This window comes from Petromyzon marinus, chromosome 25 (assembly GCF_048934315.1).
Source record: "Petromyzon marinus isolate PM22_M1 ecotype Great Lakes invasive population chromosome 25, UKy_Petmar_22M1.pri1.0, whole genome shotgun sequence".
Taxonomy (NCBI): domain Eukaryota; kingdom Metazoa; phylum Chordata; class Hyperoartia; order Petromyzontiformes; family Petromyzontidae; genus Petromyzon; species Petromyzon marinus.
The window spans coordinates 9634704-9706792 of NC_133691.1; the positions used below are offsets into that span (position 1 = coordinate 9634704).

Genomic DNA, 72089 nt, shown 5'->3' on the forward strand with positions numbered 1-72089 from the left:
GTCTTCTGGTCCAACACCAATGGAGACTAGGCTCTAAGAAAAGCCGTCTCGGGTGTGGACCAATCAAATTCAAAGAGAGTGCATATTATCAGAGTTGTCTTTTTTGTTTGCATTTTGACTGCTTGTGTTGTGGTTATTGCAAACATGATGCCTTGAATAAAGGTGTCAGTTTTTGTGCCAGTTAAAAGGGTGAAACCTATTCCTATATCTTGTTACTGGCAAAGGAGGTCTCATAATGTATAAACTTTCTTCCGTTTTTCATTTCAAGTATATTTGTGTGCTTTTAAGCTGCATTCTAACCTTATTTTTTATATAGTTCCAAAATGTTTAATTCCATTCCATTTATAGAAAATTCCAGTTTGGATAGTTTTGCTTATTAGTAAAATTTGAGCCATGAACCTAACCTTAATTTAAAGCAGAGCGAATTTACTTACTAAAATCATAATTTGCCTAAACATTACCTAACCTGTTGACATTGGATTTATAGATTGATCAATAATTAATACATTTGTATGAAAACAAATATTTGATAAATGCTTTAGAATTTTACAACTTTCTAACAGTAACATTTACTTAAAAAAACACACACACACACCATACAGTAAGCAGGTGTGCTGAATATTTTGTAAACATTTGGAATTTTATTTTCTCCCAAAATATTTAATGAACATTCAAACTTTCCGTATAATAAAACAAGGGTTAACTGCTTTTGAAAGTAACCTTTATTATATTTGCAATCATCAAAGTACAAAACAAAAATGTATAGAAACCTATATAATCTGATATATATATTTTCGAAGGTAGTGTTGTTGTGCAAGTGTTGAGTTTTTTTGCATATTGTGCTTGTGTACCACGCGAATGCAGTATCAGCAAATACTTGATTAATCTGAGGCATAATTCGAGAAATTTAACTCGTATTGGATGCAATATATCCCCATGGCTCCCACACATAATAATAATAAAGTGATAAAATATTTACGAAGTTTTTTAATTCAACAAAATCCGATTGATTTTTGCTGCAAGTATTAACACGCGTAAAATATTATGATGGTTACGTGTGATCTTGTCATACATGTGTAGACAACACAAAACAACGTCATCAAAAACCAACAAAGAGAAACACAACTTAAATAAAAGCCCTTCCCATTTAAGACCTACATTTCGTACAGAATAACAAGTGCATATGATTAAGCAGTGTGTGATTGCTGTTTGTGTACATGGCGGTGTGTGTGATGCTCTCAAAAGTATGGGAAAATAATTTGTTACAAAGAAGATTCCATATTGTGAAGAGTTCACTATTTAAGAAAACTAGTAGTCGTATTATTTTATTGTTTCCCTTCTACGTTACTTTACCGAAAGAACCAAGAATATAGTAGTAGTAATTTTCTGGTGTAGTAACTATACGTTGACATTTTAAGACATGTTTAGGGAAGTTGCTTATATTTTGTCTTCACATTCTGCTTTGGAAATAAATTCTTCAGATATATTTGTATCTGTCATTAAGGAGGAGAAAAACAACCACATTCAATAGTAATAATAACAAATGTACAACACAGTTAAGTAAAATGTTTCCATTATTGCCCACCATTTATAAAAAGTAGGTGAAAAACATTATGAGACCTCCTTTGCCAGAAACAAGATATAGGAATAGGTTTTACCCTTTTAACTGGCACAAAAACTGACACCTTTATTCAAGGCATCATGTTTGCAATGACCACAACACAAGCAGTCAAAATGCAAACAAAAAAGACAACTCTGATAATAATATGCACTGTCCTTGAATTTGATTGGTCCACACCCGAGACAGCTTTTCTTAGAGCCTAGTCTCCATTGGTGGAGACTGATAGTGTGCTGTTTTTGAGTTGTACGCCTTTTGGCGTCTTCTGGTCCAACACCAATGGAGACTAGGCTCTAAGAAAAGCTGTCTCGGGTGTGGACCAATCAAATTCAAGGACAGTGCATATTATTATCAGAGTTGTCTTTTTTGTTTGCATTTTGACTGCTTGTGTTGTGGTCATTGCAAACATGATGCCTTGAATAAAGGTGTCAGTTTTTGTGCCAGTTAAAAGGGTAAAACCTATTCCTATAGGTGAAAAACATTTGTTTTATGGTCTACAAGATAAGTCAGCTTCTCACCTCATTCTCCATTTGGTTGATGCTCAGAGATGGATCAAAATTCAACTTTACTCTAAAATTATACTTTGCTGTAATACACGAAGGACGAAACAGTGTTAATGTAAATGTACACCAACATCTACTCACAGAGACAGGTAAAAAGAAACACGAAATAAGTTTTATTTTTACAAAGACTGAGAGGATACACTTGCTTACCTGGTCTGCATAAAAATAAAGCTTCATCCGAGCCATCTACACAGTCCACGTCGCCATCACAAACAAGAGAAAGCGGAACGCATCCACTGCGTTTGCACTGAAAGTCCCCATCAACACAGGCTGCAAGGCACACATCACCACACTCTTGGTGAGTTTTAATTCACATTTGGTCAATGTGATTATCAAAGGTTTGGTAGCTCAAAAATGAAAATTCTGAACTAAGCTACTCACTGCAGTTGGTCTCATCTGAGTAGTCCCCACAGTCGTTGACTCCATCACAGAAGCTCTCCTTTGCCAGGCAGGTCCCATTGCCACAAGGAAGTTGCAGCTCTGGGAGGCAATGGCAGCTGGGAGTCTCATCGCTGTGGTCTGCACAGTCGGCCTCTCCATTGCAGTAAAACCTCCCAGAGATGCATTGCTTCTTGTCAGCACAGCGGAAATCACTCACTGCACACTCTGAGTTGTCACATGATAGACGACTATTGGTGTTAGTTTTTCACTTTTAGTTTGTTGGGAGAAATACGAGAGGTGTGTCTTTTGATGACCATGGGGAAGCATCATTTACATTAAAAATATGAATGAAAGCAAAATCGTGATGAAAGTTACCGATATCACAACCAATTTCATCTGATCCATCACTGCAGTCCGTTTCTCCATCACAAACAAACATCGAGTCCACACACAGCCTGCTGCTCCTGCATGTGAATTGGCTTGGAGAACAAGCTGCAAGACAAAAGCACGTGTAAATATTGATTGTAAGCAATGGTTTACCAAAAAAGTGCACTTTAGTCATGTACATTGTTTTGTATTTTGATAGACATTTGACTCACTGCAGTTGGCCTCATCTGAGTAGTCCCCACAGTCGTTGACTCCATCACAGAAGCTCTCCTTTGCCAGGCAGGTCCCATTGCCACAAGGCAGTTGCAGCTCTGGGAGGCAATGGCAGCTCGGAGTCTCATCGCTGTGGTCTGCACAGTCAGCCTCTCCATTGCAATGAAACCATCCAGGTATGCACTGCTTCTTGTTAGCACAGCGGAACTCATGCACTGCACACTCTGAATTGTCACAAATACTATTCAATGGGTGTTTTTTTACTTTTAATGTCCATATATTTACTTTTCTGGTGGTCCTCGGAGCCACGTCTCTTTAGGACGAACATAGACACTTTTGATTTTAATATATTCATTCTAAGTAGAAAGAGAATCGATGTTAAAATTACCGATATCACAGCCAATTTCATCTGATCCATCACTGCAGTCCGTTTCTCCATCACAAACAAACATCGAGTCCACACACAGCCTGCTGCTCCTGCATGTGAACTGAAATGGTGAACAAGCTGCAAGGAAAATGAGAAGCAATTATTAAACAATAGTTTATGTAACACGACTTATTTAAGCCTTGAACCAATTTCTCAACCAAATCAATTCCATACACCCATCCATCAAATTCACCATGGAAGTGGAGAAGGATGGTAAGCTACCATTCCTGGATGTTTTATTTAAGAGACCTGATGGCTCATTGGGACACTCTGTCTATAGGAAAGCCACCCACACAGATTTCTATCTGAAACCTCATTCCCACCACCATCCAGCACAGAAGAATTCCCTCATCAAAACACTACACCATAGGGCCCGCTGCATTTCCGACCAACACCACCTAGCCAGTGAACTGGAACACGTACACCAGGCCTTCAAGATGAATGGGTACTCGGACCGCATTATTCGCAAAGCTGTTTCTCCAACCATGGAGAAACAACCCCCTGAGAAGCCGATGAAAACCATCATGTTACCATACATAGCAGGTGTTACCAAAAATATTGACGAAATCTTAAACAAACACAAGATCCAGGTCCGATTCAATACAGTACACAAAATCCGTGATCAAATCCCATCTGTGAAGGATGTCATTCCTGATATGCAATATCCTGGAGTTTACAAACTGAGTTGTACCTGTGGTAGCAATTACTTTGGGGAAACAAAATGACGTCTCGGACCGTGTCCGTGAACACAAGGCAGATCTGAAACACGGCAGAACCAATACCTCTGCCGTAGCTGACCATTGTTATAACGCTGTGGGCTCGCATGATATTGTTTTTTCTGAGACCAAGGTACTCTGCAAACCTTCTGGCTATTATCAAAGGTTTGTTCATGAAGCCATGCAGAAAAATAAACAGACATAACTTCAACCGAGAAGATGGATACAAATTGAGCAATCATTGGAAGGATGTTATTAACCAGGTAAAATCGTAACTGCTTTATGGTTGTGTCTATCATATCTGCCGGGTACTAATCTATTATTCCGAGTTAATTTCCCCCCCCCCCGCATCCCCTCGGCCTCCCACTTCCAGCCCCACCCACTTCCCCCCCAGCCTCACGTCCCCTCTCCTAGCGCTCACGCAGTGCCCCCCTACCCCACACCCCCCCCCCCTCTATCTCTCCCCCCTTTCCCCTCCCCCCTTCTTACCTATATAAGCTCTTGCCACGGCAGCTCTCTCTCCCACTTCAGCAAAAAAATAAAATATTGCTGTGGTTTTCCCACCTGATGATGATTGCTTGTGTTGCTATCGAAACATCGTGATTTGTTTTATTTTAATTTATTTCTAACTACGTGACTTTACCGAAATAACCAAAGAGTATGATATACATTGTTTTCAATTGGAAAGACATTAAACTCACTGCAGTTGGCCTCATCTGAGTAGTCCCCACAGTCGTTGACTCCATCACAGAAGCTCTCCTTTGCCAGGCAGGTCCCATTTCCACAAGGCAGCTGTTGGTCTGTGTGGCACTGACAGTTTGGAGTCTCATCGCTCTTGTCCATGCAGTCCGGCTCTCCATTGCAGTAAAACCGCCCAGAGATGCATTGCTTCTTGTTTGCACAACGGAACTCATTCACTGCACACTCTGGGTTGTCACATGATAGACAACTATTGGTGTTAGTTATTTTCCTTCGAAAACCTTTCATGTATATAGTTTGTTGGGAGTAATATGAGGTGTCTTTAAAGGACCATAATGAAGCATTTTCAAAAATTACAACAGTTATAAAAGCACATTGGTGATGAAAGGTACCTATATCACAGCCAATTTCATCGGATCCATCACTGCAGTCCGTTTCTCCATCACAAACAAACATCGAGTCCACACACAGCTTGCTGCTCCTGCACGTGAATTGGCTTGGAGAACAAGCTGCAAGACAAAAGCATGTGTAAATATTGATTGTAAGCAATGGTTTACCAAAAAAGTACACTTTAGTCATATACATTGTTTTGTATTTTGATAGCCATTTGACTCACTGCAGTTGGCCTCATCTGAGTAGTCCCCACAGTCGTTGACTCCATCACAGAAGCTCTCCTTTGCCAGGCAGGTCCCATTGCCACAAGGCAGTTGCAGCTCTGGGAGGCAATGGCAGCTCGGAGTCTCATCGCTGTAGTCTGCACAGTCGGCCTCTCCATTGCAATGAAACAATCCAGGTATGCACTGCTTCTTGTTAGCACAGCGGAACTCATGCACTGCACACTCTGAATTGTCACAAATACTATTCAATGGGTGTTTTTTTACTTTAAATGTCCATATATTTACTTTTCTGGTGGTCCTCGGAGCCACGTCTCTTTAGGACAAACATAAACACTTTTGATTTTAATATATTCATTCTAAGTAGAAATAGAATTGATGTTAAAGTTACCGATATCACAGCCAATTTCATCTGATCCATCACTGCAGTCCGTTTCTCCATCACAAACAAACATCGAGTCCACACACAGCCTGCTCCTCCTGCATGTGAACTGAAATGGTGAACAAGCTGCAAGGAAAATGAGAAGCAATTATTAAACAATAGTTTATGTAACACGACTTATTTAAGCCTTGAATCAATTTCTCAACCAAATCAATTCCATACACCCATCCATCAAATTCACCATGGAAATGGAGAAGGATGGTAAGCTACCATTCCTGGATGTTTTATTTGAGAAGAGACCTGATGGCTCGTTGGGACACTGTCTATAGGAAAGCCACCCACACAGATTTCTATCTGAAACCTGATTCCCACCACCATCCAGCACAGAAGAATTCCCTCATCAAAACACTACACCATAGGGCCCGCTGCATTTCCGACCAACACCATCTAGCCAGTGAACTGGAACACGTACACCAGGCCTTCAAGATGAATGGGTACTCGGACCGCATTATTCGCAAAGCTGTTTCTCCAACCATGGAGAAACAACCCCCTGAGAGGCCGATGAAAACCATCATGTTACCATACATAGCAGGTGTTACCAAAAATATTGACGAAATCTTAAACAAACACAAGATCCAGGTCCGATTCAATACAGTACACAAAATCCGTGATCAAATCCCATCTGTGAAGGATGTCATTCCTGATATGCAATATCCTGGAGTTTACAAACTGAGTTGTACCTGTGGTAGCAATTACTTTGGGGAAACAAAATGACGTCTCGGACCGTGTCCGTGAACACAAGGCAGATCTGAAACACGGCAGAACCAATACCTCTGCCGTAGCTGACCATTGTTATAACGCTGTGGGCTCGCATGATATTGTTTTTTCTGAGACCAAGGTACTCTGCAAACCTTCTGGCTATTATCAAAGGTTTGTTCATGAAGCCATGCAGAAAAATAAACAGACATAACTTCAACCGAGAAGATGGATACAAATTGAGCAATCATTGGAAGGATGTTATTAACCAGGTAAAATCGTAACTGCTTTATGGTTGTGTCTATCATATCTGCCGGGTACTAATCTATTATTCCGAGTTAATTTCCCCCCCCCCGCATCCCCTCGGCCTCCCACTTCCAGCCCCACCCACTTCCCCCCCAGCCTCACGTCCCCTCTCCTAGCGCTCACGCAGTGCCCCCCTACCCCACACCCCCCCCCCCTCTATCTCTCCCCCCTTTCCCCTCCCCCCTTCTTACCTATATAAGCTCTTGCCACGGCAGCTCTCTCTCCCACTTCAGCAAAAAAATAAAATATTGCTGTGGTTTTCCCACCTGATGATGATTGCTTGTGTTGCTATCGAAACATCGTGATTTGTTTTATTTTAATTTATTTCTAACTACGTGACTTTACCGAAATAACCAAAGAGTATGATATACATTGTTTTCAATTGGAAAGACATTAAACTCACTGCAGTTGGCCTCATCTGAGTAGTCCCCACAGTCGTTGACTCCATCACAGAAGCTCTCCTTTGCCAGGCAGGTCCCATTTCCACAAGGCAGCTGTTGGTCTGTGTGGCACTGACAGTTTGGAGTCTCATCGCTCTTGTCCATGCAGTCCGGCTCTCCATTGCAGTAAAACCGCCCAGAGATGCATTGCTTCTTGTTTGCACAACGGAACTCATTCACTGCACACTCTGGGTTGTCACATGATAGACAACTATTGGTGTTAGTTATTTTCCTTCGAAAACCTTTCATGTATATAGTTTGTTGGGAGTAATATGAGGTGTCTTTAAAGGACCATAATGAAGCATTTTCAAAAATTACAACAGTTATAAAAGCACATTGGTGATGAAAGGTACCTATATCACAGCCAATTTCATCGGATCCATCACTGCAGTCCGTTTCTCCATCACAAACAAACATCGAGTCCACACACAGCTTGCTGCTCCTGCACGTGAATTGGCTTGGAGAACAAGCTGCAAGACAAAAGCATGTGTAAATATTGATTGTAAGCAATGGTTTACCAAAAAAGTACACTTTAGTCATATACATTGTTTTGTATTTTGATAGACATTTGACTCACTGCAGTTGGCCTCATCTGAGTAGTCCCCACAGTCGTTGACTCCATCACAGAAGCTCTCCTTTGCCAGGCAGGTCCCATTGCCACAAGGCAGTTGCAGCTCTGGGAGGCAATGGCAGCTCGGAGTCTCATCGCTGTAGTCTGCACAGTCGGCCTCTCCATTGCAATGAAACAATCCAGGTATGCACTGCTTCTTGTTAGCACAGCGGAACTCATGCACTGCACACTCTGAATTGTCACAAATACTATTCAATGGGTGTTTTTTTTACTTTAAATGTCCATATATTTACTTTTCTGGTGGTCCTCGGAGCCACGTCTCTTTAGGACAAACATAAACACTTTTGATTTTAATATATTCATTCTAAGTAGAAATAGAATTGATGTTAAAGTTACCGATATCACAGCCAATTTCATCTGATCCATCACTGCAGTCCGTTTCTCCATCACAAACAAACATCGAGTCCACACACAGCCTGCTCTTCCTGCATGTGGACTGAAATGGTGAACAAGCTGCAAGGAAAATGAGAAGCAATTATTAAACAATAGTTTATGTAACACGACTTATTTAAGCCTTGAATCAATTTCTCAACCAAATCAATTCCATACACCCATCCATCAAATTCACCATGGAAATGGAGAAGGATGGTAAGCTACCATTCCTGGATGTTTTATTTGAGAAGAGACCTGATGGCTCGTTGGGACACTGTCTATAGGAAAGCCACCCACACAGATTTCTATCTGAAACCTGATTCCCACCACCATCCAGCACAGAAGAATTCCCTCATCAAAACACTACACCATAGGGCCCGCTGCATTTCCGACCAACACCATCTAGCCAGTGAACTGGAACACGTACACCAGGCCTTCAAGATGAATGGGTACTCGGACCGCATTATTCGCAAAGCTGTTTCTCCAACCATGGAGAAACAACCCCCTGAGAGGCCGATGAAAACCATCATGTTACCATACATAGCAGGTGTTACCAAAAATATTGACGAAATCTTAAACAAACACAAGATCCAGGTCCGATTCAATACAGTACACAAAATCCGTGATCTAATCCCATCTGTGAAGGATGTCATTCCTGATATGCAATATCCTGGAGTTTACAAACTGAGTTGTACCTGTGGTAGCAGTTACTTTGGGGAAACAAAATGACGTCTCGGACCGTGTCCGTGAACACAAGGCAGATCTGAAACACGGCAGAACCAATACCTCTGCCGTAGCTGACCATTGTTATAACGCTGTGGGCTCGCATGATATTGTTTTTTTCTGAGACCAAGGTACTCTGCAAACCTTCTGGCTACTATCAAAGGTTTGTTCATGAAGCCATGCAGAAAAATAAACAGACATAACTTCAACCGAGAAGATGGATACAAATTGAGCAATCATTGGAAGGATGTTATTAACCAGGTAAAATCGTAACTGCTTTATGGTTGTGTCTATCATATCTGCTGGGTACTAGTCTATTATTCCGAGTTAATTTCCCCCCCCCCCGCATCCCCTCGGCCTCCCACTTCCAGCCCCACCCACTTCCCCCCCCAGCCTCACGTCCCCTCTCCTAGCGCTCACGCAGTGCCCGCCTATCCCACACCCCACCCTCTCTATCTCTCCCCCCTTTCCCCGCCCCCCTTCTTACCTATATAAGCTCTTGCCACGGCAGCTCTCTCTCCCACTTCAGCAAAAAATAAAATCTTGCTGTGGTTTTCCCACCTGATGATGATTGCTTGTGTTGCTATCGAAACATCGTGATTTGTTTTATTTTAATTTATTTCTAACTACGTGACTTTACCGAAATAACCAAAGAGTATGATATACATTGTTTTCAATTGGAAAGACATTAAACTCACTGCAGTTGGCCTCATCTGAGTAGTCCCCACAGTCGTTGACTCCATCACAGAAGCTCTCCTTTGCCAGGCAGGTCCCATTTCCACAAGGCAGCTGTTGGTCTGTGTGGCACTGACAGTTTGGAGTCTCATCGCTCTTGTCCATGCAGTCCGGCTCTCCATTGCAGTAATACCGCCCAGAGATGCATTGCTTCTTGTTTGCACAACGGAACTCATTCACTGCACACTCTGGGTTGTCACATGATAGACAACTATTGGTGTTAGTTATTTTACTTCGAAAACCTTTCATGTATATAGTTTGTTGGGAGTAATATGAGGTGTGTCTTTAAAGGACCATAATGAAGCATTTTCAAAAATTACAACAGTTATAAAAGCACATTGGTGATGAAAGGTACCTATATCACAGCCAATTTCATCGGATCCATCACTACAGTCCGTTTCTCCATCACAAACAAACATCGAGTCCACACACAGCTTGCTGCTCCTGCACGTGAATTGGCTTGGAGAACAAGCTGCAAGACAAAAGCATGTGTAAATATTGATTGTAAGCAATGGTTTACCAAAAAAGTGCACTTTAGTCATATACATTGTTTTGTATTTTGATAGACATTTGACTCACTGCAGTTGGCCTCATCTGAGTAGTCCCCACAGTCGTTGACTCCATCACAGAAGCTCTCCTTTGCCAGGCAGGTCCCATTGCCACAAGGCAGTTGCAGCTCTGGGAGGCAATGGCAGCTCGGAGTCTCATCGCTGTAGTCTGCACAGTCGGCCTCTCCATTGCAATGAAACCATCCAGGTATGCACTGCTTCTTGTTAGCACAGCGGAACTCATGCACTGCACACTCTGAATTGTCACAAATACTATTCAATGGGTGTTTTTTTACTTTAAATGTCCATATATTTACTTTTCTGGTGGTCCTCGGAGCCACGTCTCTTTAGGACAAACATAAACACTTTTGATTTTAATATATTCATTCTAAGTAGAAATAGAATCGATGTTAAAGTTACCGATATCACAGCCAATTTCATCTGATCCATCACTGCAGTCCGTTTCTCCATCACAAACAAACATCGAGTCCACACACAGCCTGCTCCTCCTGCATGTGAACTGAAATGGTGAACAAGCTGCAAGGAAAATGAGAAGCAATTATTAAACAATAGTTTATGTAACACGACTTATTTAAGCCTTGAATCAATTTCTCAACCAAATCAATTCCATACACCCATCCATCAAATTCACCATGGAAATGGAGAAGGATGGTAAGCTACCATTCCTGGATGTTTTATTTGAGAAGAGACCTGATGGCTCGTTGGGACACTGTCTATAGGAAAGCCACCCACACAGATTTCTATCTGAAACCTGATTCCCACCACCATCCAGCACAGAAGAATTCCCTCATCAAAACACTACACCATAGGGCCCGCTGCATTTCCGACCAACACCATCTAGCCAGTGAACTGGAACACGTACACCAGGCCTTCAAGATGAATGGGTACTCGGACCGCATTATTCGCAAAGCTGTTTCTCCAACCATGGAGAAACAACCCCCTGAGAGGCCGATGAAAACCATCATGTTACCATACATAGCAGGTGTTACCAAAAATATTGACGAAATCTTAAACAAACACAAGATCCAGGTCCGATTCAATACAGTCCTCAAAATCAGTGATCTAATCTCATCTGTGAAGGATGTCATTCCTGATATGCAATATCCTGGAGTTTACAAACTGAGTTGTACCTGTGGTAGCAGTTACTTTGGGGAAACAAAATAACGTCTCGGACCGTGTCCGTGAACACAAGGCAGATCTGAAACACGGCAGAACCAATACCTCTGCCGTAGCTGACCATTGTTATAACGCTGTGGGCTCGCATGATATTGTTTTTTTCTGAGACCAAGGTACTCTGCAAACCTTCTGGCTACTATCAAAGGTTTGTTCATGAAGCCATGCAGAAAAATAAACAGACATAACTTCAACCGAGAAGATGGATACAAATTGAGCAATCATTGGAAGGATGTTATTAACCAGGTAAAATCGTAACTGCTTTATGGTTGTGTCTATCATATCTGCTGGGTACTAGTCTATTATTCCGAGTTAATTTCCCCCCCCCCCCGCATCCCCTCGGCCTCCCACTTCCAGCCCCACCCACTTCCCCCCCCAGCCTCACGTCCCCTCTCCTAGCGCTCACGCAGTGCCCGCCTATCCCACACCCCACCCTCTCTATCTCTCCCCCCTTTCCCCGCCCCCCTTCTTACCTATATAAGCTCTTGCCACGGCAGCTCTCTCTCCCACTTCAGCAAAAAATAAAATCTTGCTGTGGTTTTCCCACCTGATGATGATTGCTTGTGTTGCTATCGAAACATCGTGATTTGTTTTATTTTAATTTATTTCTAACTACGTGACTTTACCGAAATAACCAAAGAGTATGATATACATTGTTTTCAATTGGAAAGACATTAAACTCACTGCAGTTGGCCTCATCTGAGTAGTCCCCACAGTCGTTGACTCCATCACAGAAGCTCTCCTTTGCCAGGCAGGTCCCATTTCCACAAGGCAGCTGTTGGTCTGTGTGGCACTGACAGTTTGGAGTCTCATCGCTCTTGTCCATGCAGTCCGGCTCTCCATTGCAGTAATACCGCCCAGAGATGCATTGCTTCTTGTTTGCACAACGGAACTCATTCACTGCACACTCTGGGTTGTCACATGATAGACAACTATTGGTGTTAGTTATTTTACTTCGAAAACCTTTCATGTATATAGTTTGTTGGGAGTAATATGAGGTGTGTCTTTAAAGGACCATAATGAAGCATTTTCAAAAATTACAACAGTTATAAAAGCACATTGGTGATGAAAGGTACCTATATCACAGCCAATTTCATCGGATCCATCACTACAGTCCGTTTCTCCATCACAAACAAACATCGAGTCCACACACAGCTTGCTGCTCCTGCACGTGAATTGGCTTGGAGAACAAGCTGCAAGACAAAAGCATGTGTAAATATTGATTGTAAGCAATGGTTTACCAAAAAAGTGCACTTTAGTCATATACATTGTTTTGTATTTTGATAGACATTTGACTCACTGCAGTTGGCCTCATCTGAGTAGTCCCCACAGTCGTTGACTCCATCACAGAAGCTCTCCTTTGCCAGGCAGGTCCCATTGCCACAAGGCAGTTGCAGCTCTGGGAGGCAATGGCAGCTCAGAGTCTCATCGCTGTAGTCTGCACAGTCGGCCTCCCCATTGCAATGAAACCATCCAGGTATGCACTGCTTCTTGTTAGCACAGCGGAACTCATGCACTGCACACTCTGAATTGTCACAAATACTATTCAATGGGTGTTTTTTTACTTTAAATGTCCATATATTTACTTTTCTGGTGGTCCTCGGAGCCACGTCTCTTTAGGACAAACATAAACACTTTTGATTTTAATATATTCATTCTAAGTAGAAATAGAATCGATGTTAAAGTTACCGATATCACAGCCAATTTCATCTGATCCATCACTGCAGTCCGTTTCTCCATCACAAACAAACATCGAGTCCACACACAGCCTGCTCCTCCTGCATGTGAACTGAAATGGTGAACAAGCTGCAAGGAAAATGAGAAGCAATTATTAAACAATAGTTTATGTAACACGACTTATTTAAGCCTTGAATCAATTTCTCAACCAAATCAATTCCATACACCCATCCATCAAATTCACCATGGAAATGGAGAAGGATGGTAAGCTACCATTCCTGGATGTTTTATTTGAGAAGAGACCTGATGGCTCGTTGGGACACTGTCTATAGGAAAGCCACCCACACAGATTTCTATCTGAAACCTGATTCCCACCACCATCCAGCACAGAAGAATTCCCTCATCAAAACACTACACCATAGGGCCCACTGCATTTCCGACCAACACCACCTAGCCAGTGAACTGGAACACGTACACCAGGCCTTCAAGATGAATGGGTACTCGGACCGCATTATTCGCAAAGCTGTTTCTCCAACCATGGAGAAACAACCCCCTGAGAGGCCGATGAAAACCATCATGTTACCATACATAGCAGGTGTTACCAAAATATTGACGAAATCTTAAACAAACACAAGATCCAGGTCCGATTCAATACAGTACACAAAATCCGTGATCTAATCCCATCTGTGAAGGATGTCATTCCTGATATGCAATATCCTGGAGTTTACAAACTGAGTTGTACCTGTGGTAGCAGTTACTTTGGGGAAACAAAATGACGTCTCGGACCGTGTCCGTGAACACAAGGCAGATCTGAAACACGGCAGAACCAATACCTCTGCCGTAGCTGACCATTGTTATAACGCTGTGGGCTCGCATGATATTGTTTTTTTCTGAGACCAAGGTACTCTGCAAACCTTCTGGCTACTATCAAAGGTTTGTTCATGAAGCCATGCAGAAAAATAAACAGACATAACTTCAACCGAGAAGATGGATACAAATTGAGCAATCATTGGAAGGATGTTATTAACCAGGTAAAATCGTAACTGCTTTATGGTTGTGTTTATCATATCTGCTGGGTACTAGTCTATTATTCCGAGTTAATTTCCCCCCCCCCCTGCATCCCCTCGGCCTCCCACTTCCAGCCCCACCCACTTCCCCCCCCAGCCTCACGTCCCCTCTCCTAGCGCTCACGCAGTGCCCGCCTATCCCACACCCCACCCTCTCTATCTCTCCCCCCTTTCCCCTCCCCCCTTCTTACCTATATAAGCTCTTGCCACGGCAGCTCTCTCTCCCACTTCAGCAAAAAATAAAATCTTGCTGTGGTTTTCCCACCTGATGATGATTGCTTGTGTTGCTATCGAAACATCGTGATTTGTTTGATTTTAATTTATTTCTAACTACGTGACTTTACCGAAATAACCAAAGAGTATGATATACATTGTTTTAAATTGGAAAGACATTAAACTCACTGCAGTTGGCCTCATCTGAGTAGTCCCCACAGTCGTTGACTCCATCACAGAAGCTCTCCTTTGCCAGGCAGGTCCCATTTCCACAAGGCAGCTGTTGGTCTGTGTGGCACTGACAGTTTGGAGTCTCATCGCTCTTGTCCATGCAGTCTGGCTCTCCATTGCAGTAAAACCGCCCAGAGATGCATTGCTTCTTGTTTGCACAACGGAACTCATTCACTGCACACTCTGGGTTGTCACATGATAGACAACTATTGGTGTTAGTTATTTTACTTCGAAAACCTTTCATGTATATAGTTTGTTGGGAGTAATATGAGGTGTGTCTTTAAAGGACCATAATGAAGCATTTTCAAAAATTACAACAGTTATAAAAGCACATTGGTGATGAAAGGTACCTATATCACAGCCAATTTCATCGGATCCATCACTACAGTCCGTTTCTCCATCACAAACAAACATCGAGTCCACACACAGCTTGCTGCTCCTGCACGTGAATTGGCTTGGAGAACAAGCTGCAAGACAAAAGCATGTGTAAATATTGATTGTAAGCAATGGTTTACCAAAAAAGTGCACTTTAGTCATATACATTGTTTTGTATTTTGATAGACATTTGACTCACTGCAGTTGGCCTCATCTGAGTAGTCCCCACAGTCGTTGACTCCATCACAGAAGCTCTCCTTTGCCAGGCAGGTCCCATTGCCACAAGGCAGTTGCAGCTCTGGGAGGCAATGGCAGCTCGGAGTCTCATCGCTGTAGTCTGCACAGTCGGCCTCCCCATTGCAATGAAACCATCCAGGTATGCACTGCTTCTTGTTAGCACAGCGGAACTCATGCACTGCACACTCTGAATTGTCACAAATACTATTCAATGGGTGTTTTTTTACTTTAAATGTCCATATATTTACTTTTCTGGTGGTCCTCGGAGCCACGTCTCTTTAGGACAAACATAAACACTTTTGATTTTAATATATTCATTCTAAGTAGAAATAGAATCGATGTTAAAGTTACCGATATCACAGCCAATTTCATCTGATCCATCACTGCAGTCCGTTTCTCCATCACAAACAAACATCGAGTCCACACACAGCCTGCTCCTCCTGCATGTGAACTGAAATGGTGAACAAGCTGCAAGGAAAATGAGAAGCAATTATTAAACAATAGTTTATGTAACACGACTTATTTAAGCCTTGAATCAATTTCTCAACCAAATCAATTCCATACACCCATCCATCAAATTCACCATGGAAATGGAGAAGGATGGTAAGCTACCATTCCTGGATGTTTTATTTGAGAAGAGACCTGATGGCTCGTTGGGACACTGTCTATAGGAAAGCCACCCACACAGATTTCTATCTGAAACCCGATTCCCACCACCATCCAGCACAGAAGAATTCCCTCATCAAAACACTACACCATAGGGCCCACTGCATTTCCGACCAACACCACCTAGCCAGTGAACTGGAACACGTACACCAGGCCTTCAAGATGAATGGGTACTCGGACCGCATTATTCGCAAAGCTGTTTCTCCAACCATGGAGAAACAACCCCCTGAGAGGCCGATGAAAACCATCATGTTACCATACATAGCAGGTGTTACCAAAAATATTGAGGAAATCTTAAACAAACACAAGATCCAGGTCCGATTCAATACAGTACACAAAATCCGTGATCTAATCCCATCTGTGAAGGATGTCATTCCTGATATGCAATATCCCGGAGTTTACAAACTGAGTTGTACCTGTGGTAGCAGTTACTTTGGGGAAACAAAATGACGTCTCGGACCGTGTCCGTGAACACAAGGCAGATCTGAAACACGGCAGAACCAATACCTCTGCCGTAGCTGACCATTGTTATAACGCTGTGGGCTCGCATGATATTGTTTTTTTCTGAGACCAAGGTACTCTGCAAACCTTCTGGCTACTATCAAAGGTTTGTTCATGAAGCCATGCAGAAAAATAAACAGACATAACTTCAACCGAGAAGATGGATACAAATTGAGCAATCATTGGAAGGATGTTATTAACCAGGTAAAATCGTAACTGCTTTATGGTTGTGTTTATCATATCTGCTGGGTACTAGTCTATTATTCCGAGTTAATTTCCCCCCCCCCCTGCATCCCCTCGGCCTCCCACTTCCAGCACCACCCACTTCCCCCCCCAGCCTCACGTCCCCTCTCCTAGCGCTCACGCAGTGCCCGCCTATCCCACACCCCACCCTCTCTATCTCTCCCCCCTTTCCCCTCCCCCCTTCTTACCTATATAAGCTCTTGCCACGGCAGCTCTCTCTCCCACTTCAGCAAAAAATAAAATCTTGCTGTGGTTTTCCCACCTGATGATGATTGCTTGTGTTGCTATCGAAACATCGTGATTTGTTTGATTTTAATTTATTTCTAACTACGTGACTTTACCGAAATAACCAAAGAGTATGATATACATTGTTTTAAATTGGAAAGACATTAAACTCACTGCAGTTGGCCTCATCTGAGTAGTCCCCACAGTCGTTGACTCCATCACAGAAGCTCTCCTTTGCCAGGCAGGTCCCATTTCCACAAGGCAGCTGTTGGTCTGTGTGGCACTGACAGTTTGGAGTCTCATCGCTCTTGTCCATGCAGTCTGGCTCTCCATTGCAGTAAAACCGCCCAGAGATGCATTGCTTCTTGTTTGCACAACGGAACTCATTCACTGCACACTCTGGGTTGTCACATGATAGACAACTATTGGTGTTAGTTATTTTACTTCGAAAACCTTTCATGTATATAGTTTGTTGGGAGTAATATGAGGTGTGTCTTTAAAGGACCATAATGAAGCATTTTCAAAAATTACAACAGTTATAAAAGCACATTGGTGATGAAAGGTACCTATATCACAGCCAAATTCATCGGATCCATCACTGCAGTCCGTTTCTCCATCACAAACAAACATCGAGTCCACACACAGCTTGCTGCTCCTGCACGTGAATTGGCTTGGAGAACAAGCTGCAAGACAAAAGCATGTGTGAATATTGATTGTAAGCAATGGTTTACCAAAAAAGTGCACTTTAGTCATATACATTGTTTTGTATTTTGATAGACATTTGACTCACTGCAGTTGGCCTCATCTGAGTAGTCCCCACAGTCATTGACTCCATCACAGAAGCTCTCCTTTGCAAGGCAGGTCCCATTGCCACAAGGCAGTTGCAGCTCTGGGAGGCAATGGCAGCTCGGAGTCTCATCGCTGTAGTCTGCACAGTCGGCCTCTCCATTGCAATGAAACCATCCAGGTATGCACTGCTTCTTGTTAGCACAGCGGAACTCATGCACTGCACACTCTGAATTGTCACAAATACTATTTAATGGGTGTTTTTTACTTTAAATGTCCATATATTTACTTTTCTGGTGGTCCTCGGAGCCACGTCTCTTTAGGACAAACATAAACACTTTTGATTTTAATATATACATTCTAAGTAGAAAGAGAATCGATGTTAAAGTTACCGATATCACAGCCAATTTCATCTGATCCATCACTGCAGTCCGTTTCTCCATCACAAACAAACATCGAGTCCACACACAGCCTGCTCCTCCTGCATGTGAACTGAAATGGTGAACAAGCTGCAAGGAAAATGAGAAGCAATTATTAAACAATAGTTTATGTAACACGACTTATTTAAGCCTTGAATCAATTTCTCAACCAAATCAATTCCATACACCCATCCATCAAATTCACCATGGAAGTGGAGAAGGATGGTAAGCTACCATTCCTGGATGTTTTATTTGAGAAGAGACCTGATGGCTCGTTGGGACACTCTGTCTATAGGAACGCCACCCACACAGATTTCTATCTGAAACCTGATTCCCACCACCATCCAGCACAGAAGAATTCCCTCATCAAAACACTACACCATAGGGCCTGCTGCATTTCCGACCAACACCACCTAGCCAGTGAACTGGAACACGTACACCAGGCCTTCAAGATGAATGGGTACTCGGACCGCATTATTCGCAAAGCTGTTTCTCCAACCATGGAGAAAAACCCCCTGAGAAGCCGATGAAAACCATCATGTTACCATACATAGCAGGTGTTACCAAAAATATTGACGAAATCTTAAACAAACACAAGATCCAGGTCCGATTCAATACAGTACACAAAATCCGTGATCTAATCCCATCTGTGAAGGATGTCATTCCTGATATGCAATATCCTGGAGTTTACAAACTGAGTTGTACCTGTGGTAGCAGTTACTTTGGGGAAACAAAATGACGTCTCGGACCGTGTCCGTGAACACAAGGCAGATCTGAAACACGGCAGAACCAATACCTCTGCCGTAGCTGACCATTGTTATAACGCTGTGGGCTCGCATGATATTGTTTTTTCTGAGACCAAGGTACTCTGCAAACCTTCTGGCTACTATCAAAGGTTTGTTCATGAAGCCATGCAGAAAAATAAACAGACATAACTTCAACCGAGAAGATGGATACAAATTGAGCAATCATTGGAAGGATGTTATTAACCAGGTAAAATCGTAACTGTTTTATGTTTGTGTCTATCATATCTGCCGGGTACTAGTCTATTATTCCGAGTTAATTTCCCCCCCCCCCGCATCCCCTCGGCCTCCCACTTCCAGCCCCACCCACTTCCCCCCCCAGCCTCACGTCCCCTCTCATAGCGCTCACGCAGTGCCCGCCTATCCCACACCCCCCCCTCTCTATCTCTCCCCCCTTTCCCCTCCCCCCTTCTTACCTATATAAGCTCTTGCCACGGCAGCTCTCTCTCCCACTTCCGTGAACACAAGTGCCCGCCTATCCCACACCCCCCCCTCTCTATCTCTCCCCCCTTTCCCCTCCCCCCTTCTTACCTATATAAGCTCTTGCCACGGCAGCTCTCTCTCCCACTTCAGCAAAAAATAAAATCTTGCTGTGGTTTTCCCACCTGATGATGATTGCTTGTGTTGCTATCGAAACATCGTGATTTGTTTTATTTTAATTTATTTCTAACTACGTGACTTTACCGAAATAACCAAAGAGTATGATATACATTGTTTTCAATTGGAAAGACATTAAACTCACTGCAGTTTGCCTCATCTGAGTAGTCCCCACAGTCGTTGACTCCATCACAGAAGCTCTCCTTTGCCAGGCAGGTCCCATTTCCACAAGGCAGCTGTTGGTCTGTGTGGCACTGACAGTTTGGAGTCTCATCGCTCTTGTCCATGCAGTCCGGCTCTCCATTGCAGTAAAACCGCCCAGAGATGCATTGCTTCTTGTTTGCACAACGGAACTCATTCACTGCACACTCTGGGTTGTCACATGATAGACAACTATTGGTGTTAGTTATTTTACTTCGAAAACCTTTCATGTATATAGTTTGTTGGGAGTAATATGAGGTGTGTCTTTAAAGGACCATAATGAAGCATTTTCAAAAATTACAACAGTTATAAAAGCACATTGGTGATGAAAGGTACCTATATCACAGCCAATTTCATCGGATCCATCACTGCAGTCCGTTTCTCCATCACAAACAAACATCGAGTCCACACACAGCTTGCTGCTCCTGCACGTGAATTGGCTTGGAGAACAAGCTGCAAGACAAAAGCATGTGTGAATATTGATTGTAAGCAATGGTTTACCAAAAAAGTGTACTTTAGTCATATACATTGTTTTGTATTTTGATAGACATTTGACTCACTGCAGTTGGCCTCATCTGAGTAGTCCCCACAGTCGTTGACTCCATCACAGAAGCTCTCCTTTGCAAGGCAGGTCCCATTGCCACAAGGCAGTTGCAGCTCTGGGAGGCAATGGCAGCTCGGAGTCTCATCGCTGTAGTCTGCACAGTCGGCCTCTCCATTGCAATGAAACCATCCAGGTATGCACTGCTTCTTGTTAGCACAGCGGAACTCATGCACTGCACACTCTGAATTGTCACAAATGCTATTCAATGGGTGTTTTTTTACTTTAAATGTCCATATATTTACTTTTCTGGTGGTCCTCGGAGCCACGTCTCTTTAGGACAAACATAAACACTTTTGATTTTAATATATACATTCTAAGTAGAAAGAGAATCGATGTTAAAGTTACCGATATCACAGCCAATTTCATCTGATCCATCACTGCAGTCCGTTTCTCCATCACAAACAAACATCGAGTCCACACACAGCCTGCTCCTCCTGCATGTGAACTGAAATGGTGAACAAGCTGCAAGGAAAATGAGAAGCAATTATTAAACAATAGTTTATGTAACACGACTTATTTAAGCCTTGAATCAATTTCTCAACCAAATCAATTCCATACACCCATCCATCAAATTCACCATGGAAATGGAGAAGGATGGTAAGCTACCATTCCTGGATGTTTTATTTGAGAAGAGACCTGATGGCTCGTTGGGACACTCTGTCTATAGGAACGCCACCCACACAGATTTCTATCTGAAACCTGATTCCCACCACCATCCAGCACAGAAGAATTCCCTCATCAAAACACTACACCATAGGGCCCGCTGCATTTCCGACCAACACCACCTAGCCAGTGAACTGGAACACGTACACCAGGCCTTCAAGATGAATGGGTACTCGGACCGCATTATTCGCAAAGCTGTTTCTCCAACCATGGAGAAACAACCCCCTGAGAAGCTGATGAAAACCATCATGTTACCATACATAGCAGGTGTTACCAAAAATATTGACGAAATCTTAAACAAACACAAGAACCAGGTCCGATTAAATACAGTACACAAAATCCGTGATCTAATCCCATCTGTGAAGGATGTCATTCCTGATATGCAATATCCTGGAGTTTACAAACTGAGTTGTACCTGTGGTAGCAGTTACTTTGGGGAAACAAAATGACGTCTCGGACCGTGTCCGTGAACACAAGGCAGATCTGAAACACGGCAGAACCAATACCTCTGCCGTAGCTGACCATTGTTATAACGCTGTGGGCTCGCATGATATTGTTTTTTCTGAGACCAAGGTACTCTGCAAACCTTCTGGCTACTATCAAAGGTTTGTTCATGAAGCCATGCAGAAAAATAAACAGACATAACTTCAACCGAGAAGATGGATACAAATTGAGCAATCATTGGAAGGATGTTATTAACCAGGTAAAATCGTAATTGCTTTATGGTTGTGTCTATCATATCTGCCGGGTACTAGTCTATTATTCCGAGTTAATTTCCCCCCCCCCCCGCATCCCCTCGGCCTCCCACTTCCAGCCCCACCCACTTCCCCCCCCAGCCTCACGTCCCCTCTCCTAGCGCTCACGCAGTGCCCGCCTATCCCACACCCCCCCTCTCTATCTCTCCCCCCTTTCCCCTCCCCCCTTCTTACCTATATAAGCTCTTGCCACGGCAGCTCTCTCTCCCACTTCAGCAAAAAATAAAATCTTGCTGTGGTTTTCCCACCTGATGATGATTGCTTGTGTTGCTATCGAAACATCGTGATTTGTTTTATTTTAATTTATTTCTAACTACGTGACTTTACCGAAATAACTAAAGAGTATGATATACATTGTTTTCAATTGGAAAGACATTAAACTCACTGCAGTTGGCCTCATCTGAGTAGTCCCCACAGTCGTTGACTCCATCACAGAAGCTCTCCTTTGCCAGGCAGGTCCCATTTCCACAAGGCAGCTGTTGGTCTGTGTGGCACTGACAGTTTGGAGTCTCATCGCTCTTGTCCATGCAGTCCGGCTCTCCATTGCAGTAAAACCGCCCAGAGATGCATTGCTTCTTGTTTGCACAACGGAACTCATTCACTGCACACTCTGGGTTGTCACATGATAGACAACTATTGGTGTTAGTTATTTTACTTCGAAAACCTTTCATGTATATAGTTTGTTGGGAGTAATATGAGGTGTGTCTTTAAAGGACCATAATGAAGCATTTTCAAAAATGACAACAGTTATAAAAGCACATTGGTGATGAAAGGTACCTATATCACAGCCAATTTCATCGGATCCATCACTGCAGTCCGTTTCTCCATCACAAACAAACATCGAGTCCACACACAGCTTGCTGCTCCTGCACGTGAATTGGCTTGGAGAACAAGCTGCAAGACAAAAGCATGTGTAAATATTGATTGTAAGCAATGGTTTACCAAAAAAGTGCACTTTAGTCATATACATTGTTTTGTATTTTGATAGACATTTGACTCACTGCAGTTGGCCTCATCTGAGTAGTCCCCACAGTCGTTGACTCCATCACAGAAGCTCTCCTTTGCAAGGCAGGTCCCATTGCCACAAGGCAGTTGCAGCTCTGGGAGGCAATGGCAGCTCGGAGTCTCATCGCTGTAGTCTGCACAGTCGGCCTCTCCATTGCAATGAAACCATCCAGGTATGCACTGCTTCTTGTTAGCACAGCGGAACTCATGCACTGCACACTCTGAATTGTCACAAATACTATTCAATGGGTGTTTTTTTACTTTAAATGTCCATTTATTTACTTTTCTGGTGGTCCTCGGAGCCACGTCTCTTTAGGACAAACATAAACACTTTTGATTTTAATATATACATTCTAAGTAGAAAGAGAATCGATGTTAAAGTTACCGATATCACAGCCAATTTCATCTGATCCATCACTGCAGTCCGTTTCTCCATCACAAACAAACATCGAGTCCACACACAGCCTGCTCCTCCTGCATGTGAACTGAAATGGTGAACAAGCTGCAAGGAAAATGAGAAGCAATTATTAAACAATAGTTTATGTAACACGACTTATTTAAGCCTTGAATCAATTTCTCAACCAAATCAATTCCATACACCCATCCATCAAATTCACCATGGAAATGGAGAAGGATGGTAAGCTACCATTCCTGGATGTTTTATTTGAGAAGAGACCTGATGGCTCGTTGGGACACTCTGTCTATAGGAACGCCACCCACACAGATTTCTATCTGAAACCTGATTCCCACCACCATCCAGCACAGAAGAATTCCCTCATCAAAACACTACACCATAGGGCCCGCTGCATTTCCGACCAACACCACCTAGCCAGTGAACTGGAACACGTACACCAGGCCTTCAAGATGAATGGGTACTCGGACCGCATTATTCGCAAAGCTGTTTCTCCAACCATGGAGAAACAACCCCCTGAGAAGCCGATGAAAACCATCATGTTACCATACATAGCAGGTGTTACCAAAAATATTGACGAAATCTTAAACAAACACAAGAACCAGGTCCGATTAAATACAGTACACAAAATCCGTGATCTAATCCCATCTGTGAAGGATGTCATTCCTGATATGCAATATCCTGGAGTTTACAAACTGAGTTGTACCTGTGGTAGCAGTTACTTTGGGGAAACAAAATGACGTCTCGGACCGTGTCCGTGAACACAAGGCAGATCTGAAACACGGCAGAACCAATACCTCTGCCGTAGCTGACCATTGTTATAACGCTGTGGGCTCGCATGATATTGTTTTTTCTGAGACCAAGGTACTCTGCAAACCTTCTGGCTACTATCAAAGGTTTGTTCATGAAGCCATGCAGAAAAATAAACAGACATAACTTCAACCAAGAAGATGGATACAAATTGAGCAATCATTGCAAGGATGTTATTAACCAGGTAAAATCGTAATTGCTTTATGGTTGTGTCTATCATATCTGCCGGGTACTAGTCTATTATTCCGAGTTAATTTCCCCCCCCCCCCCCGCATCCCCTCGGCCTCCCACTTCCAGCCCCACCCACTTCCCCCCCCAGCCTCACGTCCCCTCTCCTAGCGCTCACGCAGTGCCCGCCTATCCCACATCCCCCCTCTCTATCTCTCCCCCCTTTCCCCTCCCCCCTTCTTACCTATATAAGCTCTTGCCACGGCAGCTCTCTCTCCCACTTCAGCAAAAAATAAAATCTTGCTGTGGTTTTCCCACCTGATGATGATTGCTTGTGTTGCTATCGAAACATCGTGATTTGTTTTATTTTAATTTATTTCTAGCTACGTGACTTTACCGAAATAACCAAAGAGTATGATATACATTGTTTTCAATTGGAAAGACATTAAACTCACTGCAGTTGGCCTCATCTGAGTAGTCCCCACAGTCGTTGACTCCATCACAGAAGCTCTCCTTTGCCAGGCAGGTCCCATTTCCACAAGGCAGCTGTTGGTCTGTGTGGCACTGACAGTTTGGAGTCTCATCGCTCTTGTCCATGCAGTCCGGCTCTCCATTGCAGTAAAACCGCCCAGAGATGCATTGCTTCTTGTTTGCACAACGGAACTCATTCACTGCACACTCTGGGTTGTCACATGATAGACAACTATTGGTGTTAGTTATTTTACTTCGAAAACCTTTCATGTATATAGTTTGTTGGGAGTAATATGAGGTGTGTCTTTAAAGGACCATAATGAAGCATTTTCAAAAATGACAACAGTTATAAAAGCACATTGGTGATGAAAGGTACCTATATCACAGCCAATTTCATCGGATCCATCACTGCAGTCCGTTTCTCCATCACAAACAAACATCGAGTCCACACACAGCTTGCTGCTCCTGCACGTGAATTGGCTTGGAGAACAAGCTGCAAGACAAAAGCATGTGTAAATATTGATTGTAAGCAATGGTTTACCAAAAAAGTGCACTTTAGTCATATACATTGTTTTGTATTTTGATAGACATTTGACTCACTGCAGTTGGCCTCATCTGAGTAGTCCCCACAGTCGTTGACTCCATCACAGAAGCTCTCCTTTGCAAGGCAGGTCCCATTGCCACAAGGCAGTTGCAGCTCTGGGAGGCAATGGCAGCTCGGAGTCTCATCGCTGTAGTCTGCACAGTCGGCCTCTCCATTGCAATGAAACCATCCAGGTATGCACTGCTTCTTGTTAGCACAGCGGAACTCATGCACTGCACACTCTGAATTGTCACAAATACTATTCAATGGGTGTTTTTTTACTTTAAATGTCCATATATTTACTTTTCTGGTGGTCCTCGGAGCCACGTCTCTTTAGGACAAACATAAACACTTTTGATTTTAATATATACATTCTAAGTAGAAAGAGAATCGATGTTAAAGTTACCGATATCACAGCCAATTTCATCTGATCCATCACTGCAGTCCGTTTCTCCATCACAAACAAACATCGAGTCCACACACAGCCTGCTCCTCCTGCATGTGAACTGAAATGGTGAACAAGCTGCAAGGAAAATGAGAAGCAATTATTAAACAATAGTTTATGTAACACGACTTATTTAAGCCTTGAATCAATTTCTCAACCAAATCAATTCCATACACCCATCCATCAAATTCACCATGGAAATGGAGAAGGATGGTAAGCTACCATTCCTGGATGTTTTATTTGAGAAGAGACCTGATGGCTCGTTGGGACACTCTGTCTATAGGAACGCCACCCACACAGATTTCTATCTGAAACCTGATTCCCACCACCATCCAGCACAGAAGAATTCCCTCATCAAAACACTACACCATAGGGCCCGCTGCATTTCCGACCAACACCACCTAGCCAGTGAACTGGAACACGTACACCAGGCCTTCAAGATGAATGGGTACTCGGACCGCATTATTCGCAAAGCTGTTTCTCCAACCATGGAGAAACAACCCCCTGAGAAGCCGATGAAAACCATCATGTTACCATACATAGCAGGTGTTACAAAAAATATTGACGAAATCTTAAACAAACACAAGAACCAGGTCCGATTAAATACAGTACACAAAATCCGTGATCTAATCCCATCTGTGAAGGATGTCATTCCTGATATGCAATATCCTGGAGTTTACAAACTGAGTTGTACCTGTGGTAGCAGTTACTTTGGGGAAACAAAATGACGTCTCGGACCGTGTCCGTGAACACAAGGCAGATCTGAAACACGGCAGAACCAATACCTCTGCCGTAGCTGACCATTGTTATAACGCTGTGGGCTCGCATGATATTGTTTTTTTCTGAGACCAAGGTACTCTGCAAACCTTCTGGCTACTATCAAAGGTTTGTTCATGAAGCCATGCAGAAAAATAAACAGACATAACTTCAACCGAGAAGATGGATACAAATTGAGCAATCATTGGAAGGATGTTATTAACCAGGTAAAATCGTAACTGCTTTATGGTTGTGTCTATCATATCTGCCGGGTACTAGTCTATTATTCCGAGTTAATTTCCCCCCCCCCCGCATCCCCTCGGCCTCCCACTTCCAGCCCCACCCACTTCCCCCCCCAGCCTCACGTCCCCTCTCCTAGCGCTCACGCAGTGCCCGCCTATCCCACACCCCACCCTCTCTATCTATCCCCGCTTTCCCCTCCCCCCTTCTTACCTATATAAGCTCTTGCCACGGCAGCTCTCTCTCCCACTTCAGCAAAAAATAAAATCTTGCTGTGGTTTTCCCACCTGATGATGATTGCTTGTGTTGCTATCGAACCATCGTGATTTGTTTTATTTTAATTTATTTCTAACTACGTGACTTTACCGAAATAACCAAAGAGTATGATATACATTGTTTTCAATTGGAAAGACATTAAACTCACTGCAGTTGGCCTCATCTGAGTAGTCCCCACAGTCGTTGACTCCATCACAGAAGCTCTCCTTTGCCAGGCAGGTCCCATTTCCACAAGGCAGCTGTTGGTCTGTGTGGCACTGACAGTTTGGAGTCTCATCGCTCTTGTCCATGCAGTCCGGCTCTCCATTGCAGTAAAACCGCCCAGAGATGCATTGCTTCTTGTTTGCACAACGGAACTCATTCACTGCACACTCTGGGTTGTCACATGATAGACAACTATTGGTGTTAGTTATTTTACTTTGAAAACCTTTCATATACAGTAGAACTTCGGAGATCGAATGCACCAGAATTCGAACAAATCGGTGTTAGAACGATATATCCCAACATTTTTTGCCCCAGAAACCGAACGAAATTCGGAGGTCGAACGGCAATCGCGACTTGAAAGAACCTGTACACGGCTGAGACGCGTATGGCCCAGCGTGCATGGTGCTTGCCCAAACAAAGGGGCTCCCCTTCCAAACAATAACACCACCACCTCCTCCTCACCACCTTCCACTCAAGCAATCAACTCTCCTTACTACAGGTAAAGTGAAATTTAATGTTCATTTATTTCATTTATTCCATATATTTATTCATTTATTCCATTTATTTATTCATTCCATTTATTTATTGTGTCTCTTGTTTTTTCGTTTGATTTTATGCACGTAATTACTGTAAACTTCGTGTAACAATGCTTTATAATGAGAGATTTCTTGCGTCTGGAACCAATTAATGTCATTTACTTAAATTATTATGGGGAAAATTAATTCGGTGTTCGAACAAATCAGTGTTCGTATGGCCTTCTGGAACGAATTAAGTTCGATCTCCGGGGTACCACTGTATTTGCTTTATTGGGAGTAATATGAGGTGTGTCTTTAGAGGACCATGATGAAGCATCATTTAAAAATATTTATATGTGAAAGTTATAAAAGTGCATTGGTGATGAAAGGTACCTATATCACAGCCAATTTCATCGGATCCATCACTGCAGTCCGTTTCTCCATCACAAACAAACATCGAGTCCACACACAGCCTGCTGCTCCTGCACGTGAATTGGCTTGGAGAACAAGCTGCAAGACAAAAGCACGTGTAAATATTGATTGTAAGCAATGGTTTACCAAAAAAGTGCACTTTAGTCATATACATTGTTTTGTATTTTGATAGACATTTGACTCACTGCAGTTGGCCTCATCTGAGTAGTCCCCACAGTCGTTGACTCCATCACAGAAGCTCTCCTTTGCCAAGCAGGTCCCATTGCCACAAGGCAGTTGCAGCTCTGGGAGGCAATGGCAGCTCGGAGTCTCATCGCTGTGGTCTGCACAGTCGGCCTCTCCATTGCAATGAAACCATCCAGGTATGCACTGCTTCTTGTTAGCACAGCGGAACTCATGCACTGCACACTCTGAATTGTCACAAATACTATTCAATGAATGTGTTTTTTTACTTTTAATGTCCATATATTTACTTTTCTGGTGGTCCTCGGAGCCACGTCTCTTTAGGACGAACATAAACACTTTTGATTTTAATATATTCATTCTAAGTAGAAAGAGAATCGATGTTAAAGTTACCGATATCACAGCCAATTTCATCTGATCCATCATTGCAGTCCGTTTCTCCATCACAAACAAATATCGAGTCAACACACAGCCTGCTGCTCCTGCATGTGAACTGAAATGGTGAACACGCTGCAAGGAAAAAGAGAAGCAATTATTAAAAAAAAGTTTATGTAACGACTTATTTAAGCCTTGAACCAATTTCTCAACCACATCAATTCCATACACCCATCCATCAAATTCACCATGGAAGTGGAGAAGGATAATAAGCTACCATTCCTGGATGTTTTTATTTGAGAAGAGACCTGATGTCTCGTTGGGACACTCTGTCTATAGGAAAGCCACCCACACAGATTTCTATCTGAAACCTGATTCCCACCACCATCCAGCACAGAAGAATTCCCTCATCAAAACACCACACCATAGGGCCCGCTGCATTTCCGACCAACACCACCTAGCCAGTGAACTGGAACACGTACACCAGGCCTTCAAGATGAATGGGTACTCGGACCGCATTATTCGCAAAGCTGTTTCTCCAACCATGGAGAAACAACCCCCTGAGAAGCCGATGAAAACCATCATGTTACCATACATAGCAGGTGTAACCAAAAATATTGACGAAATCTTAAACAAACACAAGATCCAGGTCCGATTCAATACAGTACACAAAATCCGTGATCTAATCCCATCTGTGAAGGATGTCATTCCTGATATGCAATATCCTGGAGTTTACAAACTGAGTTGTACCTGTGGTAGCAGTTACTTTGGGGAAACAAAACGACATGTCTCGGACGGTGTCCGTGAACACAAGGCAGATCTGAAACGCGGCAGAACCAATACCTCTGCCGTAGCTGACCATTGTTATAACGCTGTGGGCTCGCATGATATTGTTTTTTTCCGAGACCAAGGTACTCTGCAAACCTTCTGGCTACTATCAAAGGTTTGTTCATGAAGCCATGCAGAAATATAAACAGACATAACTTCAACCGAGAAGATGGATACAAATTGAGCAATCATTGGAAGGATGTTATTAACCAGGTAAAATCGTAACTGCTTTATGGTTGTGTCTATCATATCTGCCGGGTACTAGTCTATTATTCCGAGTTAATTTCCCCCCGCATCCCCTCGGCCTCCCACTTCCAGCACCACCCACTCCCCCCCCCCCTGCCTCACATCCCCTCTCCTAGTGCTCACGTAGCGCCCCCCTACCCCACACCCCCCCCTCTCTCTCTCTCCCCCCTTTCCCCTCCCCACTTCTTACCTATATAAGCTCTTGCCAGGGCAGCTCTCTCTCCCACTTCAGCAAAAAATAAAATCTTGCTGTGGTTTTCCCACCTGATGATGATTGCATGTGTTGCTATAGAAACGTTGTGATTTGTTTTATTTTAATTTATTTATAACTACGTGACTTTACCGAAATAACCAAAGAGCATGATATACATTGTTTTCAATTGGAAAGACATTAAACTCACTGCAGTTGGCCTCATCTGAGTAGTCCCCACAGTCGTTGACTCCATCACAGAAGCTCTCCTTTGCCAGGCAGGTCCCATTTCCACAAGGCAGCTGTTGGTCTGTGTGGCACTGACAGTTTGGAGTCTCATCGCTCTTGTCCATGCAGTCCGGCTCCCCATTGCAGTAAAACCGCCCAGAGATGCATTGCTTCTTGTTTGCACAACGGAACTCATTCACTGCACACTCTGGGTTGTCACATGATAGACAACTATTGGTGTTAGTTATTTTACTTTGAAAACCTTTCATGTATATATATTTTTTGGGAGTAATATGAGGTGTGTCTTTAAAGGACCATAATGAAGCATCATTTAAAAAAAGTTACAACAGTTATAAAAGCACATTGGTGATGAAAGGTACCTATATCACAGCCAATTTCATCGGATCCATCACTGCAGTCCGTTTGTCCATCGCAAACACACATCGAGTCCACACACAGCCTGCTGCTCCTGCACGTGAATTGGCTTGGAGAACAAGCTGCAAGACAAAAGTACGTGTAAATATTGATTGTAAGCAATGGTTTACCAAAAAAGTGCACTTTAGTCATATACATTGTTTTGTATTTTGATAGACATTTGACTCACTGCAGTTGGCCTCATCTGAGTAGTCCCCACAGTCGTTGACTCCATCACAGAAGCTCTCCTTTGCCAGGCAGGTCCCATTGCCACAAGGCAGTTGCAGCTCTGGGAGGCAATGGCAGCTCGGAGTCTCATCGCTGTAGTCTGCACAGTCGGCCTCTCCATTGCAATGAAACCATCCAGGTATGCACTGCTTCTTGTTAGCACAGCGGAACTCATGCACTGCACACTCTGAATTGTCACAAATACTATTCAATGGGTGTTTTTTTACTTTTAATGTCCATATATTTACTTTTCTGGTGGTCCTCGGAGCCACGTCTCTTTAGGATGAACATAAACACTTTTAATTTAATATATTCATTCTAAGTAGAAAGAGAATCGACGTTAAAGTTACCGATATCACAGCCAATTTCATCTGATCCATCACTGCAGTCCGTTTCTCCATCACAAACAAACATCGAGTCCAGACACAGCCTGCTGCTCCTGCATGTAAACTGAAATGGTGAACAAGCTGCAAGGAAAATGAGAAGCAATAATTAAACAATAGTTTATGTAACACGACTTATTTAAGCCTTGAACCAATTTCTCAACCACATCAATTCCATACACCCATCCATCAAATTCACCATGGAAGTGGAGAAGGATGGTAAGCTACCATTCCTGGATGTTTTAATTGAGAAGAGACGTGATGGCTCGTTGGGACACTCTGTCTATAGGAAAGCCACCCACACAGATTTATATCTGAAACCTGATTCCCACCACCATCCAGCACAGAATTCCTCATCAAAACACTGCACCATAGGGCCCCTGCATTTCCGACCAACACCACCTAGCCAGTGAACTGGAACACGTACACCAGGCCTTCAAGATGAATGGGTACTTGGACCGCATTATTCGCAAAGCTGTTTCTCCAACCATGGAGAAACAACCCCCTGAGAAGCCGATCAAAACCATCATGTTACCATACATAGCAGGTGTTACCAAAAATATTGACGAAATCTTCTTTGGTTCTTTCGGTAATGTCACGTAGAATGAGAATAAAATAATAAATTGATAAAATAAAATAACACAATAATATTCTCACGACGTTTCGGCCACAACACAAGCGGCCTTCATCAGGTGAAGGGGACGAGACTGTCTGGAGGACAGCGCTGGAGTGAGAAAGCCACGCTGAGATCACGACCTTTAAGCTGTGTGAGATGAAACAAAGCGCCTTGACAAAGGAATTAGCATATAATTTAGCATTGAAATGGCTGAGTGATTAGCTTGTGACTGGTCACAGAAAAGGCTATGTAAAAGTTAAAGCATACACATCCGCAAAGGCACCCCTTGACAAAGGAATTAGCATAGAATTTAGCATTGAAATAGCTATGTTAAAGTATACACATCCGCAGAGGCACTCCTTGACAAAGGAATTAGCATAGAATTTAGCATTGAAATAGCTGAGTGATTAGCTTGTGACTGGTTACAGAAATAGCTATGATAAAGTCAGAGCATATACATTCACCAAGGCAACTAGTACAAATCAAACAGGAGAATTTAGCATTGAAATAACTAGGCGAATTTAGCATTGAAATAACTGAGTGATTAGCTTGTGACTAGTCACAGAAATGGCTATGTTGAAGTTAAGGCCTACACATCTGAGATATTCACAGTAACTGGGTATACCCATACAATATATAATGAATACTATATAGTGAACCAATAAAAAATACTAAAATATAAATTACCTCAATGTTATCAATAAACTCTATCTTCTCCAATCAGCTAAGCTATCAACAATAAGTCATTATATATCACAATGCTATATGGCGAAAAATGGGTGGATTCTTACCCTCAACTTTAGCCACAAGGATAGCTACGGGTCCCGTTCAGACGGACGAGTTCATCCATGGTCGGAACAGAGGAGGGGGAGAGAGACAGCTGCGAGGCGCTGTTATACTCCATGTTGTAAACCATACCATTAATGGTGGTGTGAGAGGTATTAAGAGTCAATGCCAGCGAAAGAGCTGCGGTCTGAAGGTCATCGTAAAATACAATTAATTAAGAACGGAAATGGTTTAAAACATCTTTCCAATGGTTACTAAGCCAGAATCCATCTTCTCGATTGAAATTGTCTCTGTGCTTGTATATGTGAATGGCCTCATGAACGAATCTCTCATAGTAGCCGGTTGGTTTGCAAAGAACCTCCGTCTTGGAAAAGTCAATGTCATGTGAGTCCACTGAATTATAACAGTGATCTGCCACGGCAGAGGAGTTCGTTCTACCGTGTTTCAAGTCTGCTTTATGTTCGCGGATGCGGTCCGAGATATGTCGTTTGGTTTCTCCAATGTAGCTACTACCACAGAGGCACTTTAGTTTGTAAACGCCCGGGTACTGTATGTCTGGAACAGCATCTTTTACAGATGGAACTAGATCACGGATTTTATGTACTGTGTTGAATCGGACCTGGATCTTGTGTTTATTCAGGATTTTGGAGATCTTTTAGTGACCCCTGCAATATAGGGCAAGGTGATGGTTTTGAGTGGCTCCACAAGAGAATCCTTCTTCATGACTGGAGTGATGGCTTTGCGGATTGTGTAGTCGGAGTAACCATTAGCCCTGAGAGCCTGGTGTACGTGCTTGAGTTCACTGGTAATGTGTTCCTGGTCGGAAATGCATTGGGCTCTATGGTATAGAGTCTTGATGAGGGAGTTCTTCTGGGATGGATGGTGGTGGGAATCCGGTTTCAAGTAAGCATCTGTATGGGTAGCTTTCCTGTAGACAGAGTGGCTCATTGAACCATCATGTCTCCTTTTAATTAAGACATCCAAAAAGGGTAGTTTGCCATCTTTTTCGACCTCCATGGTAAATCTGATGGCTGGGTGTATGGAATTGATGTGGTCGCGGAATTGGTCTAGAGCAGGCTGGCCATGTGGCCAGATGACAAAGGTGTCATCCACGTACCTCTTCCATAAGGTCGGGCGTAGAGTGGCAGTCTGGATGGCGTCAGTTTCAAATTTTTCCATGAATACGTTGGCTACAACCGGAGATAGGGGGGAGCCCATTGGGGTGCCCTCAGTTTGTTTGTAGAAAGTTCCATTCCAGGTGAAGTATGTGTTGGTTAAGCAATGTCTCACCAGGGGGGGGTACATCAGTGTGCAGTCCTTGATGAACCAGGTCTTCAATGATAGCGATGGTGTCAGGTACCGGGACTTTGGTGAACAAAGACACCACATCAAAACTGACAAGCAGGTCGTCTGGGGACAGGGAAATGCCTTTGATTGTCGATACCAGGTGAGTAGAATTTAGTACCGCAGAGGTGTTTTTTCCAGTGAAAGGTCGCAGTATATCAGCAAGAATACGTGCCAGTTTATAGGTGGGGGAGTTGATAGTAGAGACGATGGGACGAAGGGGTGTATCTTCTTTGTGTATCTTTGGAAGGCCATATAATCTTGGTGGTCTGGCAGCAGAGGGTTTCAACGAGAACTGTTTGGTATCATCAATTAATGCTGTTGAATCAGAGAGATTTTGTTCGTTTTGGTAACCAGGCTGTTGGTGGGATCTCTTTTTATTTTTGTATAGCTGCCATCGTTGAGTAGTTCTTGAATTTTGTTGTTATATTCTGTTTTGTCCATGATGACAGTGGCATTTCCCTTGTCGGCTGAGAGGACGACAATGTCATCTCTCTTTTTTAATTGAGATAATTCAAAACGTTCGTCTTTGCTGATGTTGCTGGGTGGCAACTTAGCGTTTTTGAGGGTTGCAGCGATTTCAGATCTTGCTACGTCTGCAGCGATGGGACTCAAGCCCTTGAGTGCAACGTCGACATGGGCAATGATATCATTAACCGGTAAGTGTCTCGGTGTGACAGCAAAGTTTAGACCTTTAGCTAAAACGGATTTCAGACCGTCAGAAATGGAACTGTTACTGCGATTAATTACGACTTTGTTGACGTCTATCTTTTCGGTGTGTGGATCCGATGTTTTGCTGGAGAGGTGATTGAATTTGGAAATCAAATTGTCCCTACATTTGGTCGACATAGTGGCAGCCGAAGAGGTAGTCATATTGTCTACATGTTCCCAATCCGATGTAGACATTGTTGCTGTCAATGTTAAGTGTGATTTGTAGAGTGTCTTGTCTAACTGATCGAGTTCGGTGCGTGTAAGTCTGATTTTTTCCGAGATAAGAGCGAAGCTAGATCTAGCTAGAATTCGTTTTGCATTGAGAGAAGTTGCAACAGCAGAGGTTAGTTAAAAAAGAGAGATGACATTGTCGTCCTCTCAGCCGACAAGGCAATTGCCACTGTTATCATGGACAAAACAGAAAATAACAACAAAATTCAAGAACTACTCAACGATGGCAGCTATACAAAAATAAAAAGAGATCCCACCAACAGCCTGGTTACCAAAACGAACAAAATCATCTCTGATTCAACAGCATTAATTGATGATACCAAACAGTTCTCGTTGAAACCCTCTGCTGCCAGACCACCAAGATTATATGGCCTTCCAAAGATACACAAAGAAGATACATCCCTTCGTCCCATCGTCTCTACTATCAACTCCCCCACCTATAAACTGGCACGTTTTCTTGCTGATATACTGCGACCTTTCACTGGAAAAAACACCTCTGCGGTACTAAATTCTACTCACCTGGTATCGACAATCAAAGGCATTTCCCTGTCCCCAGACGACCTGCTTGTCAGTTTTGATGTGGTGTCTTTGTTCACCAAAGTCCCGGTACCTGACACCATCGCTATCATTGAAGACCTGGTTCATCAAGGACTGCACACTGATGTACCCCCCCTGGTGAGACATTGCTTAACCAACACATACTTCACCTGGAATGGAACTTTCTACAAACAAACTGAGGGCACCCCAATGGGCTCCCCCCTATCTCCGGTTGTAGCCAACGTATTCATGGAAAAATTTGAAACTGACGCCATCCAGACTGCCACTCTACGCCCGACCTTATGGAAGAGGTACGTGGATGACACCTTTGTCATCTGGCCACATGGCCAGCCTGCTCTAGACCAATTCTGCGACCACATCAGTTCCATACACCCAGCCATCAGATTTACCATGGAGGTCGAAAAAGATGGCAAACTACCCTTTTTGGATGTCTTAATTAAAAGGAGACATGATGGTTCAATGAGCCACTCTGTCTACAGGAAAGCTACCCATACAGATGCTTACTTGAAACCGGATTCCCACCACCATCCATCCCAGAAGAACTCCCTCATCAAGACTCTATACCAGTGGTTCTTAACCTTGTTGGAGGTACCGAACCCCACCAGTTTCATATGCGCATTCACCGAACCCCTCTTTAGTGAAAAATAAAATGTGATTTTTTTTCAAATTCAAGACATAGATATGTTTTTTTACTGGTACACAAAATGAGCCGTGCATGAACATTACCTTGTTCAAAGAATAAAACCAACACAATGCATAAACTCACAACAAATTACATACCTGGAAATCAATGTGACTTCTGCTGTTGCCTTTGAGAGATCAGTTCAGATATGCGTGGCTTCACCTTGGCAAGTGCCACTCTCATGTCATTTTCACAGCAAAGTCTGTTCCTTTTCTTCGTTTTTATGTCCAGCATCCTCGAAAAGGATTGCTCACAAAGATATGTTGTAACAAATGGTATAAAAAAATCCAGGGCTTTCTTAGCAATAACTGGATACTTGTTCATTTGTCGACACCAAAACGTTGAGAGCGTTGTTGTTCTGAAGAGTTGCTGTTGAACCTGGCTCTGCTGAATTTCAATGATTTCGTCGAGGAATTCATCATTGACATCTGCTGTTTCAACAGCAAACGTGAACGGCTGTCTCACCCATGCTGGATATGACTCTCTTGTAGGGAAATATCCGTCGAGAGACTTTGCAAGCTAATCTAAGTGCGTGGCAATTGTTTGCTTCAGTTCTGTGGATACAGAAATATCTCCGATTCCAGACACATCTTCGATCTTACTTGCACAGTCGTCCAGAAGCGGGAAGTTTGCGAAGTTATTGTTCTCTGTTCATCGTTTCCATAACGGTAGCTTTTTTTGAAAAGCCTTCAGGTGTTCTTCCGCTTCCATGATATTGACTCCACCACCCTGCATCTGCTGATTGAGATGATTGAGAGCTGCGAATATATCAGCCATGTACGCTAAAATGAGAATGAACTCAGGATTTTTGAATCAATCTGCATGGCAGTGTTGGTGCTCTTGCAAAAACAGGGCTAATTCCACACGCATGGCAAAAACACGATTCAGCACCTGTCCCCGGGATAACCACCGAATATTAGAATGGAGCAGAAGTACCTCAAATTCAGAGCCCATTTCTTTACACAGCTCACTGAAGATGCGGTGCCTCAGAGCACTTTTTCGCACATAGTTCACACATTCCACCACAGTTTTTAATACTTCTGCCATTTTTGGAGGTAAGGTTTTTGTTGCCAACGCATGCCTGTGCAGAATACAATGCGTCACAATGATGTGTGGTGCATCGGCCTTTACTAGCGCACCAAAACCAGACTTTCTTCCCAGCATGACTGGAGCTCCGTCCGTACAAACTGCAGAAACCATATCCCATGAAAGATTGTTGTCTCTGAAGAAGTCATCCACAAGCTTCTTCACATCGGCTGCCTTCGTTGTTGTTGTAAGAGGCTTACAAAATAAAAACTCTTCTTTTATCATGTCGTCTTTCACATAGCGTACAAAAACAGCAAGCTGGCTTAGATCAGAAACGTCTGTGGTTTCGTCGAGTTGAAGGCTGAATTTTGCCGGGCTTGAAATCAGATCCGCGACTACTTGAGCCAAGATGTCTTTACTCATGTCTTCTATTCTGTCACTGACGGTGTCATTTGAAAGGGGAATTTGGGATAATTTACCTTCGGCCGCTGTTCCGAGTATCAGATTCGCCATCTTTAATGCAGCTGGTTTCACAAGTGTTTCACCAATGGTGTGTGGCTTGCCCTGCTTTGCGATCAGGTAAGCAACTTCGTACGATGCTGTCAGGATCGGTTTGTTAACAGGTACAAATCCAAGAGCAGGCAGAGTGGCCCTTTCATCGAATCTGGCTCTCTTCACCCTGAATTCAGCAAGTGTTGTGTTCTTGTATTCCCCGTCTCCATGCAGCTTCAAGAAGTGTTCCTTTAGTTTTGCCGGTGCAAGACTAGAGTTGCTCAACTTGGCGTTGCAAATCATGCAGATAGGACGCTCACTCCCATCACGTTCCGTGATACATGAGAATCCATGTTGTACATATTCGTCCGACCACTTTCTTCTTTTGCCCGACATAGTTAGTATGGATAAAATATTAAAGAAATCACACGACGTACGACAACAACAGTCACACGTTGACTACTGAGTACGCACTAAATTCCCCGCAGCGCTGATTGGCCAAGCAGTGTAGCATGATCATCTGCAGCCAGTGATGGCCAAGCGGGCCGTGTGTGTCATCACAAATTTACACAATAATTCAAGTGTGTCCGGACCTCCGTGGCGGGGGCTCTGCCGAACCCCTGAGATCGACTCACCGAACCCCTGGGGTTCGATCGAACCCAGGTTAAGAACCACTGCTCTATACCATAGAGCCCAATGCATTTCCGACCAGGAACACATTACCAGTGAACTCAAGCACGTACACCCGGCTCTCAGGGCTAATGGTTACTCCAACTACACAATCCGCAAAGCCATCACTCCAGTCATGAAGAAGGATCCTCTTGTGGAGCCACTCAAAACCATCACCTTACCCTACATTGCAGGGGTCACTAAAAAGATCTCCAAAATCCTGAATAAACACAAGATCCAGGTGCGATTCAACACAGTACATAAAATCCGTGATCTAGTTCCATCTGTAAAAGATGCTGTTCCAGACATACAGTACCCGGGCGTTTACAAACTAAAGTGCCTCTGTGGTAGTAGCTACATTGGAGAAACCAAACGACATATCTCGGACCGCATCCGCGAACATAAAGCAGACTTGAAACACGGTAGAACGAACTCCTCTGCCGTGGCAGATCACTGTTATAATTCAGTGGACTCACATGACATTGACTTTTCCAAGACGGAGGTTCTTTGCAAACCAACCGGCTACCATGAGAGATTCGTTCATGAGGCCATTCACATATACAAGCACAGAGACAATTTCAATTGAGAAGATGGATTCTGGCTTAGTAACCATTGGAAAGATGTTTTAAACCATTTCCGTTCTTAATTAATTGTATTTTACGATGACCTTCAGACCGCAGCTCTTTCGCTGGCATTGACTCTTAATACCTCTCACACCACCGTTAATGGTATGGTTTACAACATGGAGTATAACAGCGCCTCGCAGCTGTCTCTCTCCCCCTCCTCTGTTCCGACCATGGATGAACTCGTCCGTCTGAACGGGACCCGTAGCTATCCGTGTTGCTAAAGTTGAGGGTAAGAATCCACCCATTTTTCACCATATAGCATTGTGATATATAACGACTTATTGTTGGTAGCTTAGCTGATTGGAGAATATAGAGTTTATTGATAACATTGAGGTAATTTATATTTTAGTATTTTTTTATTGGTTCACTATATAGTATTCATTATATATTGTATTGTATACCCAGTTACTGTGAATAGCTCAGATGTGTAGGCCTTAACTTCAACATAGCCATTTCTGTGACTAGTCACAAGCTAATCACTCAGTTATTTCAATGCTAAATTCGCCTAGTTATTTCAATGCTAAATTCTCCTGTTTGATTTGTACTAGTTGCCTCGGTGAATGTATATGCTCTGACTTTAACATAGCTATTTCTGTGACCAGTCACAAGCTAATCACTCAGCTATTTCAATGCTAAATTCTATGCTAATTCCTTTGTCAAGGAGTGCCTCTGCGGATGTGTATACTTTAACTTAGCTATTTCAATGCTAAATTCTATGCTAATTCCTTTGTCAAGGGGTGCCTTTGCGGATATGTATGCTTTAACTTTTACATAGCCTTTTCTGTGACCAGTCACAAGCTAATCACTCAGCCATTTCAATGCTAAATTATATGCTAATTCCTTTGTCAAGGCGCTTTGTTTCTTCTCACACAGCTTAAAGGTCGTGATCTCAGCGTGGCTTTCTCACTCCAGCGCTGTCCTCCAGACAGTCTCGTCCCCGTCACCTGATGAAGGCTGCTTGTGTTGTGGCCGAAACGTCGTGAGAATATTATTGTGTTATTTTATGTTATCAATTTATTATTTTATTCTCATTCTACGTGACTTTACCGAAAGAACCAAAGAAGATGAATCCTTGCAGTCACGAAAGCTTTAAATCGAAATATTGATGAAATCTTAAACAAACACAAGATCCAGGTCCGATTCAATACAGTACACAAAATCCGTGATCTAATCCCATCCGTGAAGGATGTCATTCCTGATATGCAATATCCTGGAGTTTAAAAACTGAGTTGTACCTGTGGTAGCAGTTACTTTGGGGAAACAAAACGACATGTCTCGGACCGTGTCCGCGTACACAAGGCAGATCTAAAACATGGCAGAACCAATACCTCTGCCGTAGCTGACAATTGTTATAACGCTGTGGGCTCGCATGATATTGTTTTTTCCGAGACCAAGGTAATCTGCAAACCTTCTGGCTACTATCAAAGGTTTGTTCATGAAGCCATGCAGAAAAATAAACAGACATAACTTCAACCGAGAAGATGGATACAAATTGAGCAATCATTGGAAGGATGTTATTAACCAGGTAAAATCGTAACTGCTTTATGGTTGTGTCTATCATATCTGCCAGGTACTAGTCTATTTTTCCGAGTTAATTTCCCCCCCGCATCCCCTCGGCCTCCCACTTCCAGCCCCACCCACTTCCCCCCCCAGCCTCACGTCCCCTCTCCTAGCGCTCACGCAGCGCCCCCTACCCCACACCCCCCCCGCTCTCTCTCTCCCCCCTTGCCCCTCCCCCCTTCTTACCTATATAAGCTCTTGCCACGGCAGCTCTCTCTCCCACTTCAGCAAAAAAAAAAATCTTGCTGTGGTTTTCCCACCTGATGATGATTGCTTGTGTTGCTATCGAAACGTCGTGATTTGTTTTATTTTAATTTATTTCTAACTACGTGACTTTACCGAAAGAACCAAAGAGTATGATATACATTGTTTTCAATTGGAAAGACATTAAACTCACTGCAGTTGGCCTCATCTGAGTAGTCCCCACAGTCGTTGACTCCATCACAGAAGCTCTTCTTTGCCAGGCAGGTCCCATTTCCACAAGGCAGCTGTTGGTCTGTGTGGCACTGACAGTTTGGAGTCTCATCGCTCTTGTCCATGCAGTCCGGCTCCCCATTGCAGTAAAACCGCCCAGAGATGCATTGCTTCTTGTTTGCACAACGGAACTCATTCACTGCACACTCTGGGTTGTCACATGATAGACAACTATTGGTGTTAGTTATTTTACTTCGAAAACCTTTCATGTATATATTTTGTTGGGAGTAATATGAGGTGTGTCTTTAAAGGACCATAATGAAGCATCATTTTCAAAAATTACAACAGTTATAAAAGCACATTGGTGATGAAAGGTACCTATATCACAGCCAATTTCATCGGATCCATCACTGCAGTCCGTTTCTCCATCGCAAACAAACATCGAGTCCACACACAGCCTGCTGCTCCTGCACGTGAATTGGCTTGGAGAACAAGCTGCAAGACAAAAGCACGTGTAAATATTGATTGTAAGCAATGGTTTACCAAAAACGTGCACTTTAGTCATATACATTGTTTTGTATTTTGATAGACATTTGACTCACTGCAATTGGCCTCATCTGAGTAGTCCCCACAGTCATTGACTCCATCACAGAAGCTCTCCTTTGCCAGGCAGGTCCCATTGCCACAAGGAAGTTGCAGCTCTGGGAGGCAATGGCAGCTGGGAGTCTCATCGCTCTGGTCTGCACAGTCAGCCTCTCCATTGCAATAAAACCATCCAGGTATGCACTGCTTCTTGTTAGCACAGCGGAACTCATGCACTGCACACTCTGAATTATTACAAATACAAGTTGTTCTGCCTCACGGCAGGTGTTTGCCTCACGGCAGGTGTGGGGGTGTGTGTACACAGGAATTTCCTGTTTTGAGGTTGAGTTTGGTCACGTGACCAGGAAGTTACGATTTAAGATTCCCTCTCCACCACGCGGGAGGGTGTCAGCCGTTACACAGAGTACAAAATGGAGGCACAAATAACGTCTCCGTGAAGACAGGTGTATCTGTTCATTGTGGGACTTTAAGACGCATTGTCTGTAAATTCGTTTGTTCTTATAATACTGGGAATGCTGGTATAATGTTAGAATGGCCGTTATAATGCTGTAAATGCCTTTATAATGATGTTAAATTGTTATGATAAATATGAGGCCTAGTTAACAACGAAACCTGCCACTTGCCTTATTGTGAATCTTACTTGTAATTGAATAAGTAAAGTCAGACTTGTACCCATGTAACCTTATTGGGGTCTTGAGAGCAAGGATGACGAAATATCTCATGCACAGTTCAGTGTTATGTGCAGTGCTGTACATTTAGGCTGCAGCATGGTGATCACACGATGTGCCCTTAACACAGCAGCTTATTCTCTTGTATAGCTATTCAGTACTAATGTAGGTGCCTGATCCATCCAGGATCTATTGTTGAGTTTCATGTTATCTAAGACAATGTTATGATGCTGTAGTGTTCATTGTATTGTATTTGTGCTGTGTTTCCATCATTTTGACCTCGTTCAATTCATTACGTTTGGAATCGGATATTCACCCTGTCTCTGAAGGTTTATTGAATGCAAGGTTACCTACTTGGATAATGGTGCAACGCAGCGCACAGCGAGGCCGAGACACAAGTTAATGTGACTTTACCGAAAGAACCAAAGAGTACGTTAATGGGTGTTTATTTTTACTTATAACGTCCATATAAATACTTTTCTGGTGCTACTCAAGAGCTACGTTTCTTTAGGACGAAGATAAACACGCTTCATTTTAATATATTCATTCAAAGCAATCGATGTTAAAGTTACCGATATCGCAGCCAATTTCATCTGATCCATCACTGCAGTCCGTTTCTCCATCACAAACAAACATCGAGTCCACGCACAGCCTGCTGCTCCTGCATGTGAACTGAATTTGTGAACAAGCTGCAAGGAAAATGAGAAGCAATTATTAAACGATAGTTTATGTAACACGACTGATTTAAGTGATATACATTGTTTTCAATTGGAAAGACATTAAACTCACTGCAATTGGCCTCATCTGAGTAGTCCCCACAGTCGTTGACTCCATCACAGAAGCTCTCCTTTGCCAGGCAGGTCCCGTTCCCACAAGGCAGCTGTTGGTCTGTGTGGCACTGGCAGTTCGGAGTCTCATCGCTCTTGTCCATGCAGTCCGGCTCCCCATTGCAATAAAACCGCCCAGAGATGCATTGCTTCTTGTTTGCACAACGGAACTCATTCACTGCACACTCTGGGTTGTCACATAATAGACAACTATTGGTGTTAGTTTTTTTACTTCGAAAATCTTTCACGTGTATATTTTGTTGGGAGTAATATGAGGTGTGTCTTTAAAGGACCATAATGAAGCATCATTTTCAAAAATTACAACAGTTATAAAAACACATTCGTGATGAAAGGTACCTATATCACAGCCGATTTCATCGGATCCATCACTGCAGTCTGTTTCTCCATCACAAACAAACGTCGAGTCCACACACAGCCTGCTGCTCCTGCATGTGAATTGGCTTGGAGAGCAAGCTGCAAGACAAAAGCACGTGTAAATATCGATTTTAACCAATGGTTAACCAAAGAAGTACATTTAATTCATATACATTGTTTTATATTTTGATAGACATTTGACTCACTGCAGTTGGCCTCATCTGAGTAGTCCCCACAGTCGTTGACTCCATTGCAGAAGCTCTCCTTTGCCAGGCAGGTCCCATTGCCACAAGGCATTTGCAGGTTTTGGAGGCAATGGCAACTGGGAGTCTCATCGCTCTGGTCTGCACAGTCGGCCTCTCCATTGCAATAAAACCATCCAGGTATGCACTGCTTCTTGTTAGCACAGCGGAACTCAGGCACTGCACACTCTGGGTTGTCAGAAATATACAATTGATGTTTGTTTTTAGACTTTGAATGTCAATGTAGTTACTTTGCTGGTGGTATTAGGAACTCTGTCTCTTTATGATGAGGATAAATCACTTTTAATTTTAATATATTTATAATGATGATAAACAAAAATCAACATGAAGGTTACCGATATCGCAGCCAATTTCATCTGATCCATCATTGCAGTCCGTTTCTCCATCACAAACAAATATCGAGTCAACACACAGCCTGCTGCTCCTGCATGTGAACTGAAATGGTGAACACGCTGCAAGGAAAAAGAGAAGCAATTATTAAAAAATAGTTTATGTAACGACTTATTTATGCCTTAAACCAATTTCTCAACCACATCAATTCCATACACCCATCCATCAAATTCACCATGGAAGTAGAGAAGAATGGTAAGCTACCATTCCTGGATGTTTTATTTGAGAAGAGACCTGACGGCTCGTTGGGACACTGTCTATAGGAAAGCCACCCACACAGATTTCTATCTGAAACCTGATTCCCACCACCATCCGGCACAGAAGAATTCCCTCATCAAAACACTACACCATAGGGCCCGCTGCATTTCCGACCAACACCACCTAGCCAGTGAACTGGAACACGTACACCAGGCCTTCAAGATGAATGAGTACTCGGACTGCATTATTCGCAAAGCTGTTTCTCCAACTATGGAGAAACAACCCCCTGAGAAGCCGATCAAAACCATCATGTTACCATACATAGCAGGTGTTACCAAAAATATTGACGAAATCTTAAACAAACACAAGATCCAGGTCCGATTCAATACAGTACACAAAATCCGTGATCTAATCCCATCTGTGAAGGATGTCATTCCTGATATGCAATATCCGGGAGTTTGCAAACTGAGTTGTACCTGTGGTAGCAGTTACTTTGGGGAAACAAAACGGCATGTCTCGGACCGCGATCACAAGGCAGATCTGAAACACGGCATAACCAATACCTCTGTCATGACTGACCATTATTATAACGTTGTAGGCTTGCATGATATTGTTTTTCCGAGAGCAAGGTACTCTGCAAACCTTCTGGCTACTATCAAAGGTTTGTTCATGAAGCCATCCAGATATATAAACATAGACATAACTTCAACTGAGAAGATGGATACAAATTGAGCAATCATTGGAAGGATGTTCTTAACCAGGTAAAATCGTAACTGCTTTACGGTTGTGTCGTTCATATCTGCCGGGTACTAGTCTATTTTTCCGAGTTCATTTCCCCCTGACATCCCCAGCTTTCTCGGCCTCCCACTTCCATCCCTGCCCACTTCCCCCCCAGCCTCACATCCCCTCTCCTAGTGCTCACGCAGCGCCCCCTACCCCACACCCCCCACCCTCTCTCTCTCCCCCCTTGCCCCTTCTCCTTCTTACCTATATAACCTTTTGCCACGGCAGCTCTCTCCCACTTCAGCAAAAAAAAATATTGCTTATGGTTTTCCCACCTGATTGCTTGTATTGCAATCGAAATGTCGTGATTTGTTTCATTTTAATTTATTTCTATGTGACTTTACCGAAAGAACCAAAGAGTATAATATATACATTGTTATCAATTGGAAAGACATTAAACTCACTGCAATTGGCCTCATCTGAGTAGTCCCCACAGTCGTTGACTCCATCACAGAAGCTCTCCTTTGCCAGGCAGGTCCCATTGCCACAAGGCAGCTGTTGGTCTGTGTGGCACTGACATTTTGGAGTCTCATCGCTTTTGTCCATGCAGTCCGTCTCCCCATTGCAGTAAAACCGCCCAGAGATGCATTGCTTCTTGTTTGCACAACGGAACTCATTCACTGCACACTCTGGGTTGTCACATGATAGACAACTATTGGTGTTAGTTATTTTACTTCGAAAACGTTTCATGTATTTATTTTGTTGGGAGTAATATGAGGTGTGTCTTTAAAGGACCATAATGAAGCATCATTTTAAAAAATTACAACAGTTATAAAAGCACATTGTTGATGAAAGGTACCTATATCACAGCCAGTTTCATCGGATCCATCACTGCAGTCCGTTTCTCCATCGCAAACAAACATCGAGTCCACACACAGCCTGCTGCTCCTGCACGTGAATTGGCTTGGAGAACAAGCTGCAAGACAAAAGCACGTGTAAATATTGATTGTAAGCAATGGTTTACCAAAAAAGTGCACTTTAGTCATATACATTGTTTTGTATTTTGATAGACATTTGACTCACTGCAGTTGGCCTCATCTGAGTAGTCCCCACAGTCATTGACTCCATCACAGAAGCTCTCCTTTGCCAGGCAGGTCCCATTGCCACAAGGAAGTTGCAGCTCTGGGAGGCAATGGCAGCTGGGAGTCTCATCGCTCTGGTCTGCACAGTCAGCCTCTCCATTGCAATAAAACCATCCAGGTATGCACTGCTTCTTGTTAGCACAGCGGAACTCATGCACTGCACACTCTGAATTATTACAAATACAAGTTGTTCTGCCTCACGGCAGGTGTGGGGGTGTGTGTACACAGGAATTTCCTGTTTTGAGGTTGAGTTTGGTCACGTGACCAGGAAGTTACGATTTAAGATTCCCTCTCCACCACGCGGGAGGGTGTCAGCCGTTACACAGAGTACAAAATGGAGGCACAAATAACGTCTCCGTGAAGACAGGTGTATCTGTTCATTGTGGGACTTTAAGACGCATTGTCTGTAAATTCGTTTGTTCTTATAATACTGGGAATGCTGATATAATGTTAGAATGGCTGTTATGCTGTAAATGCCTTTATAATGTTAAATTGTTATGATAAATATGAGGCCTAGTTAACAACGAAGCCTGCCACTTGCCTTATTGTGAATCTTACTTGTAATTGAATGAGTCGAGTCAAATTTGTGCCCATGTAACCTTATTGCGATCTTGAGAGCAAGGATGATGAAATATCTCATGGACAGTTCAGTGTTACGTGCAGTGCTGTACATTTAGGCTGCAGCATGGTGATCACACTGTGCCCTTAACACAGCAGCTTATTCTCTTGTATAGCTATTCAGTACTAATGTAGGTGCCTGATCCATCCAGTATCTATTTTTGTGTTTCATGTTATCTAAGACAATGTTATGATGCTGTAGTATTCATTGTATTGATATTTCCAAGTATTAACAGATGCTGTATTTGTGCTGTGTTTTTCCATCAGTTTTACCTCGTTCAATTCATTAAATACGTTTGGAGTCGGATATTCACCCGAGATCTGAAGGTTTATTGAATGCGAGGTTATCTACACGGATAGTGGTGCAACGCAGCGCACAGCTAGGCCGAGACACAAGTTAATGTGACTTTACCGAAAGAACCAAAGAGTAAGTTAATGGGTGTTTATTTTTACTTCTAACATCCATATATATACTTTTCTGGTGGTACTCAAGAGCAACCTTTCTTTAGGACGAACATAAACACGTTTCATTTTTATATATTAATTCTAAGAAGAAAAGCAATCGATGTTAAAGTTACCGATATCGCAGCCAATTTCATCTGATCCATCAATGCAGTCCGTTTCTCCATCACAAACAAACATCGAGTCCACACACAGCCTGCTGCTCCTGCACGTGAATTGGTTTGGAGAGCAAGCTGCATGAAAAAAACACGTGTAAATATTGATTGTAAGCAATGGTTTAACAAAGAAGTACACTTTATTTATTTACATTTTGTATTTTTGTAGACATTTGACTCACTGCAGTTGGCCTCATCTGAGTAGTCCCCACAGTCATTGATTCCATCACAGAAGCTTTCCTTTGCCAGGCAGGTCCCATTGCCACAAGGCAGTTGCAGCTCTGGGAGGCAATGGCAGCTGGGGGTCTCATCGCTGTGGTCTGGACAGTCGGGCTCCTCATCACAGTAAAGGCGTCCAGGGATGCACTGCCTCTTATTGGCACAACGGAACTCACTGTTTGAACACTCTGGTAGGACAAGGATGAACGGATACAAATGTGGGAAATGTTACACTTTTACATTATTTGTGCTTAATTTGGTTTTTGCATCTGTCCAATTTACTTAATGGAATGTAAATTGTCAGATTTCTCGATAAAATGCATCCATGTGTAATCAGTGGCTCTGACATGGCAGAACTTTATTTATTTATTAAAGGTTCTTCACAGCCACGACTCTAGTTACACGGATGCCGTTGTTCGTTGTTTGTGTGATTGCGCTGCCACGCGCCACGTGGCGCTTGCCCCGCTCTCCACCGCACTGCTGGCTGGCGGTGTGCTGAGAAGCGGCTGAGCGGCTGGAGGTCGAGCCGCCAGGTGGAGATGGCGGGGCAGCAGCGACGGGGAGCGCCGAACCTTCCGCTGCTCCTCGCTTATATTCTTTTTGCCGAGGCTAAGCCCCGCCTCTGGCCACGCCCCCCTAGAAACCTTAGAGAATGTTCCCGAGGCTTCCATGCTAGCTCTGCCCGTTAACCTTTCCCCCAGATAGAACCCCACTACTGATAAGCCATGGACTGTGACAGTATGTAAAGTGTAACCCATCAATTATGCAGGAGATGGTGCTCTCTTATTACACATGTTTAGGTTACCAACTGGTAGTTAATAGAGTTATTCAGTAAACAAACCTCTTTCACAGTTGTTTTCATCAGATCCATCACTACAGTCAGTTTCTCCATCGCAGACGTAGAGTGGGTCCAAACATTCGGTGTTACTGTTATTGCATTTGTACTGATTCGGAGTGCAAGCTGCAAAAACAATGTCAATTAATACCTTCCTATAAATGATACAGATTTTTTCATTGAGATATGGAATTGATAACTTAAAGTATACATCCCGTACTCTTTGGTTCTATTCGGTAAAGTCACGTAGGTAAAAAATAAACCAAACAAAAATCACGACGTTTCGGCCACAACACAAGTGGCCTTCAGGTGAAGGAACAGAATTGTCGGGACGACAGCACTTCAATGACCGCTGCTAAGATTCACAGCGTCTTTTAAGCTCGGTGGGAGGAGCAGGTCGCCTTGACAAAGGAGTTACATATCAAAAATAGCTGTGTTAAAGTGTTGAAACAGCAGGGTGTTAAAGTCAGAAAATTAGCATGTAACTGGGGGATTAGCATGTTTTTGTTGTGTAGAGGGTGCGGAGGATGGGTCACTGTGAAATAGAAACGGAAAAATTAAAGATTGGCAAGAATGTGCTGTGAGGGGAGAGTAGAAAAAAGGGTTTAATAGAAAGTTTGGAAAGAATTTGCTTGGTATACCATTACTTGAAATTGCTGTTAGAAATTAGCTGACGTTTGGTATGATTTAAAATGTCTTTCCAATGGTTGCTTAATTTGAAACCATCCTCTCGGTTGAAGTTATGTCTGTGTTTGTATATCTGAATGGCTTCGTGGACAAATATACGTCCCATGTTATAACTCACTGCAGTTGCTTTCATCTGAATAGTCTCCACAGTCGTTGACTCCATCACACATGAACACTATTCCAAGGCAGGTTCCATTGGCACAACGGATTTGGTCTGAGTGGCATTGGCAATTTGGAGTCTCATCACTCTGGTCTGCACAGTCGGGCTCCCCATCACAGTAAAGATGTCCAGGGATGCAATGCTTCTTATCGGCACAGCGGAACTCACTGTCGGAACACTCTGGGATGACAACGATAAAAGGTTAAATATTGGTGACATTTTATAGTTTGACAATTATGAATTTGTGCTGAATTTGCCCTAGCCGCTGTCCAAGTTACTTTATGGAATGCAAATTGACAGATATTTAGATAAAACGCATCCGTCTTTAGGTTATATATTGGCAGTTAATAGAGTAATTCAGTAAACAAACCTCTTTCACAGTTGATTTCATCAGATCCATCACTACAGTCAGTTTCTCCATCGCAGACGTAGAGTGGGTCCAAACATTCGGTGTTACTGTTATTGCATTTGTACTGATTCGGAGTGCAAGCTGCAAAAAACAATGTCAATTAATACCTTCCTATAAATGATACCGATTTTTTCATTGAGATATGGAATTCTTAACTTAAAGTATACGTCCCATGTTTTAACTCACTGCAGTTGCTTTCGTCTGAATAGTCTCCACAGTCGTTGACTCCATCACACACGAACACTATTCCACGGCAGCTTCCATTGGCACAACGGATTTGATCTGAGCGGCATTGGCAGTTTGGAGTCTCATCACTCTGATCTGTACAGTCGGGCTCCCCATCACAGTAAAGATGTCCACGGATGCAATGCTTCTTATCGGCACAGCGGAACTCACTGTCGGAACACTCTGGGATGACAACGATAAAGGTGAAATATTGGTGACATTTTATACTTTGACAATTATGAATTTGTGCTGAATTTGCCCTAGCCGCTGTCCAAGTTACTTTATGGAATGCAAATTGACAGATATTTAGATAAAACGCATCCGTCTTTAGGTTATCTATTGGCAGTTAATAGAGTAATTCAGTAAACAAACCTCTTTCACAGTTGCTTTCATCAGATCCATCACTACAGTCAGTTTCTCCATCGCAGACGTAGAGTGGGTCCAAACATTCGGTGTTACTGTTATTGCATTTGTACTGATTCGGAGTGCAAGCTGCAAAAAAAATGTCAATTAATACCTTCCTATAAATTATACAGATTTTTTCATTGAGATATGGAATTCTTAACTTAAAGTATACGATCTCCAAAATCTTGAATAAACACAAGATCCAGGTCCATTTCAACACATTACGTAAAATCCGAGATCTGGTTCCGTCTGTAAAATATGTGATTCCGGACATACAGTACCCTGATGTCTACAAACTAAGTTGCCTCTGTGGTAGTAGTTACATTGGAGAAACCAAACGCCATGTCTTGGACCACATTTGTGAACACAAAGCAGACCTTAAACACGGTAGGGCCAACACCCCGGCCGTGGCAGATCATTGTTATAATTCAGTAGGCTCACATGACATTGACTTCTCCAAGACAGAGGTTCTTTGTAAGCCATCTGGCTACCATGAGAGATTCGTTCATGAGGCTATCCACATATACAAGCACAGAGACAATTTCAACCGGGAAGATGGATTCTGGTTTAGCAATCATTGGAAGGATTTGATAAACCATTTCAGGTCTTAATTGATTGTTCACGCTTACAGTGGCTTTCAGACAGCATACATTAATTTTTCGGCTCCCCCCTCCTCTTTACAGAACATAGATGGACTCTTCCTTCTAAATGAACTGCCAAATCGCTGCCCGTGGTGCTAACGTTTTTATAAATGAGTAAGTAAATACACCGTTTAAAAAGAAATAAATGCAAACCGCCACTTCTTTCAAATGTTTCTTGCCGTTGGTTTTTCACACCTGATGATGACCGTTTGTGTTATGGTCGAAACGTCGTGAGAATTTATATTGTTTCATACATATTTTATTATTTTATTGTTTCCCTTCAACGTGACTTTACTGAAAGAGCTAAGAATATGAATATTAAAGTATACGTCCCATGTTTTAACTCACTGCAGTTGCTTTCGTCTGAATAGTCTCCACAGTCGTTGACTCCATCACACACGAACACTATTCCAAGGCAGGTTCCATTGGCACAACGGATTTGGTCTGAGCGGCATTGGCAGTTTGGAGTCTCATCACTCTGGTCTGCACAGTCGGGCTCCCCATCACAGTAAAGGTGTCCAGGGATGCAATGCTTCTTATCGGCACAGCGGAACTCACTGTTGGAACACTCTGGGATGACAACGATAAAAGGTTAAATATTGGTGACATTTTATACTTTGACAATTATGAATTTGTGCTGAATTTGCCCTAGCCGCTGTCCAAGTTACTTTATGGAATGCAAATTGACAGATATTTAGATAAAACGCATCCGTCTTTAGGTTATCTATTGGCAGTTAATAGAGTAATTCAGTAAACAAACCTCTTTCACAGTTGCTTTCATCAGATCCATCACTACAGTCATTTTCTCCATCGCAGACGTAGAGTGGGTCCAAACATTCGGTGTTACTGTTATTGCATTTGTATTGATTCGGAGTGCAAGCTGCAAAAAAAAATGTCAATTAATACCTTCCTATAAATTATACAGATTTTTTCATTGAGATATGGAATTCTTAACTTAAAGTATACGATCTCCAAAATCTTGAATAAACACAAGATCCAGGTCCATTTCAACACATTACGTAAAATCCGAGATCTGGTTCCGTCTGTAAAATATGTGATTCCGGACATACAGTACCCTGATGTTTACAAACTAAGTTGCCTCTGTGGTAGTAGTTACATTGGAGAAACCAAACGCCATGTCTTGGACCACATTCGTGAACACAAAGCAGACCTTAAACACGGTAGTACCAACACCCCGGCCGTGGCAGATCATTGTTATAATTCAGTAGGCTCACATGACATTGACTTCTCCAAGACAGAGGTTCTTTGTAAGCCATCTGGCTACCATGAGAGATTCGTTCATGAGGCTATCCACATATGCAAGTACAGAGACAATTTCAACCGAGAAGATGGATTCTGGCTTAGCAATCATTGGAAGGATTTCATAAACCATTTCAGGTCTTAATTGATTGTTCACGCTTACGGTGGCTTTCAGACAGCATACATTATTTTTTCGGCTCCCCCCTCCTCTTTACAGAACATAGATGGACTCTTCCTTCTAAATGAACTGCCAAATCGCTGCCCGTGGTGCTAACGTTTTTATAAATGAGTAAGTAAATACACCGTTTAAAAAGAAATAAATGCAAACCGCCACTTCTTTCAAATGTTTCTTGCCGTTGGGTTTTCACACCTGATGATGACCGTTTGTGTTATGGTCGAAACGTCGTGAGAATTTATATTGTTTCATACATATTTTATTATTTTATTGTTTCCCTTCAACGTGACTTTACTGAAAGAGCTAAGAATATGAATATTAAAGTATATGTCCCATGTTTTAACTCACTGCAGTTGCTTTCGTCTGAATAGTCTCCACAGTCGTTGACTCCATCACACACGAACACTATTCCAAGGCAGATTCCATTGGCACAACGGATTTGGTCTGAGCGGCATTGGCAGTTTGGAGTCTCATCACTCTGGTCTGCACAGTCGGGCTCCCCATCACAGTAAAGGTGTCCAGGGATGCAATGCTTCTTATCGGCACAGCGGAACTCACTGTTGGAACACTCTGGGATGACAACGATAAAAGGTTAAATATTGGTGACATTTTATACTTTGACAATTATGAATTTGTGCTGAATTTGCCCTAGCCGCTGTCCAAGTTACTTTATGGAATGCAAATTGACAGATATTTAGATAAAACACATCCGTCTTTAGGTTATCTATTGGCAGTTAATAGAGTAATTCAGTAAACAAACCTCTTTCACAGTTGCTTTCATCAGATCCATCACTACAGTCATTTTCTCCATCGCAGACGTAGAGTGGGTCCAAACATTCGGTGTTACTGTTATTGCATTTGTATTGATTCGGAGTGCAAGCTGCAAAAAACAATGTCAATTAATACCTTCCTATAAATGATACCGATTTTTTCATTGAGATATGGAATTCTTAACTTAAAGTATACGTCCCATGTTTTAACTCACTGCAGTTGCTTTCGTCTGAATAGTCTCCACAGTCGTTGACTCCATCACACACGAACACTATTCCAAGGCAGCTTCCATTGGCACAACGGATTTGGTCTGAGTGGCATTGGCAGTTTGGAGTCTCATCACTCTGGTCTGCACAGTCGGGCTCCCCATCACAGTAAAGATGTCCAGGGATGCAATGCTTCTTATCGGCACAGCGGAACTCACTGTTGGAACACGCTGGGATGACAACGATAAAAGGTGAAATATTGGTGACATTTTATACTTTGACAATTATGAATTTGTGCTTTTTTTTCTATAGCCGCTGTCCAAGTTACTTTATGCAATGCAAATTGACAGATATTTAGATAAAACACATCCGTCTTTAGGTTATCTATTGGCAGTTAATAGAGTAATTCAGTAAACAAACCTCTTTCACAGTTGCTTTCATCAGATCCATCACTACAGTCAGTTTCTCCATCGCAGACGTAGAGTGGGTCCAAACATTCGGTGTTACTGTTATTGCATTTGTACTGATTCGGAGTGCAAGCTGCAAAAAACAATGTAAATTAATACCTTCCTATAAATGATACCGATTTTTTCATTGAGATATGGAATTCTTAACTTAAAGTATACGTCCCATGTTTTAACTCACTGCAGTTGCTTTCGTCTGAATAGTCTCCACAGTCGTTGACTCCATCACACACGAACACTATTCCAAGGCAGCTTCCATTTGCACAACGGATTTGGTCTGAGCGGCATTGGCAGTTTGGAGTCTCATCACTCTGGTCTGCACAGTCGGGCTCCCCATCACAGTAAAGATGTCCAGGGATGCAATGCTTCTTATCGGCACAGCGGAACTCACTGTTGGAACACTCTGGGATGACAACGATAAAAGGTGAAATATTGGTGACATTTTATACTTTGACAATTATGAATTTGTGCTTTTTTTTCTATAGCCGCTGTCCAAGTTACTTTATGCAATGCAAATTGACAGATATTTAGATAAAACACATCCGTCTTTAGGTTATCTATTGGCAGTTAATAGAGTAATTCAGTAAACAAACCTCTTTCACAGTTGCTTTCATCAGATCCATCACTACAGTCAGTTTCTCCATCGCAGACGTAGAGTGGGTCCAAACATTCGGTGTTACTGTTATTGCATTTGTACTGATTCGGAGTGCAAGCTGCAAAAAACAATGTCAATTAATACCTTCCTATAAATGATACCGATTTTTTCATTGAGATATGGAATTCTTAACTTAAAGTATACGTCCCATGTTTTAACTCACTGCAGTTGCTTTCGTCTGAATAGTCTCCACAGTCGTTGACTCCATCACACACGAACACTATTCCAAGGCAGCTTCCATTGGCACAACGGATTTGGTCTGAGCGGCATTGGCAGTTTGGAGTCTCATCACTCTGGTCTGCACAGTCGGGCTCCCCATCACAGTAAAGATGTCCAGGGATGCAATGCTTCTTATCGGCACAGCGGAACTCACTGGTGGAACACTCTGGGATGACAACGATAAAAGGTGAAATATTGGTGACATTTTATACTTTGACAATTATGAATTTGTGCTTTTTTTTCTATAGCCGCTGTCCAAGTTACTTTATGCAATGCAAATTGACAGATATTTAGATAAAACACATCCGTTTTTAGGTTATCTATTGGCAGTTAATAGAGTAATTCAGTAAACAAACCTCTTTCACAGTTGCTTTCATCAGATCCCTCACTACAGTCAGTTTCTCCATCGCAGACGTAGAGTGGGTCCAAACATTCGGTGTTACTGTTATTGCATTTGTACTGATTCGGAGTGCAAGCTGCAAAAAACAATGTCAATTAATACCTTCCTATAAATGATACCGATTTTTTTATTGAGATATGGAATTCTTAACTTAAAGTATACGTCCCATGTTTTAACTCACTGCATTTGCTTTCATCTGAATAGTCCCCACAGTCGTTGACTCCATCACACACGAACACTATTCCAAGGCAGCTTCCATTGGCACAACGGATTTGGTCTGAGCGGCATTGGCAGTTTGGAGTCTCATCACTCTGGTCTGCACAGTCGGGCTCCCCATCACAGTAAAGATGTCCAGGGATGCAATGCTTCTTATCGGCACAGCGGAACTCACTGTCGGAACACTCTGGGATGACAACGATAAAAGGTTAAATATTGGTGACATTTTATAGTTTGACAATTATGAATTTGTGCTGAATTTGCCCTAGCCGCTGTCCAAGTTACTTTATGGAATGCAAATTGACAGATATTTAGATAAAACACATCCGTCTTTAGGTTATCTATTGGCAGTTAATAGAGTAATTCAGTAAACAAACCTCTTTCACAGTTGCTTTCATCAGATCCATCACTACAGTCAGTTTCTCCATCGCAGACGTAGAGTGGGTCCAAACATTCGGTGTTACTGTTATTGCATTTGTACTGATTCGGAGTGCAAGCTGCAAAAAACAATGTCAATTAATACCTTCCTATAAATGATACCGATTTTTTCATTGAGATATGGAATTCTTAACTTAAAGTATACATCCCATGTTTTAACTCACTGCATTTGCTTTCGTCTGAATAGTCCCCACAGTCGTTGACTCCATCACACACGAACACTATTCCAAGGCAGCTTCCATTGGCACAACGGATTTGGTCTGAGCGGCATTGGCAGTTTGGAGTCTCATCACTCTGGTCTGCACAGTCGGGCTCCCCATCACAGTAAAGATGTCCAGGGATGCAATGCTTCTTATCGGCACAGCGGAACTCACTGTTGGAACACTCTGGGATGACAACGATAAAAGGTTAAATATTGGTGACATTTTATACTTTGACAATTATGAATTTGTGCTTTTTTTTCTATAGGCGCTGTCCAAGTTACTTTATGCAATGCAAATTGACAGATATTTAGATAAAACACATCCGTTTTTAGGTTATCTATTGGCAGTTAATAGAGTAATTCAGTAAACAAACCTCTTTCACAGTTGCTTTCATCAGATCCCTCACTACAGTCAGTTTCTCCATCGCAGACGTAGAGTGGGTCCAAACATTCGGTGTTACTGTTATTGCATTTGTACTGATTCGGAGTGCAAGCTGCAAAAAACAATGTCAATTAATACCTTCCTATAAATGATACCGATTTTTTTATTGAGATATGGAATTCTTAACTTAAAGTATACGTCCCATGTTTTAACTTACTGCATTTGCTTTCGTCTGAATAGTCCCCACAGTCGTTGACTCCATCACACACGAACACTATTCCAAGGCAGCTTCCATTGGCACAACGGATTTGGTCTGAGCGGCATTGGCAGTTTGGAGTCTCATCACTCTGGTCTGCACAGTCGGGCTCCCCATCACAGTAAAGATGTCCAGGGATGCAATGCTTCTTATCGGCACAGCGGAACTCACTGTTGGAACACTCTGGGATGACAACGATAAAAGGTGAAATATTGGTGACATTTTATACTTTGACAATTATGAATTTGTGCTGAATTTGCCCTAGCCGCTGTCCAAGTTACTTTATGGAATGCAAATTGACAGATATTTATATAAAACACATCCGTCTTTAGGTTATCTATTGGCAGTTAATAGAGTAATTCAGTAAACAAACCTCTTTCACAGTTGCTTTCATCAGATCCATCACTACAGTCAGTTTCTCCATCGCAGACGTAGAGTGGGTCCAAACATTCGGTGTTACTGTTATTGCATTTGTACTGATTCGGAGTGCAAGCTGCAAAAAACAATGTCAATTAATACATTCCTATAAATGATACCGATTTTTTCATTGAGATATGGAATTCTTAACTTAAAGTATACGTCCCATGTTTTAACTCACTGCATTTGCTTTCGTCTGAATAGTCCCCACAGTCGTTGACTCCATCACACACGAACACTATTCCAAGGCAGCTTCCATTGGCACAACGGATTTGGTCTGAGCGGCATTGGCAGTTTGGAGTCTCATCACTCTGGTCTGCACAGTCGGGCTCCCCATCACAGTAAAGATGTCCAGGGATGCAATGCTTCTTATCGGCACAGCGGAACTCACTGTTGGAACACTCTGGGATGACAACGATAAAAGGTGAAATATTGGTGACATTTTATACTTTGACAATTATGAATTTGTGCTGAATTTGCCCTAGCCGCTGTCCAAGTTACTTTATGGAATGCAAATTGACAGATATTTAGATAAAACACATCCGTTTTTAGGTTATCTATTGGCAGTTAATAGAGTAATTCAGTAAACAAACCTCTTTCACAGTTGCTTTCATCAGATCCATCACTACAGTCAGTTTCTCCATCGCAGACGTAGAGTGGGTCCAAACATTCGGTGTTACTGTTATTGCATTTGTACTGATTCGGAGTGCAAGCTGCAAAAAACAACGTCAATTAATACCTTCCTATAAATGATACCGATTTTTTCATTGAGATATGGAATTCTTAACTTAAAGTATACGTCCCATGTTTTAACTCACTGCAGTTGCTTTCGTCTGAATAGTCTCCACAGTCGTTGACTCCATCACACACGAACACTATTCCAAGGCAGCTTCCATTTGCACAACGGATTTGGTCTGAGCGGCATTGGCAGTTTGGAGTCTCATCACTCTGGTCTGCACAGTCGGGCTCCCCATCACAGTAAAGATGTCCAGGGATGCAATGCTTCTTATCGGCACAGCGGAACTCACTGTTGGAACACTCTGGGATGACAACGATAAAAGGTTAAATATTGGTGACATTTTATACTTTCACAATTATGAATTTGTGCTTTTTTTTCTATAGCCGCTGTCCAAGTTACTTTATGCAATGCAAATTGACAGATATTTAGATAAAACACATCCGTTTTTAGGTTATCTATTGGCAGTTAATAGAGTAATTCAGTAAACAAACCTCTTTCACAGTTGCTTTCATCAGATCCCTCACTACAGTCAGTTTCTCCATCGCAGACGTAGAGTGGGTCCAAACATTCGGTGTTACTGTTATTGCATTTGTACTGATTCGGAGTGCAAGCTGCAAAAAACAATGTCAATTAATACCTTCCTATAAATGATACCGATTTTTTTATTGAGATATGGAATTCTTAACTTAAAGTATACGTCCCATGTTTTAACTCACTGCATTTGCTTTCGTCTGAATAGTCCCCACAGTCGTTGACTCCATCACACACGAACACTATTCCAAGGCAGCTTCCATTGGCACAACGGATTTGGTCTGAGCGGCATTGGCAGTTTGGAGTCTCATCACTCTGGTCTGCACAGTCGGGCTCCCCATCACAGTAAAGATGTCCAGGGATGCAATGCTTCTTATCGGCACAGCGGAACTCACTGTTGGAACACTCTGGGATGACAACGATAAAAGGTGAAATATTGGTGACATTTTATACTTTGACAATTATGAATTTGTGCTGAATTTGCCCTAGCCGCTGTCCAAGTTACTTTATGGAATGCAAATTGACAGATATTTAGATAAAACACATCCGTCTTTAGGTTATCTATTGGCAGTTAATAGAGTAATTCAGTAAACAAACCTCTTTCACAGTTGCTTTCATCAGATCCATCACTACAGTCAGTTTCTCCATCGCAGACGTAGAGTGGGTCCAAACATTCGGTGTTACTGTTATTGCATTTGTACTGATTCGGAGTGCAAGCTGCAAAAAACAATGTCAATTAATACCTTCCTATAAATGATACCGATTTTTTCATTGAGATATGGAATTCTTAACTTAAAGTATACGTCCCATGTTTTAACTCACTGCAGTTGCTTTCGTCTGAATAGTCTCCACAGTTGTTGACTCCATCACACACGAACACTATTCCAAGGCAGCTTCCATTGGCACAACGGATTTGGTCTGAGCGGCATTGGCAGTTTGGAGTCTCATCACTCTGGTCTGCACAGTCGGGCTCCCCATCACAGTAAAGATGTCCAGGGATGCAATGCTTCTTATCGGCACAGCGGAACTCACTGTTGGAACACGCTGGGATGACAACGATAAAAGGATAAATATTGGTGACATTTTATACTTTGACAATTATGAATTTGTGCTGAATTTGCCCTAGCCGCTGTCCAAGTTACTTTATGGAATGCAAATTGACAGATATTTAGATAAAACACATCCGTTTTTAGGTTATCTATTGGCAGTTAATAGAGTAATTCAGTAAACAAACCTCTTTCACAGTTGCTTTCATCAGATCCATCACTACAGTCAGTTTCTCCATCGCAGACGTAGAGTGGGTCCAAACATTCGGTGTTACTGTTATTGCATTTGTACTGATTCGGAGTACAAGCTGCAAAAAACAATGTCAATTAATACCTTCCTATAAATGATACCGATTTTTTCATTGAGATATGGAATTCTTAACTTAAAGTATACGTCCCATGTTTTAACTCACTGCAGTTGCTTTCGTCTGAATAGTCTCCACAGTCGTTGACTCCATCACACACGAACACTATTCCAAGGCAGCTTCCATTGGCACAACGGATTTGGTCTGAGCGGCATTGGCAGTTTGGAGTCTCATCACTCTGGTCTGCACAGTCGGGCTCCCCATCACAGTAAAGATGTCCAGGGATGCAATGCTTCTTATCGGCACAGCGGAACTCACTGTTGGAACACTCTGGGATGACAACGATAAAAGGTGAAATATTGGTGACATTTTATACTTTGACAATTATGAATTTGTGCTGAATTTGCCCTAGCCGCTGTCCAAGTTACTTTATGGAATGCAAATTGACAGATATTTAGATAAAACACATCCGTTTTTAGGTTATCTATTGGCAGTTAATAGAGTAATTCAGTAAACAAACCTCTTTCACAGTTGATTTCATCAGATCCATCACTACAGTCAGTTTCTCCATCGCAGACGTAGAGTGGGTCCAAACATTCGGTGTTACTGTTATTGCATTTGTACTGATTCGGAGTGCAAGCTGCAAAAAACAATGTCAATTAATACCTTCCTATAAATGATACCGATTTTTTCATTGAGATATGGAATTCTTAACTTAAAGTATACGTCCCATGTTTTAACTCACTGCAGTTGCTTTCGTCTGAATAGTCTCCACAGTCGTTGACTCCATCACACACGAACACTATTCCAAGGCAGCTTCCATTGGCACAACGGATTTGGTCTGAGCGGCATTGGCAGTTTGGAGTCTCATCACTCTGGTCTGCACAGTCGGGCTCCCCATCACAGTAAAGATGTCCAGGGATGCAATGCTTCTTATCGGCACAGCGGAACTCACTGTTGGAACACGCTGGGATGACAACGATAAAAGGATAAATATTGGTGACATTTTATACTTTGACAATTATGAATTTGTGCTGAATTTGCCCTAGCCGCTGTCCAAGTTACTTTATGGAATGCAAATTAACAGATATTTAGATAAAACACATCCGTTTTTAGGTTATCTATTGGCAGTTAATAGAGTAATTCAGTAAACAAACCTCTTTCACAGTTGCTTTCATCAGATCCATCACTACAGTCAGTTTCTCCATCGCAGACGTAGAGTGGGTCCAAACATTCGGTGTTACTGTTATGGCATTTGTACTGATTCGGAGTGCAAGCTGCAAAAAACAATGTCAATTAATACCTTCCTATAAATGATACCGATTTTTTCATTGAGATATGGAATTCTTAACTTAAAGTATACGTCCCATGTTTTAACTCACTGCAGTTGCTTTCGTCTGAATAGTCTCCACAGTCGTTGACTCCATCACACACGAACACTATTCCAAGGCAGCTTCCATTGGCACAACGGATTTGGTCTGAGCGGCATTGGCAGTTTGGAGTCTCATCACTCTGGTCTGCACAGTCGGGCTCCCCATCACAGTAAAGATGTCCAGGGATGCAATGCTTCTTATCGGCACAGCGGAACTCACTGTTGGAACACTCTGGGATGACAACGATAAAAGGTGAAATATTGGTGACATTTTATACTTTGACAATTATGAATTTGTGCTGAATTTGCCCTAGCCGCTGTCCAAGTTACTTTATGGAATGCAAATTGACAGATATTTAGATAAAACACATCCGTTTTTAGGTTATCTATTGGCAGTTAATAGAGTAATTCAGTAAACAAACCTCTTTCACAGTTGATTTCATCAGATCCATCACTACAGTCAGTTTCTCCATCGCAGACGTAGAGTGGGTCCAAACATTCGGTGTTACTGTTATTGCATTTGTACTGATTCGGAGTACAAGCTGCAAAAAACAATGTCAATTAATACCTTCCTATAAATGATACCGATTTTTTCATTGAGATATGGAATTCTTAACTTAAAGTATACGTCCCATGTTTTAACTCACTGCAGTTGCTTTCGTCTGAATAGTCTCCACAGTCGTTGACTCCATCACACACGAACACTATTCCAAGGCAGCTTCCATTGGCACAACGGATTTGGTCTGAGCGGCATTGGCAGTTTGGAGTCTCATCACTCTGGTCTGCACAGTCGGGCTCCCCATCACAGTAAAGATGTCCAGGCATGCAATGCTTCTTATCGGCACAGCGGAACTCACTGTTGGAACACTCTGGGATGACAACGATAAAAGGTGAAATATTGGTGACATTTTATACTTTGACAATTATGAATTTGTGCTGAATTTGCCCTAGCCGCTGTCCAAGTTACTTTATGGAATGCAAATTGACAGATATTTAGATAAAACACATCCGTTTTTAGGTTATCTATTGGCAGTTAATAGAGTAATTCAGTAAACAAACCTCTTTCACAGTTGATTTCATCAGATCCATCACTACAGTCAGTTTCTCCATCGCAGACGTAGAGTGGGTCCAAACATTCGGTGTTACTGTTATTGCATTTGTACTGATTCGGAGTGCAAGCTGCAAAAAACAATGTCAATTAATACCTTCCTATAAATGATACCGATTTTTTCATTGAGATATGGAATTCTTAACTTAAAGTATACGTCCCATGTTTTAACTCACTGCAGTTGCTTTCGTCTGAATAGTCTCCACAGTCGTTGACTCCATCACACACGAACACTATTCCAAGGCAGCTTCCATTGGCACAACGGATTTGGTCTGAGCGGCATTGGCAGTTTGGAGTCTCATCACTCTGGTCTGCACAGTCGGGCTCCCCATCACAGTAAAGATGTCCAGGGATGCAATGCTTCTTATCGGCACAGCGGAACTCACTGTTGGAACACGCTGGGATGACAACGATAAAAGGATAAATATTGGTGACATTTTATACTTTGACAATTATGAATTTGTGCTGAATTTGCCCTAGCCGCTGTCCAAGTTACTTTATGGAATGCAAATTAACAGATATTTAGATAAAACACATCCGTTTTTAGGTTATCTATTGGCAGTTAATAGAGTAATTCAGTAAACAAACCTCTTTCACAGTTGCTTTCATCAGATCCATCACTACAGTCAGTTTCTCCATCGCAGACGTAGAGTGGGTCCAAACATTCGGTGTTACTGTTATTGCATTTGTACTGATTCGGAGTACAAGCTGCAAAAAACAATGTCAATTAATACCTTCCTATAAATGATACCGATTTTTTCATTGAGATATGGAATTCTTAACTTAAAGTATACGTCCCATGTTTTAACTCACTGCAGTTGCTTTCGTCTGAATAGTCTCCACAGTCGTTGACTCCATCACACACGAACACTATTCCAAGGCAGCTTCCATTGGCACAACGGATTTGGTCTGAGCGGCATTGGCAGTTTGGAGTCTCATCACTCTGGTCTGCACAGTCGGGCTCCCCATCACAGTAAAGATGTCCAGGGATGCAATGCTTCTTATCGGCACAGCGGAACTCACTGTTGGAACACTCTGGGATGACAACGATAAAAGGTGAAATATTGGTGACATTTTATACTTTGACAATTATGAATTTGTGCTGAATTTGCCCTAGCCGCTGTCCAAGTTACTTTATGGAATGCAAATTGACAGATATTTAGATAAAACACATCCGTTTTTAGGTTATCTATTGGCAGTTAATAGAGTAATTCAGTAAACAAACCTCTTTCACAGTTGATTTCATCAGATCCATCACTACAGTCAGTTTCTCCATCGCAGACGTAGAGTGGGTCCAAACATTCGGTGTTACTGTTATTGCATTTGTACTGATTCGGAGTGCAAGCTGCAAAAAACAATGTCAATTAATACCTTCCTATAAATGATACCGATTTTTTCATTGAGATATGGAATTCTTAACTTAAAGTATACGTCCCATGTTTTAACTCACTGCAGTTGCTTTCGTCTGAATAGTCTCCACAGTCGTTGACTCCATCACACACGAACACTATTCCAAGGCAGCTTCCATTGGCACAACGGATTTGGTCTGAGCGGCATTGGCAGTTTGGAGTCTCATCACTCTGGTCTGCACAGTCGGGCTCCCCATCACAGTAAAGATGTCCAGGGATGCAATGCTTCTTATCGGCACAGCGGAACTCACTGTTGGAACACGCTGGGATGACAACGATAAAAGGATAAATATTGGTGACATTTTATACTTTGACAATTATGAATTTGTGCTGAATTTGCCCTAGCCGCTGTCCAAGTTACTTTATGGAATGCAAATTAACAGATATTTAGATAAAACACATCCGTTTTTAGGTTATCTATTGGCAGTTAATAGAGTAATTCAGTAAACAAACCTCTTTCACAGTTGCTTTCATCAGATCCATCACTACAGTCAGTTTCTCCATCGCAGACGTAGAGTGGGTCCAAACATTCGGTGTTACTGTTATTGCATTTGTACTGATTCGGAGTGCAAGCTGCAAAAAACAATGTCAATTAATACCTTCCTATAAATGATACCGATTTTTTCATTGAGATATGGAATTCTTAACTTAAAGTATACGTCCCATGTTTTAACTCACTGCAGTTGCTTTCGTCTGAATAGTCTCCACAGTCGTTGACTCCATCACACACGAACACTATTCCAAGGCAGCTTCCATTGGCACAACGGATTTGGTCTGAGCGGCATTGGCAGTTTGGAGTCTCATCACTCTGGTCTGCACAGTCGGGCTCCCCATCACAGTAAAGATGTCCAGGGATGCAATGCTTCTTATCGGCACAGCGGAACTCACTGTTGGAACACTCTGGGATGACAACGATAAAAGGTGAAATATTGGTGACATTTTATACTTTGACAATTATGAATTTGTGCTGAATTTGCCCTAGCCGCTGTCCAAGTTACTTTATGGAATGCAAATTGACAGATATTTAGATAAAACACATCCGTTTTTAGGTTATCTATTGGCAGTTAATAGAGTAATTCAGTAAACAAACCTCTTTCACAGTTGATTTCATCAGATCCATCACTACAGTCAGTTTCTCCATCGCAGACGTAGAGTGGGTCCAAACATTCGGTGTTACTGTTATTGCATTTGTACTGATTCGGAGTGCAAGCTGCAAAAAACAATGTCAATTAATACCTTCCTATAAATGATACCGATTTTTTCATTGAGATATGGAATTCTTAACTTAAAGTATACGTCCCATGTTTTAACTCACTGCAGTTGCTTTCGTCTGAATAGTCTCCACAGTCGTTGACTCCATCACACACGAACACTATTCCAAGGCAGCTTCCATTGGCACAACGGATTTGGTCTGAGCGGCATTGGCAGTTTGGAGTCTCATCACTCTGGTCTGCACAGTCGGGCTCCCCATCACAGTAAAGATGTCCAGGCATGCAATGCTTCTTATCGGCACAGCGGAACTCACTGTTGGAACACTCTGGGATGACAACGATAAAAGGTGAAATATTGGTGACATTTTATACTTTGACAATTATGAATTTGTGCTGAATTTGCCCTAGCCGCTGTCCAAGTTACTTTATGGAATGCAAATTGACAGATATTTAGATAAAACACATCCGTTTTTAGGTTATCTATTGGCAGTTAATAGAGTAATTCAGTAAACAAACCTCTTTCACAGTTGATTTCATCAGATCCATCACTACAGTCAGTTTCTCCATCGCAGACGTAGAGTGGGTCCAAACATTCGGTGTTACTGTTATTGCATTTGTACTGATTCGGAGTGCAAGCTGCAAAAAACAATGTCAATTAATACCTTCCTATAAATGATACCGATTTTTTCATTGAGATATGGAATTCTTAACTTAAAGTATACGTCCCATGTTTTAACTCACTGCAGTTGCTTTCGTCTGAATAGTCTCCACAGTCGTTGACTCCATCACACACGAACACTATTCCAAGGCAGCTTCCATTGGCACAACGGATTTGGTCTGAGCGGCATTGGCAGTTTGGAGTCTCATCACTCTGGTCTGCACAGTCGGGCTCCCCATCACAGTAAAGATGTCCAGGGATGCAATGCTTCTTATCGGCACAGCGGAACTCACTGTTGGAACACGCTGGGATGACAACGATAAAAGGATAAATATTGGTGACATTTTATACTTTGACAATTATGAATTTGTGCTGAATTTGCCCTAGCCGCTGTCCAAGTTACTTTATGGAATGCAAATTAACAGATATTTAGATAAAACACATCCGTTTTTAGGTTATCTATTGGCAGTTAATAGAGTAATTCAGTAAACAAACCTCTTTCACAGTTGCTTTCATCAGATCCATCACTACAGTCAGTTTCTCCATCGCAGACGTAGAGTGGGTCCAAACATTCGGTGTTACTGTTATTGCATTTGTACTGATTCGGAGTGCAAGCTGCAAAAAACAATGTCAATTAATACCTTCCTATAAATGATACCGATTTTTTCATTGAGATATGGAATTCTTAACTTAAAGTATACGTCCCATGTTTTAACTCACTGCAGTTGCTTTCGTCTGAATAGTCTCCACAGTCGTTGACTCCATCACACACGAACACTATTCCAAGGCAGCTTCCATTGGCACAACGGATTTGGTCTGAGCGGCATTGGCAGTTTGGAGTCTCATCACTCTGGTCTGCACAGTCGGGCTCCCCATCACAGTAAAGATGTCCAGGCATGCAATGCTTCTTATCGGCACAGCGGAACTCACTGTTGGAACACTCTGGGATGACAACGATAAAAGGTGAAATATTGGTGACATTTTATACTTTGACAATTATGAATTTGTGCTGAATTTGCCCTAGCCGCTGTCCAAGTTACTTTATGGAATGCAAATTGACAGATATTTAGATAAAACACATCCGTTTTTAGGTTATCTATTGGCAGTTAATAGAGTAATTCAGTAAACAAACCTCTTTCACAGTTGCTTTCATCAGATCCATCACTACAGTCAGTTTCTCCATCGCAGACGTAGAGTGGGTCCAAACATTCGGTGTTACTGTTATTGCATTTGTACTGATACGGAGTGCAAGCTGCAAAAAACAATGTCAATTAATACCTTCCTATAAATGATACCGATTTTTTCATTGAGATATGGAATTCTTAACTTAAAGTATACGTCCCATGTTTTAACTCACTGCAGTTGCTTTCGTCTGAATAGTCTCCACAGTCGTTGACTCCATCACACACGAACACTATTCCAAGGCAGCTTCCATTGGCACAACGGATTTGGTCTGAGCGGCATTGGCAGTTTGGAGTCTCATCACTCTGGTCTGCACAGTCGGGCTCCCCATCACAGTAAAGATGTCCAGGGATGCAATGCTTCTTATCGGCACAGCGGAACTCACTGTTGGAACACTCTGGGATGACAACGATAAAAGGTGAAATATTGGTGACATTTTATACTTTGACAATTATGAATTTGTGCTGAATTTGCCCTAGCCGCTGTCCAAGTTACTTTATGGAATGCAAATTGACAGATATTTAGATAAAACACATCCGTTTTTAGGTTATCTATTGGCAGTTAATAGAGTAATTCAGTAAACAAACCTCTTTCACAGTTGATTTCATCAGATCCATCACTACAGTCAGTTTCTCCATCGCAGACGTAGAGTGGGTCCAAACATTCGGTGTTACTGTTATTGCATTTGTACTGATTCGGAGTACAAGCTGCAAAAAACAATGTCAATTAATACCTTCCTATAAATGATACCGATTTTTTCATTGAGATATGGAATTCTTAACTTAAAGTATACGTCCCATGTTTTAACTCACTGCAGTTGCTTTCGTCTGAATAGTCTCCACAGTCGTTGACTCCATCACACACGAACACTATTCCAAGGCAGCTTCCATTGGCACAACGGATTTGGTCTGAGCGGCATTGGCAGTTTGGAGTCTCATCACTCTGGTCTGCACAGTCGGGCTCCCCATCACAGTAAAGATGTCCAGGCATGCAATGCTTCTTATCGGCACAGCGGAACTCACTGTTGGAACACTCTGGGATGACAACGATAAAAGGTGAAATATTGGTGACATTTTATACTTTGACAATTATGAATTTGTGCTGAATTTGCCCTAGCCGCTGTCCAAGTTACTTTATGGAATGCAAATTGACAGATATTTAGATAAAACACATCCGTTTTTAGGTTATCTATTGGCAGTTAATAGAGTAATTCAGTAAACAAACCTCTTTCACAGTTGCTTTCATCAGATCCATCACTACAGTCAGTTTCTCCATCGCAGACGTAGAGTGGGTCCAAACATTCGGTGTTACTGTTATTGCATTTGTACTGATACGGAGTGCAAGCTGCAAAAAACAATGTCAATTAATACCTTCCTATAAATGATACCGATTTTTTCATTGAGATATGGAATTCTTAACTTAAAGTATACGTCCCATGTTTTAACTCACTGCAGTTGCTTTCGTCTGAATAGTCTCCACAGTCGTTGACTCCATCACACACGAACACTATTCCAAGGCAGCTTCCATTGGCACAACGGATTTGGTCTGAGCGGCATTGGCAGTTTGGAGTCTCATCACTCTGGTCTGCACAGTCGGGCTCCCCATCACAGTAAAGATGTCCAGGGATGCAATGCTTCTTATCGGCACAGCGGAACTCACTGTTGGAACACTCTGGGATGACAACGATAAAAGGTGAAATATTGGTGACATTTTATACTTTGACAATTATGAATTTGTGCTGAATTTGCCCTAGCCGCTGTCCAAGTTACTTTATGGAATGCAAATTGACAGATATTTAGATAAAACACATCCGTTTTTAGGTTATCTATTGGCAGTTAATAGAGTAATTCAGTAAACAAACCTCTTTCACAGTTGATTTCATCAGATCCATCACTACAGTCAGTTTCTCCATCGCAGACGTAGAGTGGGTCCAAACATTCGGTGTTACTGTTATTGCATTTGTACTGATTCGGAGTACAAGCTGCAAAAAACAATGTCAATTAATACCTTCCTATAAATGATACCGATTTTTTCATTGAGATATGGAATTCTTAACTTAAAGTATACGTCCCATGTTTTAACTCACTGCAGTTGCTTTCGTCTGAATAGTCTCCACAGTCGTTGACTCCATCACACACGAACACTATTCCAAGGCAGCTTCCATTGGCACAACGGATTTGGTCTGAGCGGCATTGGCAGTTTGGAGTCTCATCACTCTGGTCTGCACAGTCGGGCTCCCCATCACAGTAAAGATGTCCAGGCATGCAATGCTTCTTATCGGCACAGCGGAACTCACTGTTGGAACACTCTGGGATGACAACGATAAAAGGTGAAATATTGGTGACATTTTATACTTTGACAATTATGAATTTGTGCTGAATTTGCCCTAGCCGCTGTCCAAGTTACTTTATGGAATGCAAATTGACAGATATTTAGATAAAACACATCCGTTTTTAGGTTATCTATTGGCAGTTAATAGAGTAATTCAGTAAACAAACCTCTTTCACAGTTGATTTCATCAGATCCATCACTACAGTCAGTTTCTCCATCGCAGACGTAGAGTGGGTCCAAACATTCGGTGTTACTGTTATTGCATTTGTACTGATTCGGAGTGCAAGCTGCAAAAAACAATGTCAATTAATACCTTCCTATAAATGATACCGATTTTTTCATTGAGATATGGAATTCTTAACTTAAAGTATACGTCCCATGTTTTAACTCACTGCAGTTGCTTTCGTCTGAATAGTCTCCACAGTCGTTGACTCCATCACACACGAACACTATTCCAAGGCAGCTTCCATTGGCACAACGGATTTGGTCTGAGCGGCATTGGCAGTTTGGAGTCTCATCACTCTGGTCTGCACAGTCGGGCTCCCCATCACAGTAAAGATGTCCAGGGATGCAATGCTTCTTATCGGCACAGCGGAACTCACTGTTGGAACACGCTGGGATGACAACGATAAAAGGATAAATATTGGTGACATTTTATACTTTGACAATTATGAATTTGTGCTGAATTTGCCCTAGCCGCTGTCCAAGTTACTTTATGGAATGCAAATTAACAGATATTTAGATAAAACACATCCGTTTTTAGGTTATCTATTGGCAGTTAATAGAGTAATTCAGTAAACAAACCTCTTTCACAGTTGCTTTCATCAGATCCATCACTACAGTCAGTTTCTCCATCGCAGACGTAGAGTGGGTCCAAACATTCGGTGTTACTGTTATTGCATTTGTACTGATTCGGAGTGCAAGCTGCAAAAAACAATGTCAATTAATACCTTCCTATAAATGATACCGATTTTTTCATTGAGATATGGAATTCTTAACTTAAAGTATACGTCCCATGTTTTAACTCACTGCAGTTGCTTTCGTCTGAATAGTCTCCACAGTCGTTGACTCCATCACACACGAACACTATTCCAAGGCAGCTTCCATTGGCACAACGGATTTGGTCTGAGCGGCATTGGCAGTTTGGAGTCTCATCACTCTGGTCTGCACAGTCGGGCTCCCCATCACAGTAAAGATGTCCAGGCATGCAATGCTTCTTATCGGCACAGCGGAACTCACTGTTGGAACACTCTGGGATGACAACGATAAAAGGTGAAATATTGGTGACATTTTATACTTTGACAATTATGAATTTGTGCTGAATTTGCCCTAGCCGCTGTCCAAGTTACTTTATGGAATGCAAATTGACAGATATTTAGATAAAACACATCCGTTTTTAGGTTATCTATTGGCAGTTAATAGAGTAATTCAGTAAACAAACCTCTTTCACAGTTGCTTTCATCAGATCCATCACTACAGTCAGTTTCTCCATCGCAGACGTAGAGTGGGTCCAAACATTCGGTGTTACTGTTATTGCATTTGTACTGATACGGAGTGCAAGCTGCAAAAAACAATGTCAATTAATACCTTCCTATAAATGATACCGATTTTTTCATTGAGATATGGAATTCTTAACTTAAAGTATACGTCCCATGTTTTAACTCACTGCAGTTGCTTTCGTCTGAATAGTCTCCACAGTCGTTGACTCCATCACACACGAACACTATTCCAAGGCAGCTTCCATTGGCACAACGGATTTGGTCTGAGCGGCATTGGCAGTTTGGAGTCTCATCACTCTGGTCTGCACAGTCGGGCTCCCCATCACAGTAAAGATGTCCAGGGATGCAATGCTTCTTATCGGCACAGCGGAACTCACTGTTGGAACACTCTGGGATGACAACGATAAAAGGTTAAATATTGGTGACATTTTATACTTTGACAATTATGAATTTGTGCTGAATTTGCCCTAGCCGCTGTCCAAGTTACTTTATGGAATGCAAATTGACAGATATTTAGATAAAACACATCCGTTTTTAGGTTATCTATTGGCAGTAATAGAGTAATTCAATAAACAAACCTCTTTCACAGTTGATTTCATCAGATCCATCACTACAGTCAGTTTCTCCATCGCAGACGTAGAGTGGGTCCAAACATTCGGTGTTACTGTTATGGCATTTGTACTGATTCGGAGTGCAAGCTGCAAAAAACAATGACAATTAATACCTTCCTATAAATGATAGATTTTTTCATTGAGATATGGAATTCTTAACTTAAAGTATACGTCCCATGTTTTAACTCACTGCAGTTGCTTTCGTCTGAATAGTCTCCACAGTCGTTGACTCCATCACACACGAACACTATTCCAAGGCAGCTTCCATTGGCACAACGGATTTGGTCTGAGTGGCATTGGCAGTTTGGAGTCTCATCACTCTGGTCTGCACAGTCGGGCTCCCCATCACAGTAAAGATGTCCAGGGATGCAATGCTTCTTATCGGCACAGCGGAACTCACTGTTCGAACACTCTGGGATGACAACGATAAAAGGTGAAATATTGGTGACATTTTATACTTTGACAATTATAAATTTGTGCTGAATTTGCCCTAGCCGCTGTCCAAGTTACTTTATGGAATGCAAATTGACAGATATTTAGATAAAACACACCGTCTTTAGGTTATCTATTGGCAGTAATAGAGTAATTCAATAAACAAACCTCTTTCACAGTTGATTTCATCAGATCCATCACTACAGTCAGTTTCTCCATCGCAGACGTAGAGTGGGTCCAAACATTCGGTGTTACTGTTATGGCATTTGTACTGATTCGGAGTGCAAGCTGCAAAAAACAATGACAATTAATACCTTCCTATAAATGATAGATTTTTTCATTGAGATATGGAATTCTTAACTTAAAGTATACGTCCCATGTTTTAACTCACTGCAGTTGCTTTCGTCTGAATAGTCTCCACAGTCGTTGACTCCATCACACACGAACACTATTCCAAGGCAGCTTCCATTGGCACAACGGATTTGGTCTGAGTGGCATTGGCAGTTTGGAGTCT

The 72089-nt window shown here is 42.3% G+C and overlaps 3 protein-coding genes and 1 long non-coding RNA gene across 5 annotated transcripts; all 4 read right to left on the minus strand.

Moving 5' to 3' along the window:
- Nucleotides 1–707: 707 nt before the first annotated feature.
- LOC116945865 (uncharacterized) lies at nt 708–28375 on the minus strand. 2 transcript variants are annotated; one of them, XM_076069695.1, is made up of 45 exons: nt 28247–28375; nt 27283–27507; nt 25824–25940; nt 25435–25659; nt 25211–25327; nt 24819–25043; nt 23359–23475; nt 22970–23194; nt 22746–22862; nt 22354–22578; nt 20896–21012; nt 20507–20731; nt 20283–20399; nt 19891–20115; nt 18319–18435; nt 17931–18155; nt 17707–17823; nt 17315–17539; nt 15857–15973; nt 15468–15692; nt 15244–15360; nt 14852–15076; nt 13395–13511; nt 13006–13230; nt 12782–12898; nt 12390–12614; nt 10932–11048; nt 10543–10767; nt 10319–10435; nt 9927–10151; nt 8470–8586; nt 8080–8304; nt 7856–7972; nt 7466–7690; nt 6010–6126; nt 5621–5845; nt 5397–5513; nt 5007–5231; nt 3551–3667; nt 3162–3386; nt 2938–3054; nt 2563–2787; nt 2332–2451; nt 2137–2204; nt 708–1493 (listed from the first exon to the last, which is right to left on the minus strand). In XM_076069695.1, the coding sequence occupies exons 1-45, from the start codon at nt 28308–28310 to the stop codon at nt 1425–1427; spliced, it is 7386 nt and encodes a 2461-aa protein (XP_075925810.1). In that variant the 5' UTR covers nt 28311–28375; the 3' UTR covers nt 708–1424. The 2 variants fall into 2 exon arrangements, with proteins under 2 accessions (XP_075925810.1, XP_075925811.1); XM_076069696.1 differs by lacking the exons at nt 19891–20115; nt 20283–20399.
- Nucleotides 28376–28929: 554 nt separating this feature from the next.
- LOC142929086 (uncharacterized) lies at nt 28930–31452 on the minus strand. Its single transcript, XM_076069535.1, has 5 exons — nt 31328–31452; nt 30940–31164; nt 30716–30832; nt 30319–30543; nt 28930–28961 (listed from the first exon to the last, which is right to left on the minus strand). Exons 1-5 carry the CDS (start codon nt 31389–31391, stop codon nt 28930–28932), a joined length of 663 nt encoding a protein of 220 aa, XP_075925650.1. The 5' UTR covers nt 31392–31452.
- Nucleotides 31453–40878: 9426 nt separating this feature from the next.
- On the minus strand, nt 40879–46203 carry LOC142929139 (uncharacterized). Its single transcript, XM_076069697.1, has 10 exons — nt 45982–46203; nt 45587–45811; nt 44147–44263; nt 43755–43979; nt 43531–43647; nt 43136–43360; nt 42919–43035; nt 41678–41902; nt 41454–41570; nt 40879–41283 (listed from the first exon to the last, which is right to left on the minus strand). Exons 1-10 carry the CDS (start codon nt 46172–46174, stop codon nt 40997–40999), a joined length of 1848 nt encoding a protein of 615 aa, XP_075925812.1. The 5' UTR covers nt 46175–46203; the 3' UTR covers nt 40879–40996.
- An 8-nt stretch (nt 46204–46211) lies between these two features.
- On the minus strand, nt 46212–49626 carry LOC142929140 (uncharacterized). The gene is made up of 3 exons (XR_012945311.1): nt 48560–49626; nt 47461–47906; nt 46212–46430 (listed from the first exon to the last, which is right to left on the minus strand). It is a non-coding gene; the product is annotated as an uncharacterized LOC142929140 (long non-coding RNA).
- Nucleotides 49627–72089: the final 22463 nt, after the last annotated feature.

Bases quoted from the DNA above. Each gene is read 5' to 3' on its own strand.
- LOC142929139 (XM_076069697.1), bottom strand. From the start codon at position 46,174: ATGTATATGACTAAAGTGCACTTTTTTGGTAAACCATTGCTTACAATC. The intron at 43,980-44,146 runs GTAACCTTCATG...CTGACAACCCAG, and splicing joins TGAAATTGGCTGCGATATCG to AGTGTGCAGTGCCTGAGTTC. The intron at 43,648-43,754 runs GTGAGTCAAATG...TTTGTCTTGCAG, and splicing joins CTCAGATGAGGCCAACTGCA to CTTGCTCTCCAAGCCAATTC.
- LOC142929086 (XM_076069535.1), bottom strand. From the start codon at position 31,391: ATGTTTGTTTGTGATGGAGAAACGGACTGCAGTGATGGATCAGATGAA. The intron at 30,833-30,939 runs GTGAGTCAAATG...TTTGTCTTGCAG, and splicing joins CTCAGATGAGGCCAACTGCA to CTTGTTCTCCAAGCCAATTC. The intron at 30,544-30,715 runs GTACCTTTCATC...GTGACAACCCAG, and splicing joins TGAAATTGGCTGTGATATAG to AGTGTGCAGTGAATGAGTTC.
- LOC116945865 (XM_076069695.1), bottom strand. From the start codon at position 28,310: ATGTTTGTTTGTGATGGAGAAACGGACTGCAGTGATGGATCCGATGAA. The intron at 17,540-17,706 runs GTACCTTTCATC...GTGACAACCCAG, and splicing joins TGAATTTGGCTGTGATATAG to AGTGTGCAGTGAATGAGTTC. The intron at 15,693-15,856 runs GTAACTTTAACA...GTGACAATTCAG, and splicing joins TGAAATTGGCTGTGATATCG to AGTGTGCAGTGCATGAGTTC.